The 72,089-nt window shown below is 33.3% G+C and overlaps 3 protein-coding genes and 2 long non-coding RNA genes across 7 annotated transcripts; 3 read left to right on the top strand and 2 right to left on the bottom strand.

The window, feature by feature from the left end:
* The first annotated feature begins 20,303 nt into the window (after positions 1-20,303).
* LOC112764026 (uncharacterized) lies at positions 20,304-23,875 on the top strand. Of its 2 annotated transcripts, XR_011874922.1 has the most exons (6): positions 20,304-20,503; positions 20,634-20,711; positions 21,132-21,201; positions 21,399-21,420; positions 22,278-22,537; positions 23,636-23,868. It is a non-coding gene; the product is annotated as an uncharacterized lncRNA (long non-coding RNA). The 2 variants fall into 2 exon arrangements; XR_003182980.3 differs by lacking the exon at positions 21,399-21,420 and having other exon boundaries at positions 23,636-23,875.
* Positions 23,876-43,642: 19,767 nt separating this feature from the next.
* Positions 43,643-46,699, top strand: LOC112765786 (uncharacterized). Of its 2 annotated transcripts, none has more exons than XR_003183911.3 (4): positions 43,643-43,809; positions 43,905-43,959; positions 44,045-44,172; positions 46,372-46,699. It is a non-coding gene; the product is annotated as an uncharacterized lncRNA (long non-coding RNA). The 2 variants fall into 2 exon arrangements; XR_003183910.3 differs by having other exon boundaries at positions 44,045-44,195.
* Positions 46,700-48,903: 2,204 nt separating this feature from the next.
* LOC112765100 (NAC domain-containing protein 2) lies at positions 48,904-51,056 on the top strand. The gene is made up of 3 exons (XM_025810965.3): positions 48,904-49,301; positions 49,389-49,663; positions 50,158-51,056. The coding sequence occupies exons 1-3, from the start codon at positions 49,142-49,144 to the stop codon at positions 50,626-50,628; spliced, it is 906 nt and encodes a 301-aa protein (XP_025666750.1). The 5' UTR covers positions 48,904-49,141; the 3' UTR covers positions 50,629-51,056.
* A 1,066-nt stretch (positions 51,057-52,122) lies between these two features.
* Positions 52,123-56,295, bottom strand: LOC112765099 (replication factor C subunit 3). Its single transcript, XM_025810964.2, has 9 exons — positions 55,930-56,295; positions 55,194-55,410; positions 54,748-54,827; positions 54,511-54,670; positions 53,773-53,854; positions 53,048-53,177; positions 52,907-52,970; positions 52,747-52,815; positions 52,123-52,486 (listed from the first exon to the last, which is right to left on the bottom strand). The coding sequence occupies exons 1-9, from the start codon at positions 56,117-56,119 to the stop codon at positions 52,387-52,389; spliced, it is 1,092 nt and encodes a 363-aa protein (XP_025666749.1). The 5' UTR covers positions 56,120-56,295; the 3' UTR covers positions 52,123-52,386.
* A 6,421-nt stretch (positions 56,296-62,716) lies between these two features.
* Positions 62,717-63,538, bottom strand: LOC112763902 (uncharacterized). Its single transcript, XM_025809447.2, has one exon. It carries the CDS (start codon positions 63,536-63,538, stop codon positions 62,717-62,719), a length of 822 nt encoding a protein of 273 aa, XP_025665232.2.
* Positions 63,539-72,089: the final 8,551 nt, after the last annotated feature.

Genomic DNA, 72,089 nt, shown 5'->3' with positions numbered 1-72,089 from the left:
AATGGACAGATTATTCAATTTTGAAACTAATTGAATGGAATTATTCAAACTGACAAAGTTTGGATTATTTAATTTTGAATCGATTTGGATGGAATGTAATTGCTAATTTGAATTGAATTAAATGGACGGAGGTGTACTGAGTTGAATTGAATTGATAATATATAAATTGTAGGCAGAGTTATTAGAATTTGATTTTATATAATGGATTATGTTTCGTTCACTCAGTACTATACAATTGTTTCACCATGAGTACTGTGTTCGATTCATTCTGCAGAAAGCTATTTGAATTTGATTTTATATAATGGATTATGTTTCGTTCACTCAGTACTATACAATTGTATTGTGTTCGGTTCACCATGAGTACTATGTTCGGCTCACTATGAGTACTGTGTTCGGTTCACCATGAGTACTGTGTTCGGTTCATTATGCACTATTCAAAACTCTTCTTTCTCACCTTCTACTGCTTCTTCACCAGAGAGAGAAGGAGGAAAAGACAAAAAATACAGCAGCAACAACAACAAAAAAATGACGATAGGATTTCATGGTTTAGAGTTTTAGGGTTTTGGGTTTAGGGTTTATGGGTTCAGGGTTCAGTGTACAGGGGTTCAGTGTGTTTCAAACTTTCGGTTTGCCCTGTGTATTAATTTCGGTTCACCGTGTTCATGGTTGAGGGTTTAGGGTTTTGGGGTCTAGGATTTAGGGTTCAGGCTTTTAGGGGTTTAGGGTTTACGGTAAGGTTTAGGGTTTAGGGTTCAGAGTTCAGTTTTCAGGGTTCGGGTTCAGGGTTTAGGGTTTAGTGTTCAGGGTTCAGAGTTCAGAGTTCAGGGTTTGGGTTCAGGGTTTAGGGTTTAGGGTTTAGGTTTTAGGGATTTAGGGTTTATGGGTTCAGGGGTCAGTGTTTAGGGTTCTAGTTTTGGTGTTTAGGGGTTCATAATTTTTTGGTAAACAGGAGAGCGATTTGGATTACTCTTCTGAAACGAATCAAACTGACAAAGTTTGGATTATTCAATTTTGAATCGAATTGAATGGAATGCAATTGCTAATTTGAATTGAATTAAATGGACGGAGGTGTACTGAATTGAATTGATAATATGTAAATTATAGGCAGAGTTATTTGAATTTGATTTTATATAATGGATTATGTTTCGTTCACTCAGTACTATACAATTGTTTCACCATGAGTACTGTGTTCGGTTCATTCTGTAGAAAGCTGTTTGAATTTGATTTTATATAATGGATTATGTTTCGTTCACTCAGTACTATACAATTGTATTGTGTTTGGTTCACCATGGGTACTATGCTCAGTTCACCATGAGTACTGTGTTTGGTTCACCATGAGTACTGTGTTTGGTTCATTCTGCACTATTCAAAACTCTTCTTCTTCACCTTCTACTACTTCTTCACAAGAGAGAGAAGGAAGAAAAGACAAAAAAATACAGCAGCAACAACAACAAAAGAATGACGATAAGGAGAAAACACGTGAAGAAGAAAGAACGCGAAAAATGAGGAGAAGGAGGAGAAGGAGGAACGCGAAGAAGAAGGCGAAGAAGAAGAAGAAGACGCTCTGTGCGTAAACGAGCGTGAGAAGAAGAAGAAGAAGAAGTGCGGGAAAAGAAGAAGAAGCGTGGGGGAGAAGAAGCGTTGGGCAAGAGCGATTTCGTGTGTGTTAGCCGCGTGTATTTCACGTTTCATTTAATAGTATTGGGTTTTTTTGGTGTTGGGCCAACTTGGTTACATGGTTATATGGATGTGTAGCATCCTTGAAAATAAAAAACCCTCTAAACTACATTCTCAACAATTACCTAATTCTAGAAATTTCTACCATACCTAGAGTGACTTTATCTGGCCAAAGAGAACACAACATACAGAGAGATTAACAAAAGAAAAAATACTTCAATGCAGGAATATGTCCACGAATGCCATGATTGTTGGGCGAGGGATTTGTCATGGCTTCAGAAGCGAATCCAAATCCAAAATCTAGAAATCCAAATCACAAGTTACATCCAACAATTATAGCAAAATTCAAAATGATAACAATTCAGAACCCAGAAGATTATATCAATTCATCCAGCATTCAAAATAAAAAATTATACTCAGCAAAATTCAATAGGGCAGAATTTTGAACTTATATAGCAAAATTCAAAATTCAAAGTTCCAAAATTGAACTTTACCAAATTTATATTAAGTAAAATTCAGAATTACATAACAATTAATTCATATAATTAACAAAATAAAAAAATTGAAAAGCATAATAAGAACTCTGCATCAAGCCATCAATTCATATAATTAACAAAATAAAAACATTAACTGAACTTAAATCTGAACTAAATTCCTCACTGGAGCAACCAGCAATTCATACAGTTAATTAAAACCAAATAAAAAAATTAATTGAAAAACCCAAGAACTCACTGCGATTCACGGCGGCAGAACAGATGCCCGACTACGATGTTGACAGAAGCCGACAACGGCGACCCCAGAAGCTTCAGTGTTCAGAGTTCAAGACGACGACACTGCTGACAGCTGTGCTGTGGGGTGTTTTGTGTGTGTTCTTCTGAAGACCAGACAACGATGATGCTAGACGCTTCAAACCGCGAGGGTGGCAACCGCTGGAGGTCATTGGCTCCCAGCCGGCGTCGATTGTGGTGTAGATGGTGGAGTCCCCCTGCTCATTGGAAGAAAAGGAAAGTAGAGTTGAGGGAGGCGTGGTGACACTGAGTGTTGAATGATTTGGGGCTGGGTTAGGTTAGTGGGTCGTGGGTTTTGTTTTCTTTTTTTTTTGTCTTTTTTTTGCGTCAAAAAACGCCGTTTTGGGCTATTTTAAAAAACTGGAACTTCAAAAAATCTGCCGGGTTCGTCCAGTCCACCGGTTAACTATCGGTTCAACCAGTTTTTTTACCGAGTTTTTGCAGAGAGGTTTTGGGGGTCAACCGGATCGGCCAGATAATTGGTTCTCGGTTAACCCGATCGAACCGGCCGGTCCGATCCGGTTTTCAGAACCTTGATTTTTATGGGATTGATTAGTTCCTCTATCAATATTTCTCTCTATATTAATGGGATAAGCTTACATGACATGTTAAACGATGTATCCGTTAATAGCCAACTAGGATTGACAAATTTTTTTTTATTCGGAGTCACGTTGTCTTTTAGGAGTAATTATCAAGGTCGTTTATTTTAGTGTACAAAACGGATTGGAGACAAAACTAAGAAATATTAGTGATTTTTAAATTATTTTTATTTATAAAAATTAAATGAAGAATATATTAATGATTAACATGTCACATAAATATGTTCTGAATAGAGATCATTGACAGAGGAGCTAACTTGTCTCACGAAATCAAATATCAAGAGACGAAAAAGATATTTTTTTATTGGAGCCTCATAGTTCTTCGAAAAAGTATTTACCCATGATAATATTAAAGGACTAGCATAATTTATAATTTTGGACCTATAATTAGCTAACAATGTTTAAAAATATTGAGTAAAAATATGGTACTAGCCTACTAATTAAAAGTGCTGACTAATATAAATTAAAATTGTTAACTTTTAATTTTTTTTAATATTTAATGATAAATATAAAATTTAAACCTAAACCTAATTTTAAAGCCAAACAAATTAATTTAAATTTTAAATGTAAATTTAAATTACAACAAATTTATTATATATCTCAAATATCATCTTTTAAACCTGGCTTCGTATTACAAAAGATCAAGTTTATATTGATAAAAATAGAAAATAAATGGTCTAAGATTTTAAATTTTTAATGAAGATGAAGATATATAAAATATTAACAAGTCATTTAAAAAAATTGGCGATGTTATATGCACAAGCGTTTTTATAATCAAGTCCAACTAAGTTGTCACAATTCTAGCAAAAAAACTCACACATTTATCATCATTTTTCTTTTTTCACTCTTATGTTGTTAACAGTAAGATATTTATCTTTAGCAATCAAATGTAATTAGTCAAATTAATTTATGAATTAATTGGCTTCAGTTAAAATCAATTAGGAATGAGTTAGTTATTTCCTACATTGTGTGGTTTGCTACCTAAGGAGCCAGCACCCCTTGTATATAAATCCAACTATGCAGTATAATAAAACTAATCTTTTCATTCCGATCATTCTCACAAAATCATTATCCTCTCTGATTCAATATGGTATCAAGAGCAATTTCTCAAAACCACACCTTCTACGATGTAAATCCCATAAAATTAGCGAATAATTGGTCAATAAATTAATTTTTAATAAAAGAGATTAGAAATATAAATTTTATATTAAAATAGGATAGAGTTAATTAAAACGAGAATTTGGACACTAATTTCAAAGAATTTGACCCGAAATTAAGCCGAACGGGCCAAACCGAACCCATAGGCCAAACCAACTCATTATATATAATGAGATGAAGCTCATTTAATTCCCATTTCAGCATGCAAAACACGTTGGGCAGCTAGCCAAAGGGAAGAACATGTTGAAAAATTCCAAAACCCTTGATTTCATTCAAATTCACGTAACTTTTGATCCAGAGCTCCGATCGCCGCACCGTTTGCGGCCACGCGATCGTAGCGTCGAGCTCTACAAAGCCCAGTACATTGTAAGATAAGAAAATCACATTTTCTTCCTCAATTTTCTCAGTTTCAGTTTCAAAATTCACGTGCAAAGAATGTTGAAATTTGTTAAATTTCGGTGTTTAGGATCAAATTAACTTGGCGGACTTGCCGAGTCTTGTCCCAATTTTCCGTTAGTAAAGTGAGAATCCTAGAACTCTAGTTAATTCTCTAATTTTGTGTGTTGGGTATTAAATTTGGATATGTATATATGTGGTAATGTGAAGTTAGGTGTATATATATTAATTGGAGCTTGATTTGTTGACACTTGAGACTTGATGGAGGTTGGGTGATGTTGCCTTGGTGATTTCGGACCTCTTGGGGCTGTGTTCGGTGCATTAGAGGGTTGTCTCGGAAAATACGTAGAAATCGACCAAGGTATGGTTTAAGTTTCTCGTATTTAATATGTAAGATTTTGTGAAAACTTAGGCTAGACGACTTAAGATTAAGTGTATTAGGGTGTTACAGCGTGCATTTTTTTTCTTTTCTCTTTTTCTTTCTTCATCTTATTTTCATGCCTTTTCCTCCATTTTCTTTTTCTGAAATTCATCTCTCTTCTTTATCCCATTTCTTATCACCTCACACTTGAACTCATCCGACAGAATTGATGAGAGTTGTCTTACTTTTTTCAAGTTCCGAATGCAACATAGTGGAGGTGTAAGGGCTCCGATCACAAGATCGAGTGTGAGAGGCTTTTAATTTCCGTTTCTTTCTCAAGAACAGACACAACTTCACTCATACGGATTCATACTTTCTCTCATCGGCCGATCAACCAGTCCTCATTCTTGTTGCACAACAGCTCACAGAGGAGAACTATAATACATGGATCCAAGCTATGCAAAAGGCGCTCAATGCCAAACGCAAGCTTGGATTCATCAATGGATCCATTCCACAACTAGATCCTACAATTTATGCAGAGAAATTCGAGACATGGCAATGCATCAAAGACGTCGTCAGCACCTGGATCCTCAGCTCCATTTCAAAAGATATTGCAACTTCTTTGGGGTACACTAATTCAACTGAGAACTTTGGAAAGATCTCAAAGATCATTTCCAACATGGAAATGGACCACGAATCTTTGAGATCAAGAGAGAACTCGTGAATTTGCAACAAGGCACAATATCGGTGTCACAATACTTTACCAATATTAAAGTTCTTTGGGAAGAACTTAGCTCTTATCGTCCAATTTTGTGCAATTGTGAAGAGTTTAAATCGTTACAAGATTTTCTCAAAGCAGAATATGTTCATTGTTTTTTTATGGGACTCGATGATTCATATGCTCATATTCGCGGGCAAATTCTCTTGATGGAGCCGCTCCCAGCGATAAAAAAAAGTCCTTTCCTTAGTTGTACAAGAGGAGAAGCATAGAGTTATTGGTTCTTCCTCCAATCATAACTAAGTTATCTTCTTAGCAAGAAATCAGCCTTACCTGTGCAATTCGGAAGAGGCAGAGGAACTATAAAGAAGGATAGGCCTTTGTGCTCCCATTGCAGTATTCTTGGGCACACTGTTGACAAATGTTTCAAGCTTCATGGCTTTCCGCTAAGCTATGGCAGAGGGAGAGGTTCCCCAATGCATGGCAAACAGACAATTCACAATGTGGTCACTGGAGAATCTCCCCCAGCATCTGAACCATCTCCAACGCTCACATTGAGTACCTTCCAAATGCAACACCTCATACAATTGTTGAACAACCAAAAGATTCAAGAATTTGCTTCCAGTGCAGCTACACAAGTAGTTATACCTGCAGGTATAGTCCTTAATACCTCACAAGGTCAAATTTGTCAAAACAAGACTGGATTTCAGATAGTGGTGCTAAAATTCATATTGCATGTGATCTATCTCTTTTTCAAACCATACACACATGACAAAATTATTCAGTTTCTCTTCCAAACAATGAACAATTTTGTGCCAATTTTATCGGTACAATAACCATCAGTTCTAGTATAACACTGTATAATGTTATTTATGTACCTGATTTCTATGTCAATCTTTTGTCAGTCTCCTCCTTTCTTTCACACACTTCACTTATCATCACCATAAATTTCCTTGACTTCAAAATTCAGAACGAGAAGACACTAAAGATAATTAGGAAGGGTGAGCTACATGAGGGAATCTATATCCTCAAAGCAACATCTCCTTCCAAGCAATTGAAATTAGAGTCTCAATCTATCAATTTGTGTAATTTTCAACTTTGGCATGCACGTTTAGGACATGCTTCAAATAAAATCATTAAATTAGTCATTTTGAATTTCAATTTGTCCACAATAAATTTCTTTACCAGAGTCTGATTTCTTAGACTGTCACGTGTGTCCAATTGCAAAGTTTAAGAATCTTACTTTTGAATCAAATAATAGTCTTTTTCCTAATACTTTTGACCTTGTTCATTGTGATGTTTGGGACCATACCATATTCTTACTTATAATGGAAAGAAGTATTTCTTGAGTTTAGTTGATGATGCTACAAGATTTTGCTGGTTATACATGTTGCAACATAAGTCTGAAGTTGCAAGTTTTTAAAAACCTTTTATGCCATGATAGAGACACAATTCAATATAAAGATAAAATGCTTCAGGTCTGACAATGCCAAAAAGCTAGCCATGACAGAATCTTTTCAAGATAAAGGAGACCTTAGCGTGGATTGAGCTCTATACTTCCAATCCCAAGTTCTGCTTACTTTTTAGGGAGAATGTGTTACAACAGCTGCTTTCTTGATTAATAGAACACCAAGTCCTTTCTTCCAAATGAAATCTCCTTTCGACCTTCTATTCAACAAGTATCCCGATTACATGTCCATGTCTTGCTTATGCTGCTACCAACTCACATTCCAGGACCAAATTTGACCCAAGAGCAAATCCAATTGTATTCACAGGCTATCCCATTGGCTACAAGGGATATAAATTATATAACCTTCAAACCAAGCAAATATTCATCTCCAAAGACATGACATTCCATGAAGACATCATGCCCTTTACCCAAAGTCCTCACACCACACTAAACAATGATAGAGTAAAGTATCGTTTTTGTCCTCAATATTTGGGATAAGTCCCAAAGTTGTCTCTAACGTTTAAATCGTCCTATTTAAGTCCTTAACATTTTAAAATTGACTCAATGTTGTCCTGCCATTAGGGATCTATTAACAGAATTGACAGCAGAACAAAATTGAAACAATTTTGAAACGTTAGGGACTTAAATAGGACAAAAATGTTGGGGACAAAAATGATACATAGAAATAAATTTTAATTTTATCCTTCAATAATATCACTTTTTTACGGTACATAATTATTCAATTATTTTTTAATCACATCTAAGTAAATTATGCTTAATCACATTACTTTCATTCTAAATAAATTTATTTTTATATAATGTTACTCTTAAAGATTTTTACTCATCATGAAATATTTGTAAAATGACTAGTACATAAACTTGCGGAAAAGAAAAAAATGATACATGATGAGTTTACTAACTTTGGGACTTTGTTCTCCTAAAGCCATGCTTAGATCCTAAACTGCCTAACCTTAAACCTAGGCCTCACTACAAGAAAATCGCTGAGTACCATCGGATTTTTCGTCAAATTTAGTGTCGCGTGTCATTGTCGGATTTAAAGGTAGAAATTGGAACTATTTCTTCGTGTCAAACATTTATCGTCGGATTAGTTATTCCAACGATAAATTCGCTGGTAATAATTAGAGAGAAAATGAAAAACTTGGCACGGAGTCATTATCGTCGGATCCGATGGTAACTCAATTTAGTGCGATGCAGCATTTTGGTCACCCGCAAACATTACCGTCGAATTTATTCGCTAGTAAATCTGATAGTAACGTGCCCTAAAATTCAAAGCATGAACCCTCTCCCCTTTCATTTCGAATCCCCCTTCTCTCTCTCTACCCTCTCTTCTCCCACACTCTCTAACCCTCTCACGTCGCTCCATCAGCCCCGTCGGTAGCCCCTATATAGCTCATTTTCACTGCCTCTTCTCCCTTTACCCTCTGCAACCTAATTTCTCTCTAACCCTCTCCCTTTACATCCTATCCGCTTGCCCCTCTCCCTATCGCCGCGCCATTCACCTCTGCCAGCTACCACCAACAGTTTCGGCCTTCCAACATTCGCCAATCGCCGTTGTCGTTGCTGTTATCGTTGTTACTACCGTTGCTGCTGCCGTCGTTACTGTTGCTTCTCTGTTCCCTTCTCTACTCTTGCATTCCAGGTTCTTCTTCATTTTCATATTAATTTCAATCTTTGTTTTAGGTATCCTTAGTATTATTATAGGTTTTAGTTGTTTATTAGTATGATGTTCGAGTTGGATTTAAATTTTAGTTTTAGAGAATTTAGGTTGTTCATATATGTTAGATTTAAAATATTAGGTTTTAAGTTTTTGAAAAGTGTTTAGAATTGTGAATGAATTGATCGATTAAAATTGTTTGTTTGGATATTCTGCTAAAAATGTTGTGAATTGCTGCAGCTAATATATTGTTAATGTTGACTTCTTGTCAATTAGAGTTGAAAGAATGCTTAGTTGTGCTTTTTGATACATTTGATGCTTTTGCAAGCCAAGTTTTCAATAATATGTCTCTTGTAATAATTAAGTTTTTGGTGCGTATGCAGTGATATAATGCCATATTGGTTTGTTTGTGAACTTACTTTCAACCACTACATATCACACTTTAAAACTTTATGTTTGCACAAATTCACGATAAATTGTTGTTGTCTTTTGTGTGTATTAATATTTTTAAATTTGGTGAACTTAATTGAGTTTTGACTAATGTTGTGAATTGAGGTTGGTTGGATTTGTGGGAACCGTAAAGGTGGATATATGTCCACTTTTAGGAGAGGTTATGTCAATTTTTTTTTAAAATAATATAAATATTGAAGGATTTGTATTGTATATACTGATTAATGTTAATTGGTATTCTCTTTGCAGATATGATGACAGGTAGTAGAGGTGTTACGAGTCGGTCTCGTGGTCATGGTAGAGGGAGGGTTTTCACTGGTACTCCAGAGACTTCTCAGTCATCTCCCTCTACCCCGACTACCCCGTTGACCCCTGTGACGTCACAAGCGGGTCCTCCAGTCTAGCAGTTCGTCATGATCCCGAATCCCAACTACGTGGCTCCTTCTACTATGCCCCTCCAACTCCAGCGACAGAGATCGCGGTGCTAGAATCCTCTAATGCGTGATGCGTCCCAGTCAGATTCCCCTCCACCACCGCCCGTCATACGAATGAGGATTTAGCTTAATGGCATGACAGTGTGAGTATTATTTTAATGTCTTTTATCCGTAATCTATTTTGAAATTGTGAAGTTTTATGTCTTTTTATATATTTGCTAATCTTAAGTTTTTCATTCATAAGTTTGCACCAAATAACAATGCATGTACATAGGAGAGCTCTAATGTGATTAAATCCATGTACGACAACCTATGACTGAGCTACACGAAGATCCCTGCTGATACTAGAGAGCGATTATTTCAAAAATGGGCGGTAAGAACCCAATGTTGTTGAACTAACTGTATTTTATTTCAACTAACTAATGTTGTCGAATTACTTTGTGCAGGAGAAATTTATATGGGATATGGAACATGATCCCATGATCAGGAAGATCTACAACCACCAGATAGCTAGACGACTTCAGTAGTTGATGCTGGACGTTCGTGAGGGGCGCGACCACCTCACGATTTGGATCCGTCTAGATATTAAGAGGGTACTGGACAACCATTTTAGTACTGATAAAGGGTTCATGTGTCATCGTCTGACGAACAGGGCTAACAGGGCATTGTCGAGGTCATCGAAGTTTACCGGTGGGTCAGTGACTTTCATGAAGATGAAGAGTAGGATGGTATGTAGTTTGCTAATCTTTGTTAATTATTACTTGAATTAATTGTTACTTGATTTATTTTATTACTTGGTTTCGATATGTGTAGTCTAAGTCATTAGAGCGTGAGGCAACATTAACGGAAACCTTCAAGTACACCCCTACGTTGAAGGCCAACAAGGAGAGATTTGCTGATTAGCGATTTGCAACTCATTATGTGAGTTTTTAATTAATTATATGTTTGAAATGTATTCGGTTTAAAGTCAATTAACTGTCATCTTAATCACAATGTGTGTTATATAGGAGGACTACACGCAGAGAATGGAGGCCACGACCCAACAATCTCAGCATTGGGGACGACCTCAACTCCGATGCCTCAATCATCGATGCTGATAGGGTTTGGCGTGACTTCGCCTCTGAACCCTACAAGAATTACGTCTATGGGTTAGAGTCATTCTTCACAAGCGGCCTCTATACCTCTACATTGGCGGCTTCATCTGCCTCAGCCATCAGTCCTACCAATCCCAAGAAAATCATCGATTTGAGAAAGCAGGTGCAAAAGCTCACACAGGAGCTTCACCACCAAGCTCAGCAGTTTGAGAAAAGGTACAACGAGCTTCTTGCACATGTGAGAGACACTATTTCCCTCAAGCTACAGTTGAGGGAGGACTTGGAGTGGCTAGAGCATTTGTGAGACCAAATGATGGTGTACAATGAGCAGATGCATGTTGGAGGCAGCAATGCTACTGGTGGGATACCAACATCACCACCTAGTCCGCCTTCAACAGGGGGAAGACGACAATGATGATGATTACCGAGATCCATAGGGTTTAGGAATTTTATTTATTTTATGTCATTGTATTTTAATTATTTGAATTTTTATTATATTTAGACCCTTGATATTTAATAAAATCATTACTTGATTTCTGGTATTTAGAATTTGTACACTAATTTTGTAAAAAAAAATTGAATTTCACTACTAATTGTGCAAAAAAGAATTGCATACTGTTGGATTTACCGCCAGAAAAATCCGACAGTAAATGGGCACCACGAAACATAATATGGTGCCGAAATTACCGTCAGAAAAATTCTTCAGTAACCAACCACTTATTTTCGTCGTATTAATTGTAAACTTTGACGTAAAATCTGCCAGTAATTAGCATCGGACAAAATAATCATCCAGTTAACATCTTCCAGTGTCGTTTATATCATCAAATATTTTCCGTTGGTAAATCCGATGGTAAATGAATTACCAGCAGATTTATTTGATAAATCTGCCAGTAAATTTGACGGTTCTCAGTGTTTATTTTACAGTACCTCCAATTCTAGTTACACAACCTACAAACTTAAATCACAACCAAACACCTGTTCTCCCAACTCCACAGCCACAAATTATAATTTCCAATTCCACCCAACTTCGAAGATCCACTAGACAAAGACACCCTCCCGCTTCCCTTAACGACTGTGTTTGCCACACCAAATCACCTTACCCGATCTCCAACTTCATAAGTAACCACAGATTGAGCCATACTTACCACCATTCCTTACACCAAGCAAGTACCATCTCGGAACCTCAGTTTTATCATCATGCCATGAAACATAAAGAGTGGAGACTTGCTATGAAAAAAGAGCTCGATGCTTTGGAGGCTAACAATACTTGGAAGTTGGTTCCATTACCTCCCACCAAAGTTGATATTGGATATAGGTGGATTTACAAGGCAAAATTGAAAACGGATGGGAATGTTGAGAGATACAAAGCATGGTTGGTCGCAAAAGATTACACACAGTAGGCATAGATTGATTTCAAGGGTACCTTTAGTCCTGTGGCTAAGGTAACAACAGTTCGGGTCTGACTCAGTATAGCATCCATACACAATTAGCATTTAATCCAATTAGACATTAATAACGTCTTTCTTAATGGGGACTTGGATGAGGAAGTGTATATGGAAGTTCCAATGGGGCACCTTGAGAGGAAGATGGGACTGGTATGCAAGCTTACAAGGTCACTTTACAGTCTCTGACAAGCATCGAGACAGTGGTTCCACAAATTTTGCTTTACTCTAAAATAGAATGGTTTACTCAGTGCAACAGTGGTTACTCTTTGTTCTCCATAGGCTCAGGTAGCTCTCTCACCTTCTTGCTAGTCTATGTTGACGATATAATAATCGTGGGTGCAAGCCATGACATGGTTAATCAGGTCCAACTCAAGTTGCAATCAATCTTCAAACTTAAAATCTTAGAAGATCTAAAATTTTTCATAGGATTGGAGCTTGCTAAGTCTTCTAAAGGGATCTTTTTGTCACAAAGAAAATACACCCTTTCCTTAATATACTAATTTCTTAGATTGCAAACCATCCATAGGCACTATAGATGAGAATGCCAAATTGAAAGCAAAAGAAGTTGTTCCAGTTACAGATGCTTCTGCCTATAGACAGATGATCAGGAGGCTCATGTATCTTACAATCTCTAGGCAGATCCACGAGTTCTACACCTTAATGTTGTCCATAAGTACTGAGGTACCTTAAGTCTGCACTTGGACAAGGCATTTTTATCTCTTCTACCTCTAAGTTTAATCTCTCCATTTACTCGGATGCTAATTAAGGGAGTTGCCTTGACACTAGACGCTCAAGTACTGGTTATTGTGCATTCTTGGGAGATTCTCTAATCCCATTTAAAAGCAAGAAGCAATCAATAGTGTCTCGAAGTTCAACAGAGGCAGAGTATTGGTCTATGGCTAATGCTAGTTGTGAAGTAGTTTGGCTAATTGGGCTGCTCAAATTCACGAGAATTCAAATTAGTTCTGCCATGTTGTTCTGTGACAACAATTTGACGATACATATGGCAACAAAACCTACCTTTCATGAACAATCGAAGCATGTGGAGATCGATCATCACTTTATAAAGAAGAAAGTAGAAGGTGGTTTCATCAGGTTGGTTCATGTTCCCCCAAGCACCAGCTTGCTAACATCTTAATCAAGGCTATTCCTCCACCTCAATTTGGGTTCCTTATGTCCAAGTTGAGAATATACAATTTGTCTACTCCAATTTGAGGGGAAATGTTAGCAATAAGATATTTATCTTTAGCAACCAAATATAATTAGTCAAATTAGTTTATGAATTAACTTCATTCAGTTAGGAATGAGTTAGTTATTTCTTGCACTACATGGTTTGCTACCAAAAGAGCCAACACCCTTGTATATAAACTCAATTATGCAATATAATGAAATTAGTTTTCTCATTCCAATCATTCTCATAAGATCATTATTCTCTCTGATTCAATATACGCTACACATAAATTTTTTCATATTGATAGAACACAAAAAATTTTGCTGTAACACAAACTTATCGATATAGTATAAAAAATTTTGCGCATACCACATAAATTTTTGTAGGTGAGTCAATGTTTTGGCTGCTGGTCTTCCAAAATTGCATACTAAAATTTCTATGCTATGTACTAAAATTTTGATATTATACACCAAAATTTATATGTTGTACTAATTGAGTGTCAATATTTTGGACATATAATTCTTTAAAAAAAATTTGTGTTGTACATCAAAATTTTTATGTTATACATCTAAATTTTTGAATTGTACGTATTTTATTAGTTAGTTTCAATGTTTTGAAAATATATATTTTTTTTAATTTTTGTGATGTATACTAAAATAGCAATAGATTGACCAATATATAGTAGTAACCAATACTAAAGATATTATCAGAGTCATATGTACCTATCTAATAAAAGAGATCAATGAAAAATGTGATAAAAAATTTTCATTGAAATTGTTACTTAAATAATTTTTTTATTAGCAATAATGTAAATTTAATTGTAATTAATTTTGTAGTAGAAGTACATAAGGTATAATCACCTAATATATTTTATTTAGATTTTTACTAGTATTTTTATTCATAATAACATTACGGGAATATAAATTTTTTAAATTTACGATTTATTTTGTTCTGACAGTATAGATTATGCATGGCACAAAAAATTTATAAAATAAAACTACTTTTACAAAAAAAAGCTGTAGGTTGACAAAAGTCTTTGGCTAAGAAGACCAAGATATTTATAGATAAAAAATCAAATAATAAGATTTTTAGTTATTATTTTTATATAAAAAAAGTCTAATTTTTTATTAATAATTAATTTTAACATTTGTTATCTAAAATTTAAAACAATTTAATGTGTATACTTTTACATTTAATTAGGTGTTAATTGTTAAGTCTGTTACACAAATAAAAATAATTAATTTTTATACTTACCATTTAAAAATAATATTTTTCTCTCTATGTATATAAAAATATAATTAAATATTAGCATAAAAAATTATACTGATAGTTATAAAATTAACTCAAAATTAATTTTTTAAAAACAATTGAATCTTGATTCTAACTTTTAATTATAACATTAGTATTCTCTCCAAAGTATATGTAATAAATATTTGAAAGAAGAGGAATGAAAATATAGATTAGAAAGATAAGCGGTGAAAATTTAAAACTAAATAAAAAATTAAAAAAACTATATATAATAACAATAAAAATAATATTTTTTATTTAAATTATATTATTTTGTTAATTTTGTTTTCTGTAGAAGAGAAAGATAGAAAAAATAGAGAATGAGAGAAAAGAAAGAGAAAGATAAAGATGAAGAATGAGAGTGAGAGTGAGAGTGAGAGTTTGTTAATTTTAGAAAAAAATTTATTTTAATTGTAAAAAAATATTAGATGACATATTTTGATTTGTCAAATTACTAATATAAAATATAAATTATATATAGAGTAAAAATAGTAGAGAGAAATAGAAAAATAGAGAGAGGTAGATAAGAGAATTTAAGAAGAGAGTTTATTAATTTTGAAAAAAATTATTTTCTCTCAATTTTAATAAGAGAGTGTCATGTGACACATTTGATTGTTAAATTAGATAATAATATATGATGCATAATATAGGTATATTTGAATTTCAATTTTAATTTTAATGCAATTAAAGAATGTCATGCTGCACATTTTGATTGTCAAATTAGTAATTAGTCATTGATATTGATAATGATATATAAAATAGATAGTGGTTGAAAGAATGAGAGAAATAGAGAAAGAAAGAGGGAGGAGGGAAGAACTCTTTAATTTTGGAGGGAACGATTTGATTTCAATTGCAATGAGGGAGTGACATGTGGCACATTTTGGTTGTAAAATTAGTAAAGAAGAGGCAAAAATTCTTTAATTTTGGAAGAAAAGATTTAATTTCAATTACAATAAGAGAGTGACATATGACACATTTTGGTTGTAAATTTAGTAAGAAGGAGAAGAGAATTCTTTAATTTTGGAGGAAAATATTTGATTCCAATTATAATAAAAAAATAACATGTGACACATTTTGATTGTAAAATTAGAGATATATAATAGATAATACTTTTTTAAAAAAATTTAAAATAAAAATCTAAACAAATATTTATTTATACTTTATGTACTCTTTATATATTTTTACTAAAAAATTAATTATAATTGAATTCATATTATTGCTAATAAAAATTGATCTAGATAATAAAAATCATTGAATTAAGATAAATGGATTGATCTATAATAGGATCAGATTGCTAAATATATCTAAGCCTTAATTTAATTTTAAAATCAAACAAATCAATTCAAGTTTTAAATTTAAATTTATATATAGTTTACTTTTTTTGGCGGGTGTATTAAATAACCACTGAAAAGATAACAATTCCCAGCAAATGTGAAACTGATGCTATTGTAATCTCTATACTTCTGTTGGATTGAATTCCGACGGTAACTTAAACCTATATCTTGGTGTTTTATTATTCTGTGCAATTTGAAAGTAGTATGCTTTGATAGAACGTGGCAATTCAAGACAGGAGATTCCTTGCTGTTTTTTGGAAGGCTGTTGTTGCAACTTGCAATTTAAAAGATGTATGCTTTGATGTAACGTGCCAATTGAAAAGGGGAGGTTTCTTGCTGTTTCTTTGGAGACTATGATGCTGCAACCTGCAAAAAAGCTATAATAAATTAAAGCATTGCATACTCTTCGTGCATGTTTGCAGAATTTTGGTCTCATTATAAGAACGTTGAATTTTCAAATATATATGTATGTAACAACAATATATTATTAAAATTCAGACCCCACGTGCAAACAAAACATGCAAATACATATTATGTATATAAAAAAAATTATATATTTAACGTTTAGTTTTGGGATATTTTACTGAAATAAAATAAAAAAAATATTATTTTTCAAAAATCTATTTTTTAATTTTAATTTTTTAAATATGATTTTTTTTATGTAAAGCATGTTCGCTATATCTCTGGTGAATTCTATCATTTTTATAGAGTTCGGCTGATACCGGCGAACTTCACTTCAAATTCCAAAAAAATGCAAAACTCAAATTCTTAAGCTTTACAATGGACAATAGTAACCATTATCATCATCTCCAAAGTACATAGGAATACACAATACACAGAAATAAGTCATATTTTTATTAGAGAAATAATAGTTTTTTAAATTTATAATGAGAAAAAATCCTTGTTAAATATGGCTTATTCCCATGTATCTGTGTTTGTCATTGCCGCTAGAAATGTTGAATAAGGTATAGTTGTTGTCGGTGTATTTTGATGTACTCCTATATACTCTTGGAGACGATGATAATGGATTATAAATTTATGCAAACTTTATAAATATTATAGAGTTCACCGGGAGTACGGCGGACTCGCTCTAAATAAAAAAAATCGTATTTGGCAAATTAAAGTTGAAAATACAGATATATAGAAATAATTATTTTTTATTTTATTTCTGAAAAAAAATCCTTTAATTATGATGCTGTAAGACCGTTTATATATTTTATTAACATAATGATATGTAATTATATACATTTAAAATTATTTTAGATTAACAATTTATCAAAATTAAATTTTATCTCTTACAAATATAAAAAAAATTAGTGACAAATCATACTATTTAAATGATCTTCATTCACTTTTATAACTAAATTTTATAGGCAACCTAAATAACTTGAATAGTGATTAATTTTATGTTTATAAAACATTTGATTATTTTGTTCTCAAAATTTTAATTATTTTTATTCTTTGATGATAAGGAGTCTGTCTCTATTATAACTCGTCATAAGAGAAAGACAGTCATCCTATCTTTTTCATAAATGAGGCATATGCTAGATTTTAAAGAATATGGGTGGATATCTGTAAAATATACTCCGACGTTTAAATCAGTAATAATTTAAAGAACAGAATGAGAGTAGCTCAAGTGAGTATTAAATTTTTAGATGTAGTTGAGTTTGTACGAAATATTATCATATTTATTACTAATGACCTGTGATTGAGTTTGTACAAAATATTATCATATTTTTGAGTTATGGGTCGAGTTATAACTTCTTTGGGCCGAGATATAAGTGTCATTGATCGAGTTATCGTTAATAGATTCTATTTATTTGACTTTTTCTCTGAATAATAAGGGCAACTACAAAATAATATGGAATAGATCAGATTGTAACGGTTAAATTATAGGTACAATGGCCGAGTTATAAGTATAACGCCAAATTATCACTACAAAAAAAATATGTTTTAGCGACAAATTTTTAGTGTCAATAACATAATGGCCCCTAATTCTTTAATTTAAGTTATGTTTTTGCGATAATTATATATTTGTCATTATTACTATATGTTATAGTAGTCATTATTACTATTGCCAGAAAATTATTATCTTTTTTATTTGTATTTTTATTTTTCTAAATTATTATAACAGCCATTACCATTATTGCCGCTAAACTTTTGTTATCAATTTTTTTTAATATCTTACCCTAAATCAAATTGAAAAGTGGAAAGAGAGAGAAGAGTTGAAAAAGAAAGAAAAATATCGCACTAGGTTAGTTCGCGTAACTTCCTTCCATCGCTGATCACCACCGCTGTAACCGTTGTCATCGTTGACAGCCGCCGTCCATCATCCTACTCCTTCGTAGAATATTTTTCTTTTTATTTTTAATTGTAATTAACTGTATTTTGTTTGGTTTAAATACTCAGAAACCTGTGATTCTCTTTGTGTTATTACTTTTACGTTATTTGCTTGCTTGATCCTAAAATCGAAGTTGAAATCGAAGCTCTCTCTGTTTCTCGATCGATTGATCTTCCAATCACTCTTCGTGTTTTGCACTCTAGCTAGGGTTCTTCCTTTCTTTGTTTACCTTTTTCTTATTGTTACGCACTTTCCGTTTTCTCTCTTTTCTTGCTCAGAGAATTCGCATTTGTGTTATTCTTTGATATTTATTATTATTACTATTTCAAATTTTTAGTAGTTTTTAAAATCTACATCTACAACAGCTGGAATATGTAAATACATCGAAATCTGTGACGGAAAAAAATGTCGGTAAAGAATTTCTCAATAAAACTGCGTTGCAAGTATATATCTAAACCGACAATTAAACCTCAATCAACGTTTAATTTGTTTGTCACTTAAGCAAACCCAATAAAATTAACCAAAGTATTTAAACCTCAGGTCGTCTCTCAAAGAATTGTATGAAAGTGTATTTATTATTGGTTATAATGTACTTCATTTTGGGATTTTGAAATAAGAAATAAGAAAGTAAAATGGCAAGAAAATAAACTAATAACTAAGAAAGCTCGTAGCAAGGAAAGAGAATTAGAAGTCCTATCCTCGTTATCATCGTCAATTGTGATGGTAAATGTAAATTGCTTTCACTTATTAGTTAACCTCTAACCAATGAAGCAAAGTCAAGTGCATACAATCAACTTGAGTTCACAAGTCCTAGTCAACTCATAGTGAGAGACTAGATTTAGTGAAGTTCAAGCTAACCGGCAATATTCAATTACCAATCAATAAGAGACTTTGACAATTCAAGAGTCTCCAAATCATCAACCCAGGCCAAGAATACAAAAATCTATTTTAAAATTCGACCAAGCATTTTATCAAACACTTGGAATGCACAGAATAAAAGCATATAAAATTAATAAGAGATAGTAAAATCTAAGACTAATAAATGCAAGGAATCAATAACCAACAATTAAAGAAAGAAGCCATAAACATGAAACACTTCTAATTGCATTAAAAGAGAATTAAATCTAACAAGAAGCGTTCATAAACTAAATTGAAAAAATAAAGAAATCAACAAGAGAAGATAAAGTAATATACTAGAACAATAAAAGGTAGAAGAAAACTAAATTAAAGCAAGATAAAATTCTGAAGCTAAGAAAAAGTAAGACTAAAAACCCTAAAACCTAGAGAGAGGAGAGAGCCTCTCTGTCTAAAAATCTACATCTAAAACCTAAAGTGTGAATGAATGAATAGTGAATTCCCTGTACAACTCTACTCCCCAACCTCTTGTCTTCATTTTTGGGCCTGAAACTGGATCAAAAGCAGTCCAAAAATTGCCCCCAGCGAATTCTCTTTACTGAGACACGTGACGCTTGTCACGCGTACGCGTCAGCCACGTGTATGCGTCGCTTGGATGAATTCCTGGTCACGCGTAGGCATCAGCCACGCGTGCACGTCATTTGGTTATGGCTTGGTCACGTGTACGCGTCAGCCATGCATACGCGTGGACACCAGCTTCTCAAAACTTCAATTTATTGTGTTCCTTTCACTTTTGCATATTTCCTTTCCATCCTTTATGCCATTCCTGCCCTATAAAACATGAAATCACTTAACAGACATATCACGGCATCGAATGGTAATAAAAGAAAATTAAAAATTAGTAATTTAAAGACCTAAAAAGCATGTTTTCAATTACAGCACAAGATTTAGAAGAAAACTTAAAAACATGCAAATTATATGAATAAGTGGGAGAATAATTGACAAAATCCACTCAATTCAATACAAAATAAACTATAAAATAGTGGTTTATCAATCTGGCACGTGTTGTTTCCTCTGAAACGAATTGGATCGAAGATATTATCTGTTGCGTGAATTTGCTATTACGGCTAGTAATTTCTCAGCTCATGATGGTTGTTGAAATTGTTGCCTTTTTTTTCTTTGTGCGGGGGAAATTAGATTTTAAAGTTGCCGGGGAATCATGCTCGGTATCATAAGGCGGAGGGTTTCTTCTAGTAGCCCATATCCCTTGGTGAGTTTTTCTCTTACTAATCTCTTATGATGAAATTTCAAATTCAATGGAGACATGGAGGGAAATGTGAAGGTAGTTGATCCGTTGATATTTTAAGTGAAACCTGATGTTATTTTTTTTATTTTTTCAGCTTTTAAGCCAGTCAGCGCGAAAATTCTGCTCTGGCCCCTCAGCTCCTACCAGAGTTTCCTCCATTGTTGAAAAGGAGGTAATCTTTATCCCTCATATTGAGAATCGTGTATATGTGTGGTTCTGTGATTCTTGGACAGTTTGAACTGTGAATTAGATCATAGTTGCTTCTCTGTAAGATTGGTTCTCTTCTCTGTTCTTTGAATTTTGTCCAAAATATGATTGGATATACAAATTTTTTTATTACAATTCTAATATAAGAAGTAGATGAAATGGAAGATTCCAAGTTCAAATTAAATGGAGGTTTTAGACTTAGTTGATTTAGCAAACTTTAGTGAAACTAGATTAATTGTTTTAGAGAAAAGGGATCTTTGGGAAACATTATGGTCATGCTTTTGAGGTAAACTTCCTTTTCTTTCAAAAAAGAAAATATTTTCCTAACAGCTCTCTAAAAATGCTCTGAAAAGTTTATTGACTATATACACTTATTTGTATGCAGGCATTCAAGATAATTGTGACTGATCCATGTAAATAAAACTATAGAAGTACCTGCCATGTAAATCACACTGGTAAATATCTGAAGCTTTAATTTTTTCCATCAAAAATCCCATTCAAGTATTTATTTTCATGCTACCACATGCTCTTCTAAAACCTACACACATCAAACTTTCATTTTTAAGTAAATCCATGCTTTCTATTGTCACTCTTCATTAATATCTTTTTAGTGTGTATTTGGTTCTGATTTTGTAAAATCTTTGTTTTGTAGTTTCTCTACAGAGAGAAATTCGGTAAGTCCATATTTCCATAAGAAATTAGCTGTGGCTGCCACATCCTAATCATACCTGTTGGTATATATATACAAGTTTGAAACATAATAGGATGCATAAAATTAGTGATAGAATAGGAAACTAAGAAGCTTATTGGTGTTCAGTACGTAGGTTCCTGTGGCTTGGTAGTTCATTAGATCACATAATGAAAGAACCATTTGACTAGTTAGTTAGAGTAGTTGTAGTGTGGTATACTATTTCATAGTTTGTGATTATAGAGAATGTTACCATTAAATCTAACTTTATTTTTGTGTCTAACAGCAACTTGAAGAAATTTAGCCTATATTATAAGAAGATAAAATAACCAGCATTCATTACAAGTTATTAGTAGAAGTATTCAGATTGTTATAGTTTCGTGAAATTTTCAATTAGGTCCCTATATTTTTTTTTCTTTTAATTGGGTTCCTACACCAATTTTTTTTTCAATTGAGTCCCTACACTTTTTTTTCCTTTTATTTGAGTCCCTACACCAATTTTTTCTTTTTAGTTGGGTCCCTATACAATTATGCCAATTACTACTAAGAGGGACCTAATTGAAAAAAAAAAATTGATGTAAGGACCCAATTAAAAAGAAAAAAGTTATAAGAACCTAATTGAAAATTTCGTGAAACTATAGGGACCAAAAGAGTAATTAAACCAAATGCTTCACTTACTAGATAAAGGAAATGGTGTAATATAGTCATCCCAGGAAGCAACTATGAAACTAGATAAAGGAAATGGTGTCTGTTTCTCCTTTGAATTTCATGTTGTTGTGCTTAATCATGTTGATTCATTGTTAATTGACTCATTATTGTGCATTATTATTTAATTATTGATAGATGATAAGTATAGTGGGGAAAGCTAGCAGCAGCAAGCGGCGTTAGGCACATGCCATATATACATTAAGGCAATTCCAATATAAGAACTATTAGGTGGTTCATTTTAATAATTCACTAACAGTTGGTACGTAAACTAAGTTCCTTTTTAATTATTTATTTAGTTCTGTTTTTTCTTTAGCAGTACTTGAACTTAAGATTAACCAAGGGATATTTTTCTGTTGTGTGCAAGTTTTGGACTCAACGTTGATCCTCGAGCTCAAGTATGTGTCTTCTAACATGATATATATGCTTACAAATATTATTTTGTATGTGATCCAAATGGTGTAATTGTGATTATATGCTTAATAATTGATAATTGTTTCTTTCAAGTTTAAAAAGGAAAGTGATGATGCTCTGAGTACCTAACTTATACTGGTGATTACTTAATCTTTAGTCCAGTCTTGTTCATTATGGTAGCATTTAGTAGAGAGACAGAGACTAAGAGACAGAGACCGAAATAAATTTCAGTATTCTATTTGATACAAAGTGAGAGACAGAAATTGAAACAAGAATAAAATTCTAATTTAATTTGCACAAAGGATAAAATTGGAATTAATTAATTGAAATGAGAGTATTTTAGGTATAAAATATTATTAAAATTTCAGTATCCGTCTCTAAAAATTTCAGTCCCTGTGTCCCTACTTTTTGGAGGTACTGGAATACTGAAATTTTAGGGATAGAGACAGAAATTTTAGTATCAGTCTCTGAACCAACAAACATGATATTGTGTCTCAGTCTCTCGGTCTCTGTCTCAATACCTCAAAACAAACGCTACCTATACGAGCCCTGTATGAGTGAATTGGAAAGTACCTCATATTTTGTTTGTTTTACTTTTTATTTCTTTTTTTAAGGTGAAACACTATCTTAGTCTAATTTATCCCTTGCATGCAATTACCTCGGGATGCCATTTATTTTATTTTTATTCTTTTCTTCATTCACTTCTTGCTTTTTGTTTCAATTATGTTTTTGTAAGAACTTTGTTTTGAATGCACATGATAGATAACTCATTCTAGCAATGTCTCTTCTCACCTGTGAGGAAAAGTACTGGCAAGCATTGAGACTATAAACTGCTTTCTACTATTTCTTTTGTATGCTGGTACTGCCTGATGGTACTTTTTCATGATAATAGATGTGATTCTTTTAACTCGTACTATTTCTGAGCTTGCATTGAAGGCCAAAAGCATTTAGTCTTTGTTATAAACAACATTGATAGACAACTAGAACTAGATTCATTGGAATATTTGTTCACTGAAATCATATAAGAATAGAAGTCATTACAAATCTAATTTTTAATAATTCTAATAGAAAACTTCTTGCAGGTGTGTGACTTTTGATCAAAGACTTATCCACAAGGAAGTTTGAAAAGTGAAGAAAACAACATGCTCTATCATTGTTCTTCTCGAAATTTTGTGATAGGTTTTAGTATCATTGTAAATGTTAATGCTTGAAACTCAAATATTATATGCAATCACATCTTATTATAGCTTTGCAATCACAAGATATTTTCTTGGATGTTACTATTGTAATTTTCTACATTTTAAAACATACTTCTTAGATTAGATATGTAGACTTATTATTGCTATTGTGTTTAATAAAATATTTCATTTTGTAGTAATTAATTTGAATATATTTATATTATGTGAAAATAATAATAATTGTCTTAAAAAATAATTTGAGATTTTAGAAAACAAATAGGTTGTTAGCTCTAATAAAATGAGTATAATATAATTAAAAAATGACTTAAGGTTTTAGCGACAATAACAATAACAACTAAAAGTGAATAATATTATAAACTTAGAATTATTTTTAGTGGCCATATAAATTACCAAAAAAATGGTCACAAAAAGTTATAACTTTTAGCGGTCATTAAAAAGGTCTTTACCGGCCATTGTATAATTGCCGCAAAAAATTATAACTTTTAGCGGCCATTAAAAAGGTCTTTATCGGCAAATGGATAATTGCCACTGAAACCTTTTAGCGACAAAGTATAAGACGGCTAATGTCTATTTGCTAGTAAATATATTAGTGGCTATTTTTATTGCTGCTAAAAACAAAATAAATTACCGCTAAAAGCAAAATAAATGGCCCTTAAGCACCAGCTTGCTAACATCTTAACCAAGGCTATTCCTCCACCTCAGTTTTGGTTCTTTATGTCCAAGTTGAGAACATACAATTTGTATGCTCCAATTTGAGGAGGAATGTTAGCAATAAGATATTTATCTTTAGCAACCAAATATAACTAGTCAAATTAGTTTATGAATTAACTGCATTAAGTTAGAATCAATTAGGAATGAGTTAGTTATTTTTTGCACTACATGATTTGCTACCTAAGGAGCCAGCACCCCTTATATATAAACCCAATTATACAATATAATGAAACTAATCTCCTTATTCCAATCATTCTCACAAGATCATTATTCTCTTTGATTCAATATATACTACACATAAATTTTTCAGAAAAACAAATAGGTTCCTAATCTTTTTTTCGCGAATATTTTCGTCTTCGAAGAACGGAAAACTTTGACGTGGCAAACGTGGAACTGACCTATCCGTAACGAGTTGACACGTGGCTATGAACTTTTGGAAAAAGGACAAATTAATCCCTAGGCATGAAAACGATGCCGTTTCGCTACCTTCTTTGGAGTCACTACCTTCTTTTTACCTTTTATACTTTTTTTCTCTTGCCACCAGCAACCCCGCCATTGCTATCAGTTTTCGTACTGTCGCTCTCAATTCCAGGTGGTGGAGGTTTATACAACACGTCTTCCGTGCTTTCGTACCCGTTATTTGAGGAAGAGGATGTCTTCAGTTCCTCTAAACTTTCATCTACCTCCACTACAGTATCTCTGTCCTGGACAGCATCATCAACAACCTCGGGATCATCAACAGGGTGGTCAAAGTATATATGAAACTTAGCCTTCTGTTGGTTCTTCATTATGTTTTCTCCCATTGCATTGATTCTTACATCCCCAGTTAATATGTTCAGCCCGGATTCAATGTCAGTGCTTGTTGGATCATACCATTATACTGCCTTGTATGACTGGTATCCCAAGCCCTTAAACAATCACAAGGTCTCCGAAATTCACAAAGTCCAGGTCCATCTCAGGGAACCTCTCTTCCTTTCCATTTTGATAAACCAGGGATCCATCACTTGCTCTGACAAAGTTACCTCCATGGTGAAAAATCGGCACCACAAAAACATCAACCATCTGAAATGAATCCATGAACAACTACGTGTAAATTCAAAAAACAAAAATACAAATTATGAATGAAACACCATTGCCCTAGTACAATCCCTCCCTCTAATCCTACACACGACAATTTATAAACCTTTTTTATAGTTCATTCCACCATTGTTACCCACACGGTAAATATGCACACACTATGCCTTCACAACTAGTTCACTCATGAATAACTGAAACTTCATCGTTAAACAAGGCGATCTTACCTTCTGACGAAGACAGCAACCACGATCTCAGCGCAACCTTCTTCTTAGCCTTCGATACCAACTTCAACCCCGCACCGATTGCTCTTCTATGTGTTGTAATTTTTGGAGGGAGAAACAGAGATGAGGGAGTTTAATCGTTTCTTTGCTTAGGATTTTCAGTAATTCTGTAACTCAAGTATGGGTCTTCTGGGTATTGCATAAGGGGATTAAAGTGTGTTTGGAGGGGAGGTAGCGAAACGGCGTCGTTTTCATGCCTGGGACTAATTTGTCCTGTTTCCAAAAGCTCATAGCCACGTGTCAACCCGTTACGGACAGGTCAGCTCCACGTTTGTCACATTAGAGTTTTCCGTTGGCCGAATTCAACGGAAAGGTTAATTTGTCTATGTTTTACACGGGTCAGGGACAGGAATGTATTTTTCATTCTTCGAGGATGAAAATGTCCGCGGGAAAAAAGATCAGGGACCAATTTGTCATTTTCTCTAAATTTTTTCATATTGATAGAACACAAATTTTTTGGTTGCCCACGGTATCCCCCAACCCGACAGGTCAAGGACTAATCCGTCGTGGATCTGAGCGCCATTTAAGGGTCTGCCGCTGGCCAATAGGTTGATGCACACAAAATATTTTGCTGTAACACAAACTTATCAATATACTATAGAAAATTTTGCACATATTACATAAATTTTTGTAGGTGAGTCAATGTTCTTGGCTACCAGTCTTCCAAAACTACATACTAAAATTTCTGTGCTATGCACTAAAATTTCAATATTATACACCAAAATTTATATGTTATACTAATTGGGTGTTAATATTTTGGACATATAATTTTTCAAAAAATATTTGTATTGTATATCAAAATTTTTATGGTATACATCTAAATTTTTGAATTATGCGTATTTTATTAGTTGGTTTCAATGTTTTGAAAAATTTCTTTTTTTTTTTTGAATTTTTGTGATGTATACTAAAATACTAATATATAGTAGTAACCAATACTAAAGATATTGTCAGAATCATATATACCTATCTAGAAGAGATCAGTGGAAGATGTGATAAAATTTTTCATTAAAATTGTTACTTACATAATTTTTCATTAGTAATAATGTAAATTTAATTGTAATTAATTTTGTAGTAGAAGTACATGAGGTATAATCACCTAATATATTTTATTTATATTTTTATTTAAAAAATTAAAATGAAAATCTAAACAAATATTTGTTAGATAATTATACTTTATGTACTCTTTATGTATTTTTATTACAAAATTAATTATAATTAAATTCATATTATTGCTAATAAAAATTTATCTAAATAATAAAAATCATTGAATTAAAATAAATGGATCCATCCATAATAAGATCAAATTGCTAAATATATCTAAGCCTTAACCTAATCTTAAAATCAAACAAATTAATTCAAATTTTAAATTTAAATTTATATATAGTTTACTTTTTTTGGCGGGTGTATTAAATAACCGCCGAATAAATAACAATTCCTATCAAATGTGAATCTGACGCTATTGTAATCTCTGATTCTCTGTACTTTTATTGGATTGAAACGTAACTCAAACCTATATCTTGGTGTTTTATTATTCTGTACAATTTGAAACTGGTATGGTTTAATGGAACGTGGCAATTCAAGACAGGAGATTCTTTACTGTTTCTTTGGAAGCTGTGTTGCTGCAACTTGCAATTTGAAAGATGTATGCTTTGATGTAACGTGCCAATTGAAGAGGGGAGGTTCCTTGCTGTTTTTTTGGAGGCTATGATGCTGCAACCTGCAAAAAAGCTATAATAAATTAAAGCATTGCATACTGTTCGTGCATGTTTGCAGAATTTTAGCCTCATGATAAGAACGTTGAATTTCTAAACATATATGTATGTAATGACAAATGTTATTAAAATTCAGACTCACGTGCAAACAAAATAAGCAAATGCATATTATGTATATAAAAAATATATATTTAACGTTTAATTTTGATACTGATAAAATGGTTTATATATTTTATTAACATAATGATATGTAATTATATACATATAAAATTTTTTAGATTAACCGTGTATTAAAATTAAATTTTTTTTGTTACAAATATAAAAAAAATTAGTGACAAATCATATTATTTAAATGATCTTTATTTATTTTTATAACTAAATTTTATAGGCAACATAAATAATATGAATAGTGATTAATTTTATGTTTATAAAATATTTGATTATTTTGTTCTAAAAAAAATTAATTATTTTTATTCTTTGGTGATAAAGAGTCTGCTCTGATATAACTGGTCACAAAAGAAAGAACGTGGTCCTATCTTCTTCGTAAATGAGGTATACGCTAAATTTCAAAGAACATAAGTGGATACTTACAAAAGGTACTCTGCGTAAGTTATTAGTAATAATTTAAAGAACATCATGAGAGTAGTTCAAGTGAGTATTAAATTTTTAGATATGATTGAATTTGTACGAAATATTATCATGTTTGTTACTAATGACCTGTGATTGAGTTTGTACAAAATATTATAATGTTTTTAAGTTATTGGCTGAGTTATAGTTTTTTATGGTTTATGAGTCATAAAACTTCTAATATTCTTTTGATTTAATTTTTGAACTATAGTCTATAGTATAATTATAGGGAGCAGATCAATTTTCTTATAAAATTTTGACTATTTTAATAATTAATTATGAAAAAATATATAAAATATATATATGATTAAATATAAATACATAATAATTTTTTTTTTACCAAAAATATGAGACTCAAACCCGCAACCTCTTAATTGAGTATGGGAAAATTATGCCATTTGAGCTATTACTCATTGGCATAAATACATAATAATTTATTTTACAAAAATATTATTTATACATTAAAGTAATGACTAAAATCAGTCATTAATATATTTATGTATAATTTAATTTATTTTTAATGTTAATTTGTACTAATGACTAAATTTAGTATACACGTAATATGATTATTTATTTTATGGCTAAATTTTCCTATTCATATAGTTTAAGAAAAAAAACATATTTGATAAAAGTTGAGGCTGCTATTGAAACCGCATGTTATTGTTGCGATCTCACCACAGCCGCTAGCATTATATGTATGTTGCAATGTTGCAACATGAAAAGGGTATTATTAGGACTATTAGATTGAAAATCAAAATAAACAACTTATTATTATTATAAAAAAAATATCTATTCTTGAATGATTAAGTGGAAACTTTTACTTTGATTTATTCTATTGTATTATCATTCACCAGTGTATCTCAAGGAGCAAAGTTGGAATCATGAGACGACAAAAACACATTAAACATGAAAAATGGTGGACAAAAACACATTAAACATAAAAACGGTGGCACTAAGCATGCATGCATGCATCTAAATAGACGGCTAATATTATATATTCATTAAAGTGATTTAAATGTGAATGTTAAAATTGACTACTTTTTGAATTGCACATATAATGTGATGTTGTAATGTATTATTTTTCATGGATTTGAGAAGTGGATTAAATCTGCTTCTTCAATTAAGTTAGAAATTGGCTATTAAATTTGTTCAAATTAAAAAAAAAAAAAAAAAAGTAAAAATGAGTAGATTAGTTGCATTGATTATGTTCTTGTTGTTAAAGGGTCTATTCAAAGTATAATTTCTTGTAGAAGAGATGTTATTTTGTCTTCTCCACAAATGAACTACATAATACTCCAAAAAATATTAGATGGATGGATATCTGTAAAAGTACTCAAGTCGGTAATAATTAAAAAAAAAAGACTTGAGTGAATATTAAATTTTTATATATCTTTTACTTTGATCTAATATTATTTTATAGGGATAAGTATTGTTTTGGTTCTTAACGTGGTAAAAGATTTGATAGTTTCAAAACGTTTGGACCATTAAATGGTCCCATAACAAAACATATTTTTTAAATTTTTTAATAACTGATAAATAGTCTTTATCTAATTTTAATTACAAATTAATTTCATATATTTTATTTAATCATAAAAACTATTTTTTTATTTTATAAATTATTATTTTATCATTAATCTATTATGTTTATTAACAATCAAAAACAAAAACAATAACGAATTAGATCTTCCATTGATCGTAATAAACTTTTTGGCTATTCCAATCGATTAAAAGATTATACACTACAAGAAAAAAGAGCTATTTTAACATGATTTTTTTTAACAGCCATAGTTAAGTGTAAAAATTAATATATATTTTTGACAAATATCACAAATGTCAAATTTTCTATATTTTTTGATGAATAATTTGATTGTAGAAAATTACTCCTCAATTTTGACACTCATTTGTTTTCAACTTACTCCATTATTCCTTTTCTTCGTTGAGTTCCGTCAATTTTAGCATCACACTGCTCTCAGTTTGAGATCATACTACTTATTCTTCATCTTCAAAATCTCAGCTTCAATTTCAAGATCTCATCTCATTCTTTGTTAAAAATTTTTGTTGAGATATTTTTATGGTCAATAAATGTCAAAATAAATAGTATTTTTTACGGTTAATAAGTATCACAAAAAATATATTCTCAAATTTTTCTAACAAATTATTTTTTATGGCTAATATTTATCAAAATAAGATTTAAATTTTTTTTATAATTACTTATATGTTAAAATAGTTAAAATAGTGTCAAATATTATTTTTTTTGTCGAATTTTAAATTTTTTTGACACATAATAATTCTAAAAAATAGTCTATATTGTTGTAGTGATATTTGATCCATGACGTTCATCCAGGACTGTGAAATCGTGTTTCTTTAAAAATCAATCGATTGGATTATCAAAACAATCGATTGAATTTCAGGTTTTCCATAACTCAATCGATTGGACTACAGGTTGTTATCACAAAACAATCAATTAAAAATTGCAAGGCAGCATGGTTTTCACAAAAAGCAATCGATTGGTCATATTACCCAATCGATTGAACGATGATTAAAATGTGGATTTTTAATAATTCAATCAATTGCTTATACTACCCAATTGATTGAATGCTTCAAAACAACCTGAGGTCTCACAATTCAATCGATTGGTTGTATTACCCAATCGATTGAAGTCGTCAAAACAATATGGATTTGCATATCTAGAACTTGATATTAATGGAAAGAATTGAAGCTGATCCTAATCCACTAAGAATTGCATCTTGTCCGTCTTTTAGTTTTAGCTATATTCAGATCTTAGAACTGTGATATCAATTTTGCATTCTTATAACATTGTCTTCTTGAGCTTATTCACTTGAGCATGTGAACGTGATTGACTGCATAAATGAATGAGACTCCAAACTTTCAGTCTTCTTTAGGGTAATTGGTTATGCATTCTCTCTTTTGGATAAATAATAATATATTATACGTATTTGAAAAGACTTGTGACTTTTTGTGCCTAGGAATTGTAAGTGATGGTTAATCAATTTTATATGTCTTTTATGTATCATTTACTGGGTAGCACAACCAATCGATTGAATTCGGCAAATCCATATTGTTTTGATGACTTCAATCGATTGGGTAACACAACCAATCGATTGAATTGTGAGAACTCAAGTTGTTTTGAAGCATTCAATCGATTGGGTAGTATAAGCAATCGATTGAATTATTAAACCCACATTTTAGTCATCGTTCAATCGATTGTTTTGTGATAACAACCTGTAGTCCAATCGTTTGAGTTATGGAAAACCTGTAATTCAATCGATTGTTTTGATAATCCAATCGATTGATTTTCAAAGAAACATGATTTCATAGTCCTAGACGAACGTCACGGATCAAATATAATCTTTTAATCGATTGGAATAGCCAAAAAATTTATTACGATCAATAGAAAATCTAATTCGTTATTGTTTTTATTTTTTATTGTTAATAAACATAATAGATTAATGATAAAATAATAATTTATAAAATAAAAAATAGTTTTTATGATTAAATAAAATAATGGGGTTAATTTGTAATTAAAATTAGATAAAGACTATTTATCAGTTATTAAAAAACTTAAAAAACATATTTTGTTATAGGACCATTTAATGGTCCAAACGTTCTGGGACCATCGAATCCGGTGCCCCCTAACGTTGAGGGTCAGAATCAAAACCGTCCCCAACGTATTCCATTTAGAATCATCCTTAACGTTTTTTTTCGTATTAAAATCGTCCTTTTAATTTTTTTGGACAAAAATACCCTCACCACTACCAGCACAATTACCTTCTCCTCCAGATTCAAAAAAAATTCATCAACAGAAATTACATATCAATCACAATATCAAATTCCAGATTCAGAATTTCAAGCAAAAATTCAAATCCAGTGTTTCATAGTAGACACAACAGAAAAACCATCAACAGAACACGAAATCAAAAAATTAGAAGCTGAATCATCAATCGAAATTCAAGATCAAGCAAAATTACAGACTGCGAATACAGAAATTACAACCTCAAGAATTCAACAATCTAATTCAACACCTCAACATCAGCTTTTAGCATCAAAACAACAATTCCATTTCTGCAATGGGAGATTCTGATTCAGGAATCAACCTACCTGAATGTCGAAACGCGACCTCTGAACGCCGACAATAGTACGTGGTGGGAACAGAACCAGCTGAGGAAGACGGACGCGGCGGTCGTAGGCGAAGCAGCTGCGAGAAAGACCGCGACGAACGACCCGGTGGCAGTAAGCGGCGCCTCCGCGAAGGAAAAGCTCGCGACGACCCGAGTTGACGAAGCGGCGAAGATGAGAGGAGGAGGAGGAGGAGGCAGAGGTGGCGAGGCGGCGAGGTTGCGATGCGGCAAGGCGGCGGTAGTGGCTCGCATCTCCTCTCTCCTTCGCGATCCCCAACGGCGACGGGTTGGCACTGGGTTTCCTGACGGCGACGGCGGCTCCAAGTTTCGCCGCCAGCGCCGTCCCCCCTTCCCCCTTCGTATACCCTTTTTCTCCCCCCTCCCAACGCGTTTTTTTATTATTTTTTAAAAATTTTATAATTTTTTTTAATTAAAGTATGGTAATTTAGGAATAAATTAAAAAAATTTATTAGAAAGGACGATTTTAAGTCAAAAATTACATCAGGGACGATTTCGATTCTGACCCTCAACGTTAGGGACCAAAACAATACTTATCCCTTATTTTATATAAACTTAATAGAGACTAAACATTTTGAATATGCTCAGTTAGCAAATCATAAATTACGGTTGTGATAAGAATCACAATATGGTTACCGTGATATTTTAAATATCTATATAACTATTTTATTGAATTGTTGGATGATGAGTATAATAGAGTCATCATGTTGTTGTGCTGAATATTATCATATTTTTGAGTTACGAATGAGTTATAATTTTTTTGGGCCAAGATATAAATTTCGTTGCATGAGTTATAGGTAATGATAATAGATCAAGACTTAATTTTTAAGTAATAAGTGACACTTACCGAATAATACGAGACGGACCAGATCATAAGTGGTGATTATTTATGAATCATAAAAATCTTAATGTTCTTTAATTTTGAACTAATCTCTAAATTATATTTTATAGCCACTAAATTATAATGACTAAATCAGATTTGATTATTAATAATTAACTATTTAAAATTATAATACCTATAAATTTTATATTTTTAAAAGTATATATTTTATATATAAAATATATTATTTTATTATATTAGATCTAATTTCAATTAAATTTTGATTAAATTTTTAAACTTTTAAATATATAATTTGAGTGATTCCATGACTCAGTTCGGTTTGAGAACATTAATTATTTCTCTTAAATAGTAGTAAAACAATGTCAATAAATTGAGAAATTTTATTCTAGTTCTATCTAATCTACGTAACCAAAGCCATGGACAAAAACGAGAGTCACTGAAAACAAGTGTGGAAATTAAATGAGGAATAAGACTTTTTTTTATGGCGGCTAGCATTATTTTATGTTGTTTTGGTGAATTCAACGGTGAATAGCGGCAAAAAAATAAAAAATAAAACTATAAAAGGCTACTTAACTCAGATAGATGTTGCCGCCCCTATATAGTGACCCCTTTTTTTTTGTCAAGCGGTTTCTCATTAAATAGTGCACATAGAAACAAAGAAACAAAACGTGTTCAATTCATTTAGACAACATAGCCGCTTCATCAAGAATGAAAAGGAAAAATCTGGTATGAACTATGAAAGGTCAAGCCAACCCACTACTATATATAACTTTAGTGGGATTTTTAGTGATATTTGTACTTGATTTAACCCGAATTATGCTGCCCTTTAATTTTGTACCTCCAATAATAATATAGCTTTTGTGTCTAATCACATTATAATGGAACTAGTTAATTGTTTGATTATTATTATTATTATTTATACTCACAACACATGATCATGGTTTAAGATGTCCCACCAATCTTCAATTTGAAAAAAGTATCCAATTTCAATCAAAGAATAAGTTTTCCACAAGTCTATTGTTCGGTATCCGATTAGATTCTTAGGATAATTTACATAATTAAAATATTTTAATTAAAAATGTTATTTGTATACTAAAATTAGCTACTAATATATTTATGTATAAATACATGTATAATTTATTAATTTATTTTAAATGTGTATTTATATTTTAATATATATTTTATACTTGTAGTTGATTTTAGTGTATATGTAACATAATTGTTGAAATATTTGCAATCCAGTTTTACTCAAATATCATAAAACATATTGCACTATAAATTTGTCCTATTTTTTATTATGTAAAACGTGGATTTTGCTAATGAATTAAAGTTGCTCAGATTCATGGAAAAAAAAGCAACAATAAGGAAAAATTATTGATGAAATAGTAAATAAAAATTATTGATATAGCTTGTAAAGAATGTAAAGAATTGGTATTGAAGAACTCAATTACATATCTCAATCTATAATGGGCGCTTGGTGGTGGTTGCTGTTAAGAAGAAAAAAAAAAATCTCTTTTTTAATTAATAGTTGACTTAAAGAGTTTGATTTTCATTTTAAATAAAAATGAAGAATTTAAAAGTTTGAGTCAATTATCTTATCATTAGTTTAGGAGTGTGTTGCCGTTGGTACTTTCTTTTATAATATCATAGATTGTTTTTATTATGAGTTGTTTTGGGAGTTATATATTGGTTTTAATTTGTATGAGCCTATGAGGTAATATTTGTGTAATTTTGGAATTGACACTTTTTAAATGTTATTATTATGACTTATAAATTGTTGGATTTGTGGTTTAATTTGTGTATGATGACTAGGACTGAAAGTGAGCCGAGCTGAGCCGAGTTATACCAAATTCAAAGGCTCAAGCTCGGCTCACGAAAATTGAGCTTGGCTCACGGTTCAAGCTCGGCTCACTAAAAGCTCACGAGCTGGCTCGAGCTCACGAGCTGGCTCAAATAAGAGAAACATAGATACATAATCTATAATTTTATATCAATAAATTATAACTTATATATTTTTAAAAATATTTAAAAAGATCAATTTTATATATTATTTATCTATCAATAAATTATAAATTTTTTATTTATGTCTTATATTAAAATTATATGTAAAAAATAAATATAAATATTAAATAATTAAGATTGTTATAATATATATATATATATATATATATATATATATATATAATCGAGCCAGCTCACGAGTTAATGAGCTGAGCTTATCTAAACTTAAATTCGGCTCATTTAATTTATGAGCTCAATTTCAGGTTCAAGCTTGACTCACCAGCTCACGAGCTTAGCTTATCGAACTGTTAACGAGTCGAACTCGAGCTGGCTCATGAGTTAGCTTGACTCACTTTCAGCCCTAACGATGACAATGCTAACAGAATAGGTTACGAATTAAAAGTCTGTGTTGCTGTGTTCATGGGTAGAACGTGTATAAATAATTAAAAAATATTTAAAAGTAAAAAAATGATCAATTGAAAATGTTCTCGAATTGGGATAATAGCAAAGTATGCATAAAAATTTCTGTTTAAATTTTCTTACTTTGTGTTTTCTTCTATCTGAATATGTATTGTGTTTCTAAGACATATTTCAAACCTTAAAAAAAGTAAAGAAACTATTAATTAACGAAAATAAGATGAAATAGAATAAAAAGAAGAAAAAATGAAGAATGGATAAAACAAAAAAGATTTTCATCGTGACAGGATCGGACTTCGGAGTCCACGAGGTAATTGAGAAATCAACCGACTGGACCCAATAAGATTATCAAAGATTTTCAATGTTATTGACTAGGCTGTATAACTGTATATCGCTTAAGCAAATTACACAGCATCTCGTGTATTGTCAATGTAACATCCCTTTTCCCTTTAATAAGGTGAAAATTATATTTATTTTTAAGTTAATAATTAATAATTATTAAATAATAATTTAATTCAATATATTAAATTATTTAATAATTTTTAATTATAAATTTTATATAAAGATAATTATGTGTATCTGAATTTTTAACTTTTAATGATCACTACTTACTTTCTCTTTATATTTTTTGTTAGAGAAAAGAATAAATACGTCCCTGACCTTTTGTCTCGCGGATATTTTTGTTTCTGACCATTAAAAAATACTTTTAAGTCCCTGACCTTCACAAAACTTGGACGGATCAATTCCTGGCGGAAGCATTTGAACGAATCAGTCCCTGACGAAGGCATTTTGACTGAGGGACTGATCCGTCCAAATTTTGTGAAGGTCAAAAACTTAAAAGTATTTTTCAATAGTCAGAAACAAAAATGTCTGCGGGATAAAAGGTCAGGACCTATTTGTCCTTTTCTCTTTTTCTCTTTTTGTTATTATAGAAAGCACTAGAAGCTTTATTAGAAATTTAGAATGCAACCCACAACGACAACCAAATCATAGTACACCACGTAAGACATTTGTTTGTAAGACATTTATTTAAGGACAACGACAACAACGGTCGTGAGTCATGTTTACGTACCCCGTGGAACACAATAGCATAATCATTAGTTTTGCTTGATAATTAAATTGGTATATGCTTTTATTCGATTAAAGAAAACCTAATCATATATTAAAAACAATCATGCTAGATAATTAACTAAGATATTAATCAACAATAACTAATTATTAATTGAGTTGTAATAAAAAAAATCAAAATTAAATAAAAAAATATGTAAAATCTAACCCCAAAAAAAACATCTAAAATTAAATAAAAAATATTTAAAATCTAAAAAAAATCTAAAACTATTATAAAATAACATTTAAAATTTAATAAAAAACATTCAAAATCTAAACACAATAAAACTTTTTTAATTATGGTTAAAAAAATTTATCACTTTCGAATATTTTTTATACCTGAGTTTCAAATGTTTAATTTAAAGTGTTAAATATTTTTTTAAAAATATACAATAAAGATAAAAGTAAACTATTAAAAGAAAAGACATCATTTTAAATATTTTTTATATCTGAATTTTAAATGTTTAAATTTTATAAGTTTTAAATATTTTTTTAAGAATATATAATTAAAAGTAATTAAATAAAAATAAACTATTAAAAATCAAAGCATCATTTTGAATTTTTTTATACCTAAATTTCAAATTTTAAATTTTAAAAGATTCAGATATTGTTTTTAGGATAAATGAAAATAAATAATATCTCTAAATTTTGTATGTTTAAATTTTAAAAATTTTGGATTTTATTATGATTTTAAATGTTTTTTCAGATTTTATATTTTCTTTTCAAAAATTTTAGATGTTTTATTTTATTAAATTTTAAATATATTTTTTAGTAATTTTAGATAAATTTTTATATTCAGTATTTTGTTATAAAATTAATTAATTTATTAAAATGTTGACTTAAAAAAATATTACTTATCTAGAATTTTTCTTTCAACAATTAGTAGCAAGATAATAAGGAGCAAGCAGATGTGGAAATTGTGTGAGGCATTGAAGATGAGTGCTTAGTGCTTAGTAGCAACCACCGAACACCGAAAGCGAAGTGAAGCGGCACACACAGACACTGGACACAGCATTTGAATAAGAATAAGATACATTGCACCTTGACCTTTCTTCTCTCTATTTAAGCCTCTTATTCCTCTCACGCTTATCTATTGATCTTGACCGCTCCACACACATTATCGAAGAAAAACATGCTGCTTTCTCATTTTATATATATATTATTGAGGAATGCTATATATATATTATTGAGAAATGTTAGGGCCAGCAACTTTTGTGATTTGTAGTCATCAAATAGTTATCAATAATAATTTTAATGGTGTGAAATTAGTGTGAAATTTCATCCAATGGTTCACTTTCCTTTGCTGGTTACATGCTGGCCAGAATTTAACAAAATTGCTGGCCCTAGACTTTTCCTATATTATTTGATAGAAACTAAAGTGCGCAGAGATAATAGTTGAGAATTGTTAAATAATTTAATAAATGTGATTAAATTATTATTTTATAATTTTTATTATTTTGTTTTATAGAAAATAGATTAAAAAAAATACACATTAACAAAAAGTTTAAGATAGACAAATATATATTAAAAATTTGCAAATACAAAACTACACATTAAAAATTATTTTTAATAAACAAAGTGTCATGACGTTAAAAAAATTTTGATTTTTATGAATTTTTAGTATATATTTTTGTCTAACAAAAATAATTTTTGAAATATACTTTTACATTTATAGATTTTATTGTGTATTTTTGTTTACCTAAATTTTTTATATATACTTTTTTTTCATTTACTATGTATTTTATTTTATATTTATAATAATATTGCAATAATATTATCATTTCTTAATTGATGATGTTATTTTCTTATTATATATTATTCTTATAGTAAATAAATACTTTTTTACCCGTTATGAGGAATAATAAAATAATAAAAATAAAGAATAATTTAGTGAATTACATAAAAAAGAGTGATAAGTTTGAGTGATAAAATTATTTTTCTAATATTATATATAATAAAAACTTTATGTGCACATAAAAACTAAATATTAAATTAATTATTATGTATTTATATATAAATATATTATTAATATATATTTTATATTATTAATATATATTTTATATCAGTAGCTAATTTAATGATAATTTATTCGTAACATAATTTTATTTTATTATTTTTCTTACAAATTTCCTTTTTGCCGCCAAATGATAGTGTCTACTGCGCAATAATGTGCTAAACGGTTTTAGAATAATGTAGGAGAGTATAAATGTTGAGTTGAAAACAATTATTTGATGTATGTGTCTATACTACACTAATAAAGTAATAATATAACGAATTATTCATTGTTTCTTAGCTTGATCTTATCAGTTCCAGTGTATTTTAATTTTTCTTGTTTTGATTACAAGTGATTAAATAGTTTGAAACATGAATGTAATTTCAAAATACTAATAAATATTTTTTTTAAATTATATATTTTATAAGGGATTTTTATTTTTTAACGATAAATTTTATTAAAAGAATTATTTTTCAATAATATTGTAAGAAATTATTAACGATATATTCTTAGTAAAATCGTAATATTATGTTTCATTTGATACATCATTTATGATATAAAACTAATTTGAAAAATTAACATATTAGGTATACTAAATTGGAAATTATCAAAAGTTTAAATGGAGAATTAGTTTTATAATTAAAAGAAGATAATTCCTGAGTAACACCATAAAAATGAGTAAAAAATAATAACAGATTTACCAAAAGGAATTGATTACAATTTTTAATGATTAAAAAGTAATGAAAACAGAAAATAAAAAGTCTTCGGTGCAAGCATTTTATCACTTAGAAAAGGTAAAATACTTTTTGTCCTATTTTAATTTTTTACTCAAAATTAATTTTTCTTCTTCAAAAAATACTTTTTTCCTATTAATGTTCTTTTTAAGAAGTAATTAAAAATTGTAATTGTAGTGAAGGTAAAGTTGATTATAGTGATTTAAAAGTAAAAATATCAGAAAATAAAAGAAACAAAGATAATAATAAAAGAAAAGTTTTATTTTTTATACGAAAATAAAAATGATAAAATAAAATATTAAAAAATATTTTAATTTAAAGACGAAATTTGAAGGCACTCAAACATAAAATTAAAATAATATTTCATCATACTTAGAAATCTTAATCGGTATATAATTGAGCCTTATTAACAAAATTAAAGAGGTTGTGAGTTCGAGCCTCTTATTTTTTGTAAAAAAAATAATTATTTAAGCTAATGAATTATAACTCAAATGATATAGTCTTCCCATACTCAATTAAGAAGTTGCGGGTTCGAGTCTCCTATTAGTAAAAAAAAAAAAAAAAAAGTATAATTAAGGATTGGGATTTGGGACGGGTACTTTCCTGGTAACTTCCTGACCTTTCCCTCTCTAACAATACGTGCAAGTCAATGTTCTTATATTCGAACGTCAAAGTTCAATGATCAAATATGAAAAAAATTATTCAATTGGCTAATTGATGAATTAGCGGCAACTGAAATAATTATATATAAAAAGAAAAAAAAAAACTAGCGAAAAATGCGGGATGGCAAAAAAATTTGGATCCGTAGACCCTACGAAAAAAATTTGCGACAGCAAAAAAAATAAAGATCCGTAAAATTTTCACTTTTCTATCTTCTATGAATAAATAGGATAGGAGACCACGGAGATTAAGATACCTATTTTATAAAGACTCATTAAATTCTTACTAATATGAAATTATTAAAACATTTTTTATATTATATATACAAATTAATGCAAAATTTTAAATTTTTATATATTTAATTTTTTTATTTAAAAACAAATTAATAATACGTATAATATTTAAATTTATACTAATTAATTATTTAAATTTGTATTATTATAGAAAGAAAGTACTATTATTGAGTTATAATCGCCGATCAAAATTTGATGTGTTAAAAAATTTTTATTTTAATTTATATGTGAAAGATTTTAAATTTATGTTATGTTAAATGTGTTTGAATTGTTTTTAATTTGATAAATTTTAATTAAATTGTATAAAAGTTTATCATAATTTTTTTTATTTTTAAAATTTAATATCTATGCATACCGATAGGTATCTACCTCTTCTTTGGAAAAAAATAAATAGAAACATGTGACTAAGATGAGGTGAGGACGGATAATTTTCTAAACGGTCATGGGAGTAAAAGAGGGTCTCCAGTCCACTCTCCATCTCATAAATATCTATTGTCATCTCTTTTTGGATTAGATTTTTAAAATGGTCATTTAAATGTACGGTTTTTATTATTTGAATTTTTTAAATTTAAAATTTATTATATTAATATTTGAGATTCAATTTTGAAAAATATATTAGTTCTTAAACTTTTTTCTGATATTAAATCAACAAAGTGTTGAGCTGATTTTATAATTTATCATCCTAGACATAGAATAAATGATATTATTTTATTTTGATATTTAAATAAGATAAAAATAAAAAAATAAAAAAATTATATAATGTATAAATTATTTAATTTTTATTTTTAAAATAATATTTTTTTGTTTAAATCTCAAAATGAAACGACGTCCTTTAACATATATCTAGAACTAGCCCAACATTTATTTATTAATTCAATAAAAAAGAATTAGATGACCAACATGTATTAACTGAATTTTAAAAATTATATTAAATTTAAATTTAAAAAATTAAAATAATCTCGAATCCCGCTAAAGATTTAGTTGTGACTTGTGTCACGTGTGTTTGGTTAACTGTTTCATCCATTTAAACATGCTTTTAATTTTTTAAATGACGTAAAATAAGTATTTAGATGTTTTTTTATCCAAAATTTTTTTAGTCTAGTTCTTATCCCAATTCATACAAGGCCAGAACAAGTTTTTATTGCTTTGGCATTCATCCAAGTACTGTTTATATTAAATAAAACTAGATAAAATTATTAAACTTACCTTTCATATATCTTAACCTACTTTTGTTTATGGACAAATTATCTGAATAAAATATTTAAAAACTAATATTATTAAAATATAATTTTTAAATATTATAGACGTAAATGTAATTTTTATATTTTTATATAAAAAATACAAAAAGTATAGTAAATTTCAAATTGTATGTGCGTGACGATTTACGTTAAAATGTGTGTGAAGAGAAATCGCTACGCTCATATAATGATTTCTAAACGAACTGAACAATGAAAAAATTGCAATACTCCTACAGCAATTTCTTTATAAATGGCACACCTAAGAAACCATGTGAGACTATATCGATTTTTTTTAGTTAGAAATGCCTATAAATACCAAGCAAAAAATAATGGTGTAGTAGTAGATTGTCATTTTTACGAATTCACAAATGGAAAAGTCTAGGGGCCAGCAACTTTGATAAATTCTGGCCAGCATGTAATCAGCAAAGAAAAGTGAGTCATTGGATGAAATCTCACACCATTAAAATCATCATTGATGGCTATTTGATGGCTACAAATCACAAAAGTTGCTGGCCCCTAGCATTCCTCATTACAAATGGATAGTGAGATGAATATTTTAGTTCTAGTCCATTGCTCTAAAAAAATTAAAAAAAAAAAAAACAAAAGGTACGGCATCAAGTTTACTAATAGAGAACTGGTGAGTGTTTTTATCCATTTATAAAATACGATGTCAGAGCTAAAAACGAGTATATTGTAAAAGGTGGGGTTGTGTGGAACAAAGTGAGTGAAGAAGTTGTTTTACAAGATTTTTACCGCGGTTGTGTCAATTGGTGTGAAGTATGAAACATTTGTGATAGGGTCGGATGAAAATATGCAAGTTTTGTTTCATTGTCGGCGAAGTTTTTTGGAAGTGAGAATACGCGAGCTGTATACCAAGTTGGAAGATAGCGTTGACTATTCTGGGGCATCAGCGCCGAATCCTCAATCGACTACGGTGGGGTGCTTCTACCTTGATATTTGTCGTTGCACCTACTTGTCTGTTGGCTGATCCTCCATCTGTTGCAGTTGGGATAGCTAGGTCACTCCGTATGGTTCTGGGTATTTCAGGTGAGGGTAAACCGGATCGGGTTGAAAATGCGATGCAAAAGGATGATTTGGACAAAGAGCCTACTCACATCGTGGGTGACAATGATGAGGATACTCTAAGGAACCCACCTATACATCAGGGGCCATTAAGTTCCGGGACACTGTAACATCCTCCACATTTCTCAACGTTGAACTTGGAAACCGTCGGCCAGCAACCGGACATGAATCCTATCTTTGGGGGATAAGAATTGCATGAGGAAAATTCTGTTCTAGAATTTCAGATTGGCTAATGTTTCCAAACTAAGGAGAAAGCCGTATTGAGTGTAAAGATTATAGCATCCGTCATGGAGTTATGTATAGGGCGATAGAATCAGATCATCTCAAATATCATGGGAGATACAAGGAGTTCGGTAAAAGTTGCACGTGGTTGATTTAAGTCTTAAATTTCAAATACTAAACTACAAAACTTCTAATTTTAAAATACTATATTTAAAAATTAAACCTACAAACCTTAAACACTATATTTAAAATTTGAATCCTAAATCTCAATTACTAAAGGACAAACATTCTACATTTAAAATAAATCTTAAACACCATATCCTTAATTTTAAATTTTAAATCTTAAATTTTAAATACTAAGCTACAAATCTTAAATTTTGTATTCTAATTCCTGCACCCTAAATACTACATATTATGTTATAAAATTTAACAACTAAAAAAAAACAAACTTACATCTTCATTGATGCCACCAGCAATGTGAGCAACGCCGTTGAGTCGGTACATGTAAACCTCGCAAAATTAGCGAATAATTAATCAATAAATTAATTTTTAATAAAAGAAATTAGAAATGCGAATTTTATAGTTTAATTAGATAGGGCTAATTAAAACAAGAATTTTGACACTAATTTCAAAGAATTTAGCCCAAGATTGGGCCGAACTAGTCGAACCGGATCCAAACCGGGGCCGTGGGCCCAACCAACTCCTTTAAGTTAATGAGCATCAGCTCATTCTTCTTCTTCTTCAAAGAAGAACCCGTGGAGCATGCAAGGAAAGGGGAAAAGGTTCCAAACCCTTGGCGTTAATTCAAATCCACGTAACTTTTGATTTGGAGCTCTGATTGACGATCCGTTTGCGGCCACGCGACCACAGCATCGAACTCTACAAAGCCCAGTACATTGTAAGGTAAGAGAGTCACGTTTTCTTCTTCAATTTTCTCAGTTTCAGTTTCAAAAATTCACGAGCAAAGATGTTGAAAATTGTTAAATTTCGGTGTTTAGGATCAAATTAACTTGGTGGACTTGCCGAGTCTTGTCCCAATTTCCCATTGGTAAGGTGAGAATCCTAAAACTCTAGTTAATTCTCTAATTTCGTGTGTTGGGTATTAAATTTGGATATGTATATGTGTGGTGATGTGAAGTTAGGTGTATATATATTGATTGGAGCTTGATTAGTGGACACTTGAGACTTGGTGGAGGTTGGGTGACATTGCCTTGGTGATTCCGGATCTCTTAGGGCTGTGTTCGGTGCATTAGTGGATTGTCTCAGGTAATACGTGAAAATCGGTCAAGGTATGGTTTATGTTTCTTGTATTTAATATGTAAGATTTTGTGAAAACTTAGGCTAGATGACCATAGGATATGTTGGAATGTATGAGAATGTTGATTCCTTAGTACCTTTGATGATATTTGTTGATGTGGATTGAGTAATTTTTGGTGATTATTATTTGCGACGAGATTAGGATGCTAAGTGATGAGTTTTTGAAGGTTGATATGTTGATATGGATGAGTATGAGTAGGTGGTGATATATGATGAATTTGTTGGCTAATTGTGGAGTCTATGGATGAAATTATGAACAATTAAGGTATGACTGGTTATGGTAGGTTGTGGGGCTGTGTTGTTATGAATCTAGTATGACTTGATGTAGGGTATTGTTGAGTGAATATAACTAGTGACTTATGTTTTGTGAAAATAGAGGTTTGGAAGATTTTGTAAAAAAAAAATTGATTTTTGACCAAACTTCGGTAAGCCATAACTTGGATTCCAAACCCCCAAATGATTTTAAACTTATTCCAAATGAAAGTTGGGTCCGTGAAGTTTACGCTGTTCGAAGAACAGATAAAAAATATTTTAAAACGAAAAAGTTATGCGCGTTAGAAGTTTGGAGGGCGAAGTTGGAATTCTGCAGACTTAGCCATTTCTGGCCAAACTGCATTGTATACGTACGCATACCCTTCATTCGTGAAGGGTTGATTCTACCTCGCGTACATGCGTACGCAGACAAGACTATGCATACACGAAATGGGCCAAATGCACTCCCACGCATACGCGTGACATTTCAGAAGTGCACTCCCACGCATACGCGTGACTCCTGTTTCAGCAAAACTTAATTTTATGTTTTATAAGTCTAATTTTAAACCTCTAAATCTCTATTTTCATTCCTTTAACCCTAGATCTTGTTAGTAAGCCTAATAATAAGATGAAGATAGGAAATTGAGGTATCTTGGTGGTGAAGTAAGGTTGAAAAGTGATGATTTAGGTATAAGAAGATAAGTGGTATATATATATATATATATATATATATATATATATATATATATATATATATATAGGGTACTACTTGAATTATGAAATTGGCTAAAGAAAAGAATGAATGTTGCATCTGAGTACTCTTTCTCAAAAGTGTGACCCTAGGAGATAGTGGAAGGTGAAGATCCCCTTCTTTGTTCCTCCTGGTATTGTAAAATCGCCCGCAGCGAGATGGTGGGAGGTTAGGATCCCCTCCTTTGTTTCTCCTGGGCATATGAGAACGTACCTCCTGGGTAGACGCAAGGGTTGTGATTTTGCCTCACTTGCTCCATATTGGTTAGTATAGAGGCTCCCCGGGTAGACGCGAGGGTTGTGGTTTCGCCCCACTTGCTCCGGGTTATGATAAACTATATAAAAGGATGCAAACATATGAGATATAAAGTGATTTGACAGCTATAATGACTGATTATGAGATGTATATGAATGAATATAAATGATTATCTGAGATATGAGTTTTCTTGGGTAAAGTACCGTGGCATGCCACCACGTGTTCTAGGTTAAAACTCAATACTCTATTGACCCTACGTCGTAAGAGTGCCGGGAACGTATAAATTCCCGGGAATGGCAACCCCCATTGAGTAAAGTTATATATATATGAATGTATGAATTATGAATGAAAAAGAGAAAAAGCTAAGCATAGACTCATGGGATGCGCGACGAGGGACAGTCCAAAGGTTTCAGACTTGTTGGGTTGGCTTGATAACCGACAGATGAGCCTCATCAGCCATAGGACAGGCATGCATCATGTACATATTGTTTGAATTGTTTGATTGTGCATTAACTGGGAATGCCTAACTGCTTATAACATGCTAGTTGATATACTTACTATTTGTACTACTTGTATTCTACCTGTGTCTGCTTTTGTCTGCTTGATTGTCTCTGTAATCTCAACGGAGATGGAGGATTGGAGAAAAGACGGAGAGATTTAGGATTCCAGTTCAGTTTTGGTTAGATTTAAGAAATCAGTTTAGTTTAGAAAATCTTAGAAAACTACCCTACTTTATGGCTTATATTTTAGTTCTTTAAGGTTTATAATCTTTGTGTCGGCGTTCTAGGATTGCCTCTGACATTCCCAGAACCTTATATCTTATGTGCGTGGCACCTTTACCATGCTGAGAACCTCCGGTTCTCATTTCATACTGTGTTGTTATTTTTCAGATGCAGGTCGAGAGGCACCTCGTTAGGCGTCTGGAGCTTTTGCAGTGAAGTGGTTTCTTTTGGGGTTTCTTTTGATCGTTTGATATATGTATATATAGATTCTCCTCTGATATATTTGTTTATTTTGCTCCTCCTAGAGGATTATGGAGAACTAGGGTTTTATATATGTATTTTTTGATATCGAGTTATGTTTATATGTATGTAAATACTCTCCGGCCAACATTGGCTTCGCAGGCTGAGTTAGGAGCTTGTTATCTTGTATCCTTGACCCTCTATTCCTACTTTTTGTTTGATTATACTTATGAACTTTAGTTTTCTTCTCACGCAAGTAATCACGTTTTTTTAGCGTTGCGCTTTTATATTTTGCGATTTTGGCTTTACCTTTTCTTTAAGGTTCATCGTATATTATATCCTTCCATTTATTATACTATATATATTTTATTTTAAGAGGCCGTAGCGCTTCGCAACCTCTGTTTTACATCCTAGGTGTAAAGCTCTGTGTGGTAGGGTGTTACCGTACAAGCTACCTTCATCCGCCATGGTCCCGCTTGAAAATGACACCTTAGGAATTTCAAGTGGCCAAATCATCTCCAAGCCTTTTCCTCTTTAATTTCTCTCAATCCACAACTCTCTCTCTCTAAACAAACAACTTCTCTCTCTAAAATTTTTTGTTTCAATTGAAATGAAGAATCCGCTACTGAATCCAGCAGATTTATAGGCATATATAAACTACTATAGGGGTACTGCGATTTCTGCAATGTATTATTTGTGAAGAAATTATTGTAGGGTATAACAATTTTTTTATTGTTTAGTTCGTTCAAAAATCGCTATAGAAATATCATACCTGCCACAATGTAAACTGTGACACCTTGTAGCAGTTTACATTCAATCCAGAATCTGTCATACCCTCTCGCGGTTTTTGTAGAAATATAAAAATTGTATTCGCGTTTGCAATATTTCAAACATTTTATTTAGGTAGCTTGTTTTTTGTTTATTAAAATACTTCTTAATAGTATAATAATGATTTTTCAATTGTTGGTTTGAAATTGAAAATATAGTAGAATTTGAGCACTATATACTTTCAGACTTAATATTATTTTAAATAAATGGATCAAATAGTATAATTTTACTTAAAATAAATCTTAATTGTAATTTGATATCTTTTTTTCAAAATTTGATTTTTATTTTTTAAACCATAAAATAATATTTAGGTTTTTTAAATATACATTTTATTATAAAATTAAATTACAAAAGTAATATAAAGAATTATATAAATTATGTTTTTTAATAATTTTATACTCTAACATAATTTTAGTTAATATTATTTAAATAATATTTATTTATTCAAAATTATATTTGACAAAAAATATCCAAACACAAATCATATTAACATCAATTTAATTTCAACCAAAATTAACTATTAAAAAATACATTTATACCAATATTCATTTACAAATATTAATTCTCACACACACACTAAATTCTTTGTTTATAATCATATTGTAAAGATAAATATATATTACTACCATATTATTCGAAACGTTGAATGTAGTATTCTGAATCGAAGGCGGCTGCTAGCTTACTAAGTTGCTTTCTAATTTACCATTTTTATTGAGATATAAAAAGTAGCCACTATGTTATACCGGTTAATGCATTATGCATGTTACTCGTTTCATAATCCGGAAAGAAATAATCATTCATGACAGCAATATTGCATTTTTCAGTTTTCTTCATCACCTACATATATTTAGAAATTAGAACTACCACATTCCTTAATAATAAATAACTTTCACAAAAAGATGAAACAAATATATTTATCTCTATTCTTAATTTCTAATATAGCGAGAGAGCCAGATAAGAAAAATCATTTATACCAATTTCAGAATCAGACAAAACCTAATTAATTTTCTTTTTCTAAAAATTGAGAATCTGCTGATTAAAATAATGAGTGATTATTTTAATTGGTCACTAAAATTTTTTAAATAAACTATTTTGATATTCAATTAAATTTTATTATTATAGAATTTTTTTAAAATTATTTTCATCACTAATAATAGTTAAGACTTTTAAAATAATAAAAATTGATTTAAAATTGATTTAAAATTCTTTGCAATAAATTTAGATATTTATTTTGAAATAAAAATATTAAAATATTTGAGTAGGGAAAAAGTTTTGGAGCCGCAAGAGACCACGCGGTATGGTGGGGCATGGTGTCGATGGAGAAGCTCCAAATCATAAATCACGCGAGTCGACGATCGAACGGTAGAAAATCCTCGAACTGCCACGTGCACCCTCATTTCACCGTGAAACACACTGCAACAAAATCAAAAGAAGGCGCCGACTCCATGAGCAGTGAGAAGATGGGGCCCAACCGACTGGGCCTCAGGCCCGTCCAAAACGAGTGTCGTAAGCAGTGACAAAATCATCTCTTGTGGGCTCTCGACACGCACGCACCACACTTGACTGATCGACACGTGTCCAACTGCGTCACCACCCCCTCGCTCTTTAGACCCCCCTCACCCGCTTCACGCTCACCACCACCACCAGAGAAAACGTTATCGCCCACGTGTATTCTAGAAACAGCTGGCTTACCATGCCACGTGTCCCCCTTCGCTCGCTATAAATACCCTTCTCTCCCTTACGTTTTAAGTTTCAAGCGCAGCCGTAGTTCTTCTAAGTCTTTCAGAGGGGCTAAAAGCTTCTTATCTACCTTCACCAGATCTCACTCTAATTATTTAGGTTTCACTAAAGTATCTCAGTTCTTTCAAAAATGGCATCGGAGCTTCAATTGCCGCCTGGATTTCGATTCCATCCAACAGATGAAGAACTCGTGTTGCACTATCTCTGCCGTAAATGCACTTCACAACCGATTGCTGTTCCGATCATTGCCGAGATCGACCTTTATAAATATGATCCCTGGGACCTTCCTGGTAATTACTGTAATGTTAATTAGTTTTTAATTCGTTAATATATACTTGTTGTGACTGACTATTTAATTATAATATTGTTTTTTGCAGGTATGGCATCCTATGGTGAGAAGGAGTGGTATTTTTTTTCACCTAGAGATAGAAAATATCCGAATGGGTCTAGACCGAATCGGGCTGCAGGAACTGGTTACTGGAAGGCAACCGGAGCCGATAAGCCTATTGGACAACCCAAACCAGTTGGGATTAAGAAAGCTCTGGTCTTTTACTCTGGAAAGGCTCCCAAAGGAGATAAGACCAATTGGATTATGCACGAATATCGTCTTGCAGACGTAGATCGTTCTGTTCGCAAAAAGAATAGCCTCAGGGTATATATCTAGCTGATTAGTTGTCAAGTACAGAGTCATAAAAAAAAAATTCATTATGATGGGATGAGATTACCAATTTACCCCTCTGGTCCCTAATCTTCTTGTTTTGCGGCCAGTCAGTGTGGCCAGCCATACAAATAAGCAGTGATTATCTTGTTGTACAGCATAAAGATAAGAAGCTGCGTGTGGACCCGTTGAGAATTTTTGGTGAAAAAACATGTGGCCCAAATTTGTTCTCATGACACACACCTTCGTGATCATTTGATGCGTGACATTGACTGATCACAAGTTGAACATGCAAACTTGTGGCGTGTGTGCATGAACTGTCTCAAATTGATTTTTATTTTTTAAAAAGGAAATTAATCAATTAATACGATCACGAAGAATCACAATCATTACCTTCTACAAGTTTTCTATGGATAGATCTAATAAACATTTTGCGGATTATTGTGCGATTATTTGTTGACTGATAAAACCATTGTGGTTTTTTTCAGCTGGATGACTGGGTGCTGTGTCGCATCTACAATAAGAAAGGATCAATCGAGAAGCAACAACCGAGCAGCGGCGTCAGTACCGTCGTGAACCAGAAGGCCGAATCTTCGGAAGTCGAAGACAAGAAGCCCGATATAGTTCCACGTGGCGGCGGCGGGGGCGTACTTCCACCGCATCCTCCTACGGCTCAGGCTTCGGCAGGCGGCGTGACGACAGATTATATGTACTTCGACAACTCCGATTCGGTTCCGAAGCTTCACACGGACTCGAGTTGCTCGGAGCAGGTGGTGTCGCCGGAGTTTGCGAGCGAGGTTCAGAGCGAGCCAAAGTGGAACGAGTGGGATAAAAACCTCGAAAGTGCGTATAATTACCTCGATGCCACACTCACCAACGGTTTTGGGTTCCCGTTTCAGGGTAACAATCAGATGTCGCCGCTCCAGGATATGTTCATGAACCTTCCGAAACCGTTCTGAACGCGCTAGTAATAGTAGAACACCAGAGAAAGAATCTTTTTATGGAAAACCTTTGATATGCAGTATGGTGCATTCCACGGCAGCACGAGACGTTAAGGTCCATGAGTGTGCCTGTGCGGGTGCGAGTCCATGGATGGGTCAACGAGATGGAACAGCAAGGGGAGAATCTGAAGAAGGGAAAATGAAAAAATGCATGCGTTAGGTGTGCAGCATTGTGCGCCCATTGATTTGGGTCGTGGGATTAGAATATCGTTTGGGGAGTCTGACGGTGGATGTTGGGTAGTCGCTAGGTTAGGCTGTGTATAGTTTATTTTGTACAATGTAGAGTGTAAGACCGGAGGGGGTAAACTATACGGTGGATGGTGGTGTATGTTGTTTCCATCTATTTATGATTAGTCAATATAAATGGTTAATTTTATTCTGTGCCACATAATTTCTTAAATTATTTGAAATTTAAATTTTAAATTTTAATTTTAATTTTAATTTTAAATTTCAACATGAGAATTAAAAATAATTTTATTTCATTGATATTAATGATAAAAAATAAAATTTGTTTCAAGTAGTTTGTATGATTGCGACCTAGTACTGCGTTTACTTTTTAATCTATATATATATATATTCTATCCATTCTATCATATCTGAAGTGTAACGCAGTTGAGTCTCGAGACCATTTCATTTCAATATTGTCTCTTGTTTTTTTTTTTTTTTCCCCTTATTGATTTTGACACCGAATTAAAATATATGGTGGCAAGAATAAAATATTATGATGTGATAATGGTGACATTATGTCAAATAGTTACATATTTAGGTCTAGGCATGATGTAATTTGTGTAGTGGTTGGAGGGTGAGATGTGTCTCTGACGAACACGCATATTTTACCAGAATATAGTATTAAATATTGTACTGTTCATTATTTTAATTAGATTACCCCGTATTGTGTGTTTAGGTCTATTGATTTCTCGAGCACGGATTTAGGAAAATAAAGTATGTATGCAGAATTCATGTTTTTTCCAGTTTTCACTTTGAAGTCATAGTAAGTCTAGTTTACATAATTTACTAGATAGTTGTCCAACTCTAGCTAAGTGATCTTATACTGCTGTCTACATATACATAACATTGATTAGTTTTTTTCGTCTCGAATTTTGACAGTTGACAAATGTTAGATAATAATTTAATCAAATATGATAAATTATTTAATAAATCTTAACTAGTCACTTTTTATACATTTTGCTTTCTGTAAAGAGATAGGTTATGTGTAACATCATAATGTCTTTGCTAGAATCGTGTCATGTGGGATCTTATTAGTTATTATTTCACAAATCCATTTATTAGCTTGACATTTGCATCCCTTATGACTTGGAAACTAATGTATTATTACACTATCAAATCATTGCATAATCTCATCCTTATTTCACTATGTTAGTTCTTTAATTCTAAAACATTTATCCTATACTAATTAGGATGCAACTCTAATCTGGCATTAACTTGTATGGGTTCAGTCAAAGGTAGGGAAGCCATTCATTCCGATGTCTCTCTTAAACTGAATAGCAGTGAACATGTTGATAAATTACGATAATAAATACTGAAAGATCTAACTTGAGATTATGTAAAGTGAAAACTGGTTTTAAGTTAAAAACCGACAAACAACGTTTGTCTTTACAAATTAGACCCTAAACTCATTCTTGATGGTGCAAAAGCTGGCAAGCCAAGCCAAAGAGCATGTGAAAGCAGTCACCAAGTTGAACAGATCAAAGTAGGCTATTTAGCAGCAGCAACCAGTGCAGATCTGGCTCGAGTAAACGTAGCAATAATTGAACCAAGCTGAAGCTTGTCATTGCACCCAAAACTTAATCTGTACCTGTAAGAGATGAAATTTCCTTCACATCACATACTAATCAATAGGAACAGGGGGAGGGGAGGGGACAACAACACGCTGTTTAACCCTTAACTGCATTGATAATAATGGATGATATCATATCTAACATAATAGAGACTGGTTATTTGGGCATATATACTTCCAATGCATACAGAATTACTGATTCTTCATTCATGTGTGAATAATAATTAAATAATGTTCTCAGACTTGTGCAAAAGAATAGATAGTATAGCGATACATACTCTATGTCTGCCAAATCATTAATCAACTGTACTCGGACATCTGGAGGCATCTTAATCTTAAAGACAAACCTGTGATAACAATATAGTAAAGATAAGGGGCAAAAAATAATAATAATAATTAGAGGAGAAGATGGACAGCAAGACAATGCATAAGGCTCACATTGTCACTTCTCTCACAATATCTACCAGGGCCAATCCTTTCCTTGTCTTGATTTCATGTATTCCTATAAAATTAATGCCAGATATAAATCATAAGTTGCATCTTTAAACTTCACTATAAAAGTAAGGAATCACTTGTTACTTCTAAAACTCTCTGAAAATTGTTCATTTAGCAGCCAATAAGATATTTGCTCAATATCTTTGGGCAATGGATTTCCAGTGCACAGGTATACAGCTTCTTCTGTTATCTGCTGAGAAGCCATATGCGTTGACTGCAAATATTTAAAAGCAACGGAAACTGTCATATAGGATCCATTGACACAATGGAAAAATTAAATAACATCAGGTTCTAATAAATGAGAATACGATTCCCAAGGATAAGAATTGAGACATGGTAGTTATCCCAGATAGTTAGACATGAGCTGAGTGAAAGAAAGTCATGGGAGCCTAACAACCTAAAAAGTCAAAACTTTGACAATACTGGCATGCATTCACATAAAGGATCAAATGATGATAATTTAATACAAAAATTAATAGCGGTGATGTATTATATGCAGTCTTAAACAGAAAAGTCTTGTCATTTTAATCAGAAAACAAGAATGAAATTAGTACAATTCAAGACTTCACCAGGAAGGACCCTAGATTCCATAATTTTGTATATTGACTCTGTAAATTTGCAAAATAACAGTATGAGTATGTACATCACAATATGTCTATGTAAGCAGCAAGGAGTGCACACAGATGAAATAAGTACCCATTCCAAAAATGAGGTTACAATTTTTTTTTTTACCAAAAATCTACAATTACCACTTTTATTTGACAAAAGAAACATCAAAATGCAAGCATAATTTAATTAAGAAATACCACCTGAAGAATATTCAAAGCCTTTCTCATATCACCATTGCTAAGGCGAACAAGTGCAGCTAAGCCACTGTCTTCAACATCAAGCCTAGTTCAATCACAGAATGGAAATCATCATATTCTAAGTTATTCAAAATTGGATCACAGTGATACAACTATCAATAACAATGTAGTAGAGTGAATATCTAGTAGGAAGGAAAGAGATGTGAGATGTCAATGGGATTGGAGATTAATATGCACAGCCCATTCAATATTATATTGCACAGATATTAGTTTTTCATTACAATAATTGCATTCCACATTTAAAGGCAGTGTACAAGATTCAAATTACAACTTTTGCTGAACATCCAAACAAATTAATCGTGTCCTTAATAAACCTTTAAAAAATTATGAATAAACCTCAGTGACAGACTAAACTGAATAGAAATTTCACTGCAATAATTGATCATACAAATCACATAAAAAGAACAAATAAAATTCGAGGATTTAATCATCGCAGTTGAACTGCATGTGGAGTTACCAAGCGATAGAAACAAGAATTGAGTCTTACAATTTTTGAAATTTGGCACCCGCAATACCTGTTTTTATCTCTCTAATTACACCTACTGTTCCAGTGTAGATGACCCTGATCCTATGATTTAATTGTTGGTATTAACCAGAGAATATAATACCCTTTCCATTTTAAATTGAGCATTTCAGCATACATCGAATTGGAGGCTGTATAATACAGTTGGTGAAACTTACCCTTCAGCTTTAATAACATGCTTCAGTCTATCAGTGACATGGACTTCATCAAGAGGGGCAAATCGAAATCGAGTGCACCTTGATTGTAGTGCAGGGATAATCTTATTTACATGATTGCAGATAAGTGCAAACCTTGTACTTTTTGTATATTTCTCAATCACTGCACCCAAGAAGATGAATGGTTATATATTGAAGCTATACACAGAAGTGAATCAGAGTATAAAAACGACCATATACCTCTACGTAATGCAAATTGGGCATCCTTTGTCATGGCATCTGCTTCATCTAGCAAGACCAATTTCACTAAGGCCTTTGCACTAAACAGAGGTAACTTGAGGGTTAGTTAAAGGGGAAAAAATTGTCTCATTAACCCATCTAGTGGACTAAAAATTACACAATACAATAACAACAACTTTAATGTGCAACTTTCGAATAGACTAAATTAGGAGCTCACTGATGAGGAGATTCATGAAAACACGTATATAAGTTACAACCTGCATATTCAAGTCTCAAAAATAGAGATTTCTGAATATTACAATGCCAATGATATAGGACTGTAAAGAACTCAGAATCAGGTACACCACTGACACTAACTCCAAAGCACAAACCATTGAAGTAAAAAACTAGTCAATCACACAATAAAGATTTATAAGTAGAAAAAGAGAATGAGCAGAGAATACAACCCAAATGTTAAGCTCTGGGTGCTAGCAAAATCTTGAATCTGCTGCCGTACAACATCAATTCCTCTTTCATCAGAGGCATTGAGCTCCAAAATCATCTTGTGGTATTGCTTTCCATAGAGTTTGCGTGCCACGGCAAGAATAGTCGAAGTTTTGCCCGTGCCAGGTGGACCATATAGTAGAAGATGTGGCAATCTGTTCTCAGTAGTCAGCCTATCAACTACCAAAAAGAGAAACAGTAAATGAATAAAGTGAAAACCTGACCACAAGAGATGAAAGAAACACCATAATCATTTTATTCCGGAAAAAAATTTACGGAAATTAATCCTTTTATTTTCAAAGCATCTACTAAACCAAATTAAGAAAGAAACATAACCGAAAAATAAAAAGATCTAAGACTAGCTGAATAATGCAAGCTCCTCTATTTCCATTACACTTGCACGAATATATTAAATTCCCAAACGAAATTCCAGGACTGAAGTAAAAGGAATCCCTTACTAACCATGTTGTCGCGACTCAACTAAATAGCACCACCATTCACCACATACCTAAAACCCTAGTAGTATTACTATCATAGGAGGAACAACTATTCACCAAAAGAAATAAAGTAACTCACGCAAAAAATACTGAAAAAATTCTATATAATGAGATTAGGTTCGAAAAAGGATTAACATTTAACAAAAAAAAGGAAATCATAAACCCTAAGGGGGGGGGGGTTGACAGGAAAAAAGCAGCTTACTGGTACTGATGATGTCACGGTGAGCAGCGACGTCATCTAGGGACTGAGGGCGGTACTTCTCGACCCACGGAGTGGCCTTGCCTTTACCGGAGTTGTTCCCGGCGACGAAGACCCTCTTACCCTTGTCGGTACTTGAAGGGAAAGGGGTTTCGTTGCCGTCGATTTCCATGGGAGAGATAGTCTCCGCCATCGATGCGTTGCTACACTAAACTCTTCGTTGATGGTAAATCCGAGTTAGGTCGTTGATACTGAAGATTGAAGAACATCAAATTGGCACTCAGTAGTAAATGGTGAATGGTTATGCTTATGCCTATTGTATAATTGGCGCCAAACCACAGATTCTAGCGGGTCTACACTTCACACTTTGAAAAAAAAAAACAAAGACCCAACAAAGAAAAAATAAATGGGCCTAGTGGTTAGTCCAATAATTAAAAGAGTTCTCTGTCAGAACGTTTAAAAAAAAAAACCCTAGAAGATAGAAGCAAGCAAGCAAGCGAGCAATAACAAGTCCAAAATTAGCTCAGCAGCAGTAGTAACGAGAAACATTTAGGGCCTTTTGGATAGGTTCATAAGTGATTTTTTTTTATTTTTAATTTATGAAAATGTGTAGTATTAATGTCTGTAACTTTCTAAAAAGCTATTTTGGTGCTTAAGGAGAAGTTAAAAAAAATAACTTCTCTCATAATAAAAAGCTTTTTATCACTTTTCTCTTAAAATAAGTACTTTTAGAACTAAAAAACCAAACACAAAATAACTTATTTATAAGCTACTTTTAATATAAGTATTTATTGTTTAAAGTATTTCTTCAAAAATAACTTAATTAAGCTATTTACCCAAACTGGGCCTTAGTCCTCGATACGACGACACCGTTCTACCTTAATAAATTATCAAATTTAAGAGATCACCATGTCTAAAAGCATGGATAAATAAATAAATAAATAAAAGGCAAATAGAGAAAAAGAAAAAGGCATGGAACAATTAGCTCAGCAATAAGAATTAAGAATTAAGTCTTTTTTCTTGATAAAAATTCTTCTTCTCACTTTCTTCTATACTGGTTGGAGGCCTCTCCTGTGGAGAAATACGGCCTGCATGACTTGGATGAGGTTGAAGAGGTTGTTGTGGGGTTCTTCCAAAAAGTTTGGAAAAGAATCCCTTATTTGGATACAAAAAGGTTTCTTCAGGAGTCTCCGAATTTTGTGCGGACACAATTAGGTAGCTTTATTGTTGCTTTTTAATAAATTTCGACTTGTAATCTTTCGATTAGTTGTTTCCGACTTGTGGTAACCTAACTTTTTGTTTTCTTCTTTCCAGAGATGGTGAAGAAAGGTTCCAGTGCTTCTTACCAGAAGGTTCAAGATGCTAAAAGAAGGTCACGGGCACGGGTTGATGCCGCGAGGGCTGCCGGCACTCTTCCCCTTCCTCCTCCTCCTCCTCCTCCTCCTCCTCCCCCTCATGATTTGGGGGCCTCTTCTTGCCCCATTATGGTAACTTCTACTTCTGCCTCTTCTCTTCTTTCTCCTACCCTTCTTGCCCGAGCTTCCCTTGAACCTGAGAGGAAGAAGCGCAAGACATCGGGGTCAGGTACTTCTTCCAGGGATTTTGATGGTCCCCAATTCATTCAGAATCACATCTTTCCCCATACTCATATTAATATGGATGATGCTTCCGTTCGAAACCATCTTAATATCCTGGTTCAGGGGAGTGTTCGGGCTACTGGGGTATGCACGAAACTTCTTGATATTTTTGAGAATACTCCCCTTAGCTCTTTGGGTTCTACCCAAAAAGTTGAAGAGTTGGAGGGGAGGATTTTCCTTTATTAAGAGGAACAGAAGAGGCTTTTGGAGGAAGTTGCTGGCTTGAAGGAGGAGAGGTCCTGACTTCAGGAGAGGGAAAAGAAGCTGATAGCCCAGTGTGCCATGGCGGAGGGCCTGAAGGAAAAGGCGGAGTAGAATTACATCAGGATCTTTACTGACAACATTGATCTTCAGCGGGAGTTGGAGAAAGGTTGAGAGGCTTATCAGGATCTGGAGGACTCCGTAGCGGAGAGCTCGGAGGAGGCCTGTAGGATCTTTAAAGACTAGGTCGAAGTTATTGCTCCTGGCCTGGACCTTTCTCCTCTGGATCCTGATAAGATTGTGGTGAATGACACTATTGTTTCTCCTCCCCGTCCTGAGACAGATTCTGAGCTAAAGACCCGTGGTCAAAGGATTGTAGAGTCTCCTCCTCGTGAGGATCAACGAGAGGGATCTCAGCCGACGTCTTCAGACGTTCCGACTCCTGCTGCTGAAGAGACTGCTCCATCCTCCCCTACTGCTGACCCGACCTCCCTACCTTCTGGTGATGCCGATCCTTCTTCTACTTGATTTGAGCTATTTTGGGCCCGGCTTGTGGGCCTCTTTTGAACAATTTTTATCTTTTTATTATTTTTGTGGTGATTACTCTTGACTTTCCTTGGCCTTTTATGGCCGTTTAACAAAAAATGCTTTAATTCCTGCCCCCCTTTTTGGATAAGGGGTTTATGATTAATTGTCTTGTGCATGCTTTCTATGACTTTTCCTTTGTTAGGCTTTTTATGAAAACCCTTTTGATCTTTTTGTTTTTGGAAAAAAACCTTTTATCTAGGCAGGCTGTGCTTTGTCTGAATTGTCGTTAGATTTTTCAAAGACTTGAGCTAGCCTCTGCCTTTGATTTTTGATGATTTTCTTTTTTTCTCTTTTTGCATTCCTTATGAATTCAAATTTTTCTATCTGAATTGTTCATAACTTAGGTTATTTTCGCGATGCATTTCAAGTTTTCTCGGTTTTTTCGACTTATTAGTCGTAACACTTCCGAGTTATCATGATCTGCTTTTATAACCTCTTTACACCGACTTGTACCTCGTCGTTTTATCCTGTCGACCACGCAGGTCGGGCATGAAATTTTCACGTTTTGTCGAGTTTAAGTCGGCGCATTTCATAGAAAAATGATAGTAACTTAATGGAATGTACAAAGAGATGTAGAAAAGGATCTTTGTTTATTGATGAAGGTACTTTTTACTACTAAGGGGTTGAAAATTGTTGCCCCTTAGCCTACACTTTGATGCCTCGTTAAATCCCCTTCAGGAAAAATCCTTCTTTTTGGGAAAAAACCATGAAGTCGGGAAAAAGAGTACATCAAGGAGTGGAGTTCGCTTTTAACTATAGTACCTTTTCATATTACAAGCATGCCACGACCTAGGTAGTTCGGTCCCGATCAAGTCGGTTACCTGTAGTATCCCTTTCCTAAGACTTCACTTATCTTATATGGCCCTTTCCAATTAGCAGCAAGCTTTCCTTCCCCTGACTTGTTGACTCCGATGTCATTTCTGATCAAGACCAAGTCGTCTGAGGCGAAGCTTCTTCGAATGACCTTTTTGTTGTATCTGTTTGTCATCCTTTACTTCAGCACTGCTTCTCTTATCTGGGCTTGTTCTCAAACTTCGGGAAGTAGCTCGAGTTCTTCTTTGTGCCCCTGTACGTTGCCAACCTCGTTGTAGAAGCTCACTCTTGGACTTTGCTCATTGATTTCCACTGGTATCATGGCTTCTATGCCATAAGCAAGTCGGAAGGGTGTTTCTCCTGTAGCAGACTGAGGTGTAGTCCGATAGGCTCATAGTACTTGAGGGAGTTCCTCAATCCATGATCCCTTTGCATCTTGCAATCTTTTCTTTAGTCCTGCCAGTATGACTTTATTGGCTGCCTCGTCTTGCCCATTTGCTTGTGGGTGTTCTACCGAGGTGAACTGATGCTTGATCTTCATACTGGCTACCAGGTTTCTGAAGGTTGAGTCGGTGAACTCAGTGCCATTATCAGTGGTGATGGAGTGGGGGACTCCATACCTTGTGATAATGTTCTTGTAGAGGAACTTCCGACTTCTCTGGGCTGTAATGGTGGCTAGTGGTTCTGCTTCTATCCACTTCGTGAAGTAGTCTACTCCCACTATTAGGTACTTTACTTGTCCAGGCGCTTGGGAAAAGGGTCCCAATAGGTTCAATCCCCATTTTGCAAAAGGCCATGGAGAAGTTATGCTAATGAGCTCCTCGGGAGGAGCGACATGGAAGTTTGTATGCATTTGGCATGGTTGACACTTCTTTATGAACTCGATGGCATCTTTTTGTAAGGTCGGCTAGTAGAACCTGACTCGTATGACTTTCCTAGCCAAAGACCTCGCTCCGAGATGATTTCCGGAGATACCATTATGGACCTCTTCTAACACTTCAGTTGTCCTTGAGGTCGGGACGCATTTTAACAATGGTGTAGATATCCCACTTTCATAAAGGATATTTTTTACCAAAGTGTAGTTTTGTGCTTCCCTCCGTATTTTCTTGACCTCTTTTTCCTCTTTGGGTAGGATGTCGAATTTCATATATTCGATTAGTGGGTTCATCCATTGGAGGTCTAATCCAGATACTTCAAGGACGTCTTGTCTTCCCTCTGTTTTTGTAATTGAGGGTTCTTGGAGAGTTTCTGTGATCAGGCTTCTATTATTCCCTCCTGGCTTGGTACTTGCTAGTTTGGAGAGTGCGTCTGCTCTGCTGTTGAGATCCCGAGTTATGTGTTTGACTTCGGTCTCTGCAAAACGCCTAAGATGCTCCAGGGTTTTGTCTAAGTACCTCTTCATATTGGGGTCTTTAGCCTGATACTCTCTATTTATTTGGGAGGTTACCACCTGAGAGTCGCTGGACACAACTACTTTGGTCGCACCGACTTCTTCTGCTAGCTTTAATCCTGCAATCAAGGCTTCATATTCTGCCTGATTATTAGAAGCTGAAAATTCAAATTTGAGGGATACTTCTATTTGAATACCCTCTTGGTTGGAAGATCCATCTACGTATAACTCCCATGCAGTGGAAGTTTCCTCTTGATCTCCTGCATACTCTGCCACGAAATCGGTAAGGCATTCGGCTTTGATTACTGTCCGAGTTTCGTACTTGAGGTCGAACTCGGATAGTTCTATAGCCCATTGAACCATTCTACCCGCGCGATATCCGTCTTCTGCAGGATTTACTTCATGGGCTGGTTCGTTCGAACTCTTATTGTGTGAGTTTGGAGATAAGGCCGTAACCTTCGAAAGCTACTATTAAGGCATATGCAAACTTCTCGAGTTTTTGATACCTCAACTCAAGGCCTTGTAGAACTTTGCTGGTGAAGTATACAGGATGCTGTCCGACCTCGTCTTCCCGTATTAGAGCTGATGCTACAGTTTTGTCGGCTACGGACAAATACAGGACGAGTTCTTCCCCAACTTCAGGTCGGGTTAGGATGGGAGGTTGGCTTAAAAACCTTTTGAATTCCTGAAATGCTTCTTCGCACTTAGGAGTCCATTCAAACTGGCATCCTTTTCTTAGTAGAGAGAAGAGTGGCAGGGATCTTAATGTTGATCCTGCCAAGAACCTGGAGAGAGCTGCAAGTCGGCAATTCAACTGCTGGACCTTCCTTAAACAAGTCGGGCTTTTCATTTCTAGGACTGCTCTGCATTTGTTAGGATTGGCTTCAATCCCCCTTTGTGTAACCATAAATCTTAGAAATTTTCCTGCCTTCCCCGCGAAGGTGCATTTTGTGGGATTCAATCTCATTACATGCATCTTAATGGTGTTAAAGACTTGCGAGAGATCGGTCAAGAGGTCACCCTCATCCTTGGTTTTTACCAGCATGTCGTCTACATAGACTTCCATTAAACTTCCAAGGTGAGGGGCAAAGACCTTATTCATCAGCCTTTGATATGTGGCTCCTGCATTTTTCAATCCGAAAGGCATGACCACATAGCAATAGTTTGCTCTTGGCGTGATGAAAAATGTCTTTTCTTTATCCGGCTTGTACATCGGAATTCGATTGTATCCCGAGTACACGTCCATAAACGACAAGTATTGATACCCCGAGCTGGAGTCTACTAAGGTATCAATGTTAGAAAGTGGATATGGGTCTTTAGGACACGCCTTGTTCAGGTCAGTGTAATCGACGCACATCCTCCACTTGCCGTTTTGCTTTTTGACCAGCAACACATTCGCAAGCCATGCCGGATACTTGACCTCTTTGATGAAGCCGGCTTCTAGGAGGGCTTTTACTTACTCTTCTACTACTTGAGCTCATTCAGGCCCGAGCTTCCGCCTTCTTTGCTGAACAGGTCGCGATCCGGGGTATACTGATAGTCTATGTGACATGAGTTCGGGATCTATCCCTGACATGTCGGAGGCTTTTCAGGCGAAGAGGTCGGAATTCTCTCGTAGGAGCCTTATAAGCTTCTGCTTCAAATCTTTTTTCAGGTTGGCTCCTATGTTGGTGTTTTTTTCCTTCCTCTTCTCCAACCTGTACGTCCTCAGTTTTTCCCCTGGGTTGTGGTCGCAACTCTTTTTTAGCTCTGATTCCTCCGAGCTCAATGGTGTGCACCTCCTTACCCTTTCCTCTCAAGTTCAGGCTTTCGTTGTAGCATTTTCTCGCTAATTTCTGGTCTCCTCTAATGGTTTCAATTCCCTCTGGTGTTGGGAATTTCATGCAAAGGTGGGGGTGGACACCATTGCTCTGAGCCAATTTATGGTGGTTCTGCCTATTAGGACATTGTAAGCTGAACCCACATCGACGACTATGAAGTCGATACTCAGAGTTTTGGATTTTGCCCCTTTTTCAATAGTTGTGTGGAAGGGGATGAATCCTAGTGGCTTTATTGGTGTATCCTCCAGCCCATATAGGGTATCGGGGTAAGCTCTTAACTCCTTTTTATCCAGCCCTAGCTTATCAAATGCCGATTTGAACAGAATATCGGCGGAGCTTTCCTAATCTACCAGAGTTCTGTGAAGATGTGCATTGGCCATGATCATGGTTATCACGACTGGATCATCATGTCCAAGAATGATACCTTGCCCATCTTCTTTAGTGAAAGAAATAATGGGTAGGTCAGGAGCTTCGCTCCCGACCTGGTAGACTTCATTCAAGTGTCTCTTGCGAGATGACTTGGTGAGACCACCTCCACCGAATCCTCCTGAGATCATGTGTATATGTCTTTTCGGGGTTTGTGGTGGTGGGTATCTTCGGCCCTCGTCATCTCGCTTTGTTTTGCCATGATGATCCGACCTTTTTATGAGATATTTATCAAGTCGACCTTCTCTGGCCAGCTTTTCTACCACATTTTTTAGGTTGTAACAATCATTTGTTGAGTGACCATATAGTTTATGGTACTCACAGTAGTCGCCACGGCTTCCCCCCCTCTTTTTATTTTTGATGGGCCTAGGGGGAGGTAGTCTTTCTGTATGAAAAATTTTTCTGTATACATCAACTAAGAAAACTCGTAGAGGAGTATAGGAGTGATATCTCCTAGGCCTTTCTGGGCCGACTTCCTCTTTATTCTTGGGCTCTTTTTCTCTCTCTTTTGATGAGTGAGAGTGCCCAGGTTGCCAGCTTGTCTCTCGAAGTCTGACATTTTTCTCTATGTTGATGTACTTCTCAGCTTTCTCCTGTACATCACTCAGGGAGGTCGGGTGCCTTTTCAAGATGGACTGGGAGAAGGAGCCTTCTCGGAGTCCATTTACTAGGCCCATAATTACTGCCTCCATGGGCAGATCTTGAATTTCTAAGCACGCTTTGTTGAACCTTTCCATGTAGTCCCTTAAAAGTTCCTCGATCTCCTGTTTTACTCCCAGGAGGCTTGGTGCATGCTTTACCTTGTCCTTTTGGATTGAGAATCGCATGAAGAACTTCCACGAGAGGTCGTCAAAACTGGTGACCGACCTTGGGGGGAGGCTATCAAACTACTTCATCGCTGCTTTAGTAAGGGTTGTTGGGAAAGCCTTGCATCGAGTAGCATCAGAAGCGTCGGCTAGGTACATCCGACTTTTAAAATTGCTTAAATGATGCTTTGGATCTGTGGTTCCGTCGTAGAGGTCCATATCAGGGCTTTTAAAGTTCCTTGGCACTTTTGCCCTCATAATGTTCTCACTGAACGGATCTTCTCCTCCCAAGGGAGAGTCTTTTCGATCACTGCGAGAGTTTCGACCTTTGAGAGCGGATTCTAGCCTTCGGAGTTTTTTCTTAAGCTCCTTTCGTCGCTCAATCTCGTTCCTCAAATTTCTCTCTGCCTCTCGCTGTCGCTCCAGCTCTTGCTCCAACTACTCCAGACGCCCCTAGTGGCCATGGAATAATCCCATGAAATTAGTTGAATGGGGTTATCCTTCTTTGCCTGATGCATGTCCCTCAGAGGAGTTCCCTTTCAGGTCCTTTACTATCGAGGTGCCTTCTTTGTGCTGATTAGTCACCCCTTGGTGAGTGACTATTACTCTGTCGTCATTACCAACGTCCTGATTCTCTTGCTCAGAATCGGAGGCAGTGTTTCCGTCCTCGTTGAATTCGTCCGCCATCATGAGTTGATCTCCAGGTTCCCGGCAACAGCGCCAATATTACGTGGGCAACCTGTAGTTAATGGGTTGGGCTTGTGAAACTGGCCCACGCATTGAGTGGAGGTAGTCTCCGACTAGACTCGCGTTTGGGAGCTGCCGTCCGACTTGTGTATGTGAAGGAATGGGGGGTGGTACCTGCAAAGACACTCCGATACTTAAGTTAGCAAAGGGTTTTAGCAGGTTTAGAGAGTATTGTAACTTAAAGATACCTGATGGGTGTTAGTGTATTTATAGTGGTGAACCAATAACCACCGTTGGAGTAGTTCCACCTTTTTAGGTGGATAACCATCCCTTTATATTAGGGAAGTTGAGGAATGGCCCCTGGAAGTGGGTTGAGAGATTTTAGGGACAGTTACTTATTTGAATAATGGTTATCTGCCAGCTAATCTTCGATCCCGACTTCCTCAGGGCAAGTCTGTGTTGGATCTGATTTCTTGTGAGGAGGTCGGTGTCGTGTGAAGGCTAATCTTTGGATTGGGTCTTAGTGTTGGATCAGGGTATGAACAAAAATATTATTCGTACATTAAAATTAACTACTAAAATTAATTATTAATATATTTATATATAAATATATGTATAATTTAATTTATTTTTAATGTATATTTATATTCTAATATATATTTTTATTAATAATTAATTTTATTGACTAATTTTAATATATATAATATAGTCTATTTTCATGTGTAAAAAAATAGCCACTAAAAAAATAATGCATTGTGACAAACGTACATAAGGTACATAACGGATCATCAGAAACGTACGTTCTCACGTATAACTATATTACATTTCTGATTTCTCACCACCACTCCATCACTCTGTGCTTTTTTCATTTTGCTCCAAAAGAGAGTCACGATTCTTCTTCCATCTAGTCGAGTTTGAGGTTATTAATTGGTAAACTAGCTCGATTTTATATGTATATAAATAAAATATTATTAATATACATATTTTATATACATTTAATTTATACTTTTAATATTATATATACATATGAAATAGTAATATATAATTATACATATATTAATAATTTTAATTATTTAAAATTTTATATTTATTTTTTATATATAATTTTATTGTAGAATAAAAAAATTTATAATTTATTGATAAATAAACAATATATAAAAATAATCTTTTTAAATATTTTTAAAATATATAAGATATAATTTATTGATATAAAATTATAGATTATGTGCATATTATTTGAAACAGTTCGTGAGTTCGAGCCAGCTCGTGAGTTTTTAGTGAGCGGAATTTGAGCTTAAGAAATATGTTCGATTTTTAATGAATCAAGCCGTGAACCAAACTCAATTTTCGTGAGTTAAGCTTGAACTTGGTCTAATTCGACTCAGTTCGGCTCATTTCTGACCCTACAAAAGACTATATATTTATTATTTTAATGGTTGTTCACCAATTTTGGTTATATTATTGTTACTGTCAGTTAATATTAGAAATACTAGTGCTATTAACATTATTATATTATTATTAGATTATTATTATTATTAGCACTACTTTTGTTGTTATGATTATTATTAAAACGCAACCTCTATTTTGGTTATTCTTAAACAAATTTTGAAAATACAAAATACAACTTGCATTTTTCAACTTGGGATTTGCATAATAACGGTATAAATATATATTTTATTGTGTAACACTAATATTTTTTTATTAAAAATAATATTCATACACTAAAATTAATCACAAATATATTTGTATATAAATACATGTGAAATTTAATTTATTTTTAATATGTATTTATATTCCAACATATATTTTATAGCTAATTTTTGTGATTAATTTTAGTGTATATATAGTACTTTTTTCATAAGTTAAAAAATAACCTACATTTGTATTATCCAAATTTTAGTGTTTATTTGAACTACATATTATTTTTTTTACCACATGAAGTGGATAAATATAAAATAAATAAGTAAATGACTAAACTAACCATGAGCATTATTACAACGTGAGCCTATACGAAAAAAAATTTCTATCATACGCAGACATGAGCGTTTGTATCAGAACCATATTTCATTTCTCACCATGCCACCACTAACATATTTATATCTAACTATTTTTCGTATATATAGTCTCTCATCGTCTCCCTCTCTCACACACTGTGCTGCATTTTTTGTTCTCTCGTCATCGTCTCCCTCTCACACACACTGTGTAAGCTGTATTTTTCATTTCCAACCATTTTTTGTACAGTGGTCTTTCATCGTCTTCCTCTCTCACACACTGTGTTACCCAAAAAATTAGGAACTCTAACCTCCGGGCGTTCAGAACCAAAGACCCCTGTATTAGACCAAGGGGACGTGCCGTCCTCACATCGCGTCCAAAAAGATAGAACACTTTCCGGAGACACTGAAGTCGGTGGATCAGATAAATAAACACAGTACACACTGTGTAAGCTACATTTTTCATTTTCTTCTGGCCATGGATCTCTGATATTTTTGGTCTCAGTGTGCTGTATCAAGTGAGTGACTATGTAACTGACGTTCTTTATAGTACAATGCATAAATTTAAAAATATTTTTTTTATTATTAAAATTTGATAATTTTATGAATGATTATATTTTTTTAAAAAGTAAAAAAGTTTAGAGCTTTAACTTTTTTTTTACATTTTCTAAAATATTTATTTAAATATTGTCAAAAAATTTATATTTAATAGATAACTAATTTGTTAAATATAATTTTTTTATTACTTAAAAAAATATAATATTTATGAATTATTTTTATTATATTTTTAAATCATTTAAAGACTGTTTTGTTGATAATATTTTTGAGTGACCTTTTATAATAAAAATATATTTTAGAGTGAAATTATTAACACCATATTGTATTTTTTTACTTCAATTAATATTTTTTATATTATACGATATTATTTTTTTTAAATAATTTATTTTGATATAAGAATAAGAACAAAAACTATTATATTTTTTTTTTCATTTGATTCAAGGATCAATCTGAAAATCAAGTAGTTCGTTCATCTCTCGAATCGTCATATTACTCTTATCAGACGGCTACCTTAAACCAACTACCGCCGGTATGTTAAAATTTTTTTGAACGTTAGAACGAATCAATTTAAGGTATGGTTTTTTAGTTTGTCGATCGAATCGGTCGGTTTGATCTAATTTTAACAACTATATTCTAAGGCATGTCTGTTGGAATAAATTAATTTTCATATCCCAGATCATCCATATTGAATCACCAAAAAATATAACATATCATAATGCGGAAGCGTACCTGAATTCATAAACATGAATCATATGATCGGAAGAGTTTGGATCTTGTGGTTCTTTCGATCTTCCTCAACCAAAGCCTTCTGTATTCCTAGGAGGCTGAACTGCAACTCTTTTGATGGGGAAAGAGTAACAAAGGCGGCTTTGGCATATTGGGGACCGAAACCCTGAAGGTCTATTTATATTTGAGCATGGCACCCATTAAACCCTTAAGCCCAAATAAAATAGTATCTAAAGCCCAAAAGATAATATATCTAAAATCCAAAAAAAGATAATTATCTAAGGAACAAAAGATAATATCCGGTTTTATTCTCATTTAATTCCAAATCAAAAGTAATAATGACTTATTTAATTAGCATTTAAAACAATAAATGAGATCATCATTATATAAGTCATTTAATTTGAAATAGCATAATTTGTGATTATAATTAATATATGTATTGCCCATAAATAAGTTAGGAAATCAAATAATTTCCTAACAATCTCCCACTTGGGCTATACATATATTATTTCTTGACATAATCACATCTTTATAAACTTTATGCGCGCATCTGAATGCTATTTCTCTCATTACTTTAACAATCTGGTCCGTCTCATACATTAGATATGGAACTACCGCAGCTTTTATCACATTAAATACCGTGACTAAACCACGCCAATCACCATCCTAATATAATCAACGACATAGATCAAATTTGGATGAGTAATATGGAAATTACATGCCAAGTGATCTCATGCATGTCTATTTCCATCTGGTCCAACTTTATTGAGATCAAACACAATACAAATATTGCAAAATGAACATTTCACATAACATGAAATAAACCATCAACTTAATTCTGCAGAAAAATAACTCAATATCTGTCATAGGACATATAGCATAAACTCCCACTAAACCAAGGCATCACAAATATTGACACCCATCCGAGCAGTGTGCTCATGAAAAACTTTAGGGGTCAATCCCTTGGTAATGGGTCTGCTAGCATATACTCTGTTCCTATATGTCCTATGGAAATCTGTTTTTCTTAAACTTTCTCCTTGACAACTAAGAACTTGATGTCTGTATGCTTCAATTTTGTCAAGCTCTTATTGTTATTGGAGTATAGTACTGCTGACTTATTGTCACAAAATATCTTTAATGGCCTTTCAATGTCATCTACTATATGAAGCTTAGTGACAAAGTTTCGCAACCATATGCCATGAAATCGGAATCAGAGTACCTAATGATCTCCAAATTTTCTGATCTCCGCTAAATATGCATGTAATCCTTTGTTCTCTTTAAGCAACGCATTACGCGTTTAACAGCTATCCAATGATCCAAATCCGGATTGCTCAAGTATCTACCCAACACTCCCACTATAAATGATATATCGGGATGTATGTAGACTTGAGCATACATTAAATTCCCTAGTGTTGATGCATAAGGTTTATCATGCATTGTTGTCTTCTTAAGATCTTTTTGGGGCATTGCTTGAGACTAAATTTGTCTCCTTTAACTACGGGTGTGTCCATTGGTCTATAACTTTCTATGACATATCTACTTAAAATCTTTTCGATAGTTCTTTTGTGACAATCCGAGAATACCTTGAGAGTAATCTCTTAGTATCTCGATTCCTAATACAAAAGAGGCATCACCAAGATCTTTCATTTCGAATTTGTTTGATAGAAATTTCTTAGTTTCATGCAACAAGCCTATATTGCTACTGGCAAGTAGAATGTCATCAACATGTAAAACCAAAAGGGTGTATTTACTCTCACTGAACTTGCTGTATACACACTCATCTATGATGTTTACCTCAAAACCATGAGGTAATGACTTGATGAACTTGTGATACCATTGACGGAAAGCTTGCTTGAGACCATAGATGGATTTTCTCCTTTCTCTATTGGATCTCCTTAATGACACTTCTTGAGGTTGTTGAGCTTGCTGTATGGGTTGGGTTTGAGGAGGATTCTCATTATTTTCCTGTACTGTAGTAGTATCTTGAGCAACAACAATATTCTCATTGTTCTCTTGTACTGTAGCTGGATTTACAACAGGATTCTCATTGTGCTTTTGTACTATAACTGTATCTTGAACAATAATAGGCACAAGGTCCTGATCATTGTTAGTTATAGAATCCTCATCAAAAGCAACATTCCTAATATTTCCTTCCCCCCCAAACTCAACATCCTCAAGAAATCTCGCATTTCCCGTCTCAAAATAGACCTTGATGCAGGATTGTAAAACTTGTACCCCCGTGAACGCTCAGCGTAACCAACAAAGTAGCAACTAATTGTCCTTGAGTCCAATTTTCTTTCATGCGGCCTATAAGGTCGCGCCTCAGCTAGACATCCCCAAATATGCAAATGCTTTATACTAGGGCTTTTCCCAGTCCAATTTTCATATGGGGTTTTGTTAACTGCTTTGCTTGGCACCCTATTAAGGATGTACACTGCGGTCTTTAAGGCTTCTCCCCAGAGTGATTCAGGCAAGGAAGAATGACTAATCATACTTCTCACCATGTCCTTAAGAGTTCGGTTCCTTCGCTCTGCAACACCATTCATGCTAGGTTTGCCTGGCATAGTGTATTGCGGAACAATACCACACTCCTCTAGGAAAAGAGCAAAAGGCCCAGGACGTTGCTCACCTGAACCGTCATATCTTCCGTAGTATTCACCACCACGATCAGATTTGACAGCTTTAATTTTCTTTCCAAGTTGAAGTTCAACTTCAGCTTTGAAAGACTTGAAAACATCCAAGGCTTGGGACTTTTCATGAATTAAATATAGATACCCGTAACGAGAGTAATCATCTATGAACGTAATAAAGTACCGTTGTCCATTCCAAGAGACAGTAGGGAATGGGCCACATATATCGGTATGTATTAGTTCTAAGACATCTTTAGCTCTCTCGGCACCTAATTTCCTTTCGTTTGTCCTTTTCCCCTTTATGCACTCAATGCAGACTTCAAAGTCTGCCAAATTTAGGGGTCCAAGAATTTCATCCGACACGAGCCTCTGAATTCTCTGTTTAGAGATGTGGCCTAGGCGTTTGTGCCATAATGATGCCGAATTCTCATTCAGTTTTTTTTTGTTTTGTACCCGTTTGCAGTATTTCATTATTATAGGAATTTAAGTTAAGCCTATATAGATTATCTACCAAATGACCAGAGCAAATATTATTCAAATTATAAAAGAGACTGACTTTATTATCTCCGAATGAACAAAAATAACCTGATTTGTCCAAACGAGAAACAGAAACCAAATTTCGTCTAAATGACGGTACATAAAATGTCTCTAATAAATCCAAGTAAAATCCACTCGTGGAACATAATCTAAAGGTTCCTATAACTTCGACTGCAACTATATTGTCGTCTGCCACGTAGATGTATCCTTCAGCATCACTTGGCGGTCGGCTCCACAGGCAACCCCTTCTTTACACGCCAAGTGGCATATTTGGTACAATCCTTCTTCATGCGTCCCGCCTTCTTACAGAAGAAACAAGTTGAAACTTGATCTTGTTTCTTAGCCTTTTTCTGCTGAGAAGACACATCCGCAGTAGTATCACGCTTTCTTTTATACTGAGAAGATGAAGCCATGTGAGCACTTTCAGTCTTATCTTGCTGTAGCCTCTCTTCTTCTTGCACACAGTGAGATATAAGCTCATTTAAGGACCAAGTATCCTTCAGAGTGTTATAACTCACTTTGAATTGCCCAAAATGTGTAGGAAGGAAAATCAAAATGAAATGCACGAGTAAATCTTCAGACAACTCTAACTTTAGTGCTTTCAATTTTGAAGCAAGATGAGACATTTCCATAATGTACTCCCTTATGTTCCCTGTACCTTTATACCTCATGGAGACAAGTTTGCTCAAAAGACTACTTGCCTCTGCCTTTTCATTCTTAGTAAAGAATTTTTCAACATCCTTTAGGAACTGTTTGGCATCTTTATCCTCAGTAATTGAGCCCCGAAACGCCTCAGGAATTGAGCGTTTCATGATCATAATGCTCATTCGATTGGATCTCTCCCACTTCTCTATTTTAACCTCGTTGAGATTTTCCGGAGTGGAAGTGGGTTTCTCCTCTCGAAGAGCTATATCCAGATCCATACAACCGAGGACAATCTCCACGATATCCTTCCAAACTTTAAAGTTTGAACCATTCAGCATAGGAATACTGCTAATTTGCGCAGAAACATTGGTAGCTAAAGCCATAGTTTCTGGATTAGAACAAAAGAACATGCAGTAAATATTAGTTAATTAATGGGTAAAAATTCATATTGAGATATCTAGCACAACATTAATTTTCAATCTTTGGATAGAAAAATTAACTGTAAGTGATACTCTCATTGCAGTAATCAAATATTGTCAAAATTCCCGTCACACATTAAGCCTTTCTTTGGACCGACTTAATGCGCACATGGAAACTTAAACTTCGCAACCTATTTATTACCGCATATATTTTCTATTAATTGGCCAAACAATAACCTTCCTTTGGGCCGATTATTGACCGCATAATTAATAGAAAATAAACAGAAGT

Source organism: Arachis hypogaea, chromosome 17, assembly GCF_003086295.3.
Source record: "Arachis hypogaea cultivar Tifrunner chromosome 17, arahy.Tifrunner.gnm2.J5K5, whole genome shotgun sequence".
In the NCBI taxonomy this organism is placed as follows: Eukaryota; Viridiplantae; Streptophyta; class Magnoliopsida; order Fabales; family Fabaceae; genus Arachis; species Arachis hypogaea.
The sequence above is the reverse complement of the archived record's forward strand: the minus strand, read 5'-3'. Positions and strand labels throughout refer to the sequence as shown.

Bases quoted from the DNA above. Each gene is read 5' to 3' on its own strand.
- LOC112765100 (XM_025810965.3), top strand. From the start codon at position 49,142: ATGGCATCGGAGCTTCAATTGCCGCCTGGATTTCGATTCCATCCAACA. The intron at 49,302-49,388 runs GTAATTACTGTA...TGTTTTTTGCAG, and splicing joins TGATCCCTGGGACCTTCCTG to GTATGGCATCCTATGGTGAG. The intron at 49,664-50,157 runs GTATATATCTAG...GGTTTTTTTCAG, and splicing joins GCAAAAAGAATAGCCTCAGG to CTGGATGACTGGGTGCTGTG.
- LOC112763902 (XM_025809447.2), bottom strand. From the start codon at position 63,538: ATGGAAAGGTTCAACAAAGCGTGCTTAGAAATTCAAGATCTGCCCATG.
- LOC112765099 (XM_025810964.2), bottom strand. From the start codon at position 56,119: ATGGCGGAGACTATCTCTCCCATGGAAATCGACGGCAACGAAACCCCT. The intron at 55,411-55,929 runs GTAAGCTGCTTT...TCTTTTTGGTAG, and splicing joins CCGTGACATCATCAGTACCA to TTGATAGGCTGACTACTGAG. The intron at 52,971-53,047 runs GTAACAAGTGAT...TTAATTTTATAG, and splicing joins ATTTTCAGAGAGTTTTAGAA to GAATACATGAAATCAAGACA.